Here is a 55,137-nt window from a genome sequence, read left to right on the forward strand (position 1 = left end):
CCCAGTGAGTAAACTGAATTACTCACCTAAGAATGTCAACTGTATCTGCCTTCAGTTCAGTTCAGTTCACTCAGTTGTGTCCGACTCTTTGCGACCCCATGAATCGCAGCACGCCAGGCCTCGCTGTCCATCACCAACTCCCGGAGTTTACTCAAACTCATGTCCATCGAGTCGGTGATGCCATCCAGCCATCTCATCTTCTGTCGTCCCCTTCTCCTCCAGCCCCCAATCCCTCCCAGCATCAGGGTCTTTTCCAATGAGTCAACTCTTCATAGGAGGTGGCCAAAGTATTGGAGTTTCAGCTTCATCGGTCCTTCCAATGAACACCCAGGACTGATCTCGTTTAGGATGGACTGGTTGGATCTCCTTGCAGTCCAAGGGACTCTCAAGTCTTCTCCAACACCACAGTTCAAAAGCATCAATTTTTTGGTGCTCAGCTTTCTCCACAGTCCAACTGTTTGCCTTACTGCCACTTAATTCAAAGCATATTTTTTCCCAAATAGATTCAGAACCAACACTCATCTGGCCAAAATAGTGGCAATTCCTTTCCTATTTAAAAACTATATTGTCCACACCAGAAACCTACCTACAAAGTCCCAAAGCAGGTTAAAGATTTCCATCTCATATATAATCACATTACAAATTTAAATACATAATACAGGTATTTAGGGGAAGAAAAATTATATGAAAACAAATGGATGTGAATAATCTGACTTTATTTGGCATGCTAGTACAGTTTAAACTGTTAATAAATTAGTATGTACAGTTATCAAAAATGTTGGGTGCTTTCCAAGAAAAGGGTTTCTGAATGTGTACACTCAAGTATATGCAGAATCCTCTGATGTGGAGTTACTGAAGAATGGAGTGTCCTTCTCTGTAAGTCATCTTTAGTGTTTAGAAAGGTTTCGATGACCATTCCAGCACCTGCAAATGATGAAGCCTGAAATTATAGTACTGAATTTAGAAATCCCGATTCAGTCTCCTGATTTTAACAGATGAGGAACCCACTTGTCTTGCCAAAGATTACAAAGCTAGCAGGTGACAGAGCCTGGATTACAAATCAGTCCTCAGAGGGGCTCCGAAATGTCTGTGAAGCTAAGCAAGGGACACCACAGAACTCTAGTCATATCTGTAAGACCCTGGTTTTACTTTCTGCTTAACATAGGATTAAATCCTGATGTGTTCTTTGTGGTTAACAGATGTAGTGACTCAGTTGCTTTTGGGAATGAAATCATGCCTGTGATCACATTCTTGAATATCACTGATCATCAGTGCCATTGGCTTGTCTCCTGGGACATTTGGATTTGGGCACCTTTTCTTCCTGCTCGTATGCTCACAGCAGAAGTAACATTAAAGATGTCTGTTCTTATTTGAAATTCATCATCGGTTATCAGTATCTACAAAACCATCAGATCTGAGTGTGAGACAGTCTTTTTCTCTTTGCAATTCAGCCCCAACAGTTAGCACACACCCTACTCTGTTCACTTGAGCCATCACTGGTTTCAAAGCAACTGTGGATGACTTCTGGGGTGTCAGTGTCCCTGACAGTGATTTCTCAACACATCGAGAACACGCTGTACACTTTATATAACCTACCAAGCAGTTCTGGCATGCAATTTTTGGCGATTTACTTCTCAGTCTAATGGCTTCACATAGCCACGCTATTGGCAGGAGAAAAAAGGTCACTGGCCTGTTTTAATCTAAACCCCCAGTGAGTGTACAGCACATTTATTAGTGATAAAATGCTCACATTCTGGCAAGCTATTTTTCTCATTAATTGCAGGAGCCAATTCCACAACAACCCACCAGACATCAGTTAATTTTATGTACACACAAAGGTGTGTAGTGGGGAAAGCTCAGCCACCAACCATGAAGACTTGACGTTAACTCCCATCTAGAGTGAAATTTCATTAGCCTTATCGAAAAACAAATACACACCCAAAAACACAGATACAGAAATATTAGTTGCACTTATCTCACAAAACCACTCAAGCATTTAATTAAATAACTAAGTAGGCATAATTTACTCCTCTCATTCTGTTACCAGATTCACTTCCTTTGGCTATTTTTCATCATGTCCTGATTTTCAAGGAAAACACAGAATATTGATAAGCAAAGTCCATGTTCTTTGACCATTTTGTTTTTTGACTTTTCTTGTTAACTCACTAACTTTGTGAGCTCAGCATATTTTTTCTTTGCACCACGACCAGGACCCAGTATATGAAGCATAATGAAATGGCATATTTAACAGAACACAGATCCCTGATGAAGGTCAGCGCGGTGAGGGAGTAGAAGGTGCAGTCCCAATGGACCAGAGGCAACTAACTTCCTTTAGTTTACAGCAGCAAAGCTGATGTTAAACTGCAAAGAAGGGCTGATTTTTAAAATCTTCATAAGCGACCAAAATAAAAATCTTTAAGTTAAAGAAACCTAATGCTTTGAGGTAGATGATGCTGGGGTCAGATAACGAAGTCATAAAGATATAAAAATAAAACCGAGGGAAAAAAGCACTGATTTCAAATTATCTTCTTTTATGTTTGGATGGAAACACTTCCAGTTCAAAGTTTAAGCAGAAAATCCAGGTATGTCATGTGGTGGACTTGCTTCTTCAACCGGAGATAAACTTGGTGCCCGATGGAAAGAATCGACTCTCATGAACAGCAAACCACAAAATGATTGTCCCCGTGAAGAAGCCAGTGACTCTGCGTTAGACTTTTCCAGCTTGCCTTGTTCCCCAAGTTCAGGTTTTAGAACCTAAAAGTCTTCTTCAGCATTTAACTAGTTCTTTGCTGGTGGAAGGAGCTGGGACTGTCTCTCCACACGTGAACTGATCCTAAGACAGAACAAGAAATTACATTACTCATTGAGTGTGTGTCACAGATGCATCAATAGTAAGATTTCATTTTGTTACACAATCAGTCTTGCTCTGTTAAGTTTTTCCTTTGCTCTATGACTTCATCCTTGGTCAAAGTCAGCACCAGAAACATGATCTTGAAAGTGTGTAAGTTTTTAGCCCCAAATTCGTATTTAATGCACCCTGTTATTATCTTAGGTGGCGCTAGTGGTAAAGAACCCAACTGCCAGTGCAGGAGAGGTAACAGACATGGATTTGATCCCTGGGTCTGCAAGATCCTCTGGAGGAGGGCATGGCAGCCCACTCCAGTATTCTTGCCTGGAGAATCCCATGGACAGAGAAGACTGGCGGGCTAAAGTCCATGGGGTTGCACAGTAAGACACGACTAAAGTGACTTAGCACGCACACACCTTACCTTATAAACAAACATGTCCATCTTCCCTACAGAGCTCCCACTTCTCAGAAATCACATTTATGAAACACAAGTTATATCTTTAAGTTTCTGTATTAATTACTACTTGCACTACTACTTCTCCACTTCAATATTTGGTCACTCAAATACCTACTCTCTTCAAATTACTTCTCCCAACTAAAATGCGTAGCTCTTTTATGCTTCCCAACACAGATAATCTGCAAATTAGCTACTCTGTAAATGAAGTTTACCCTCTGATGATTTATCCTGGCTTATGCCTGCCACCCCAGGAAACCTCTGTGTTCCAGGTCACTCCTCATCTCCTGTAGTCTGATCCCTGTGAGGATCAGCCTTATTTGGTCCCCGGCAATCTCTGACTCCTGCCCAGCACCTGGAACCCTCCCACTGTGTTCTTTGGAACCTATGGTCCACCATCAACATGAGGCTCCATGTTCTCAACATTTGTAAAACGGCCTTCTTGCTATAACACAGGGTTCTCAATGGGTGGTGGAAAGGAGGTGTTACTTTTATCTTTGGGGACACTTGGCAATGTGTAGAGACATTCTGGGGTGACATACTGAGGGGTGCCACTGGCATCGGATGGGCAGAGGCCAGGGATGCTACTCAACGGCCTAACTGCCTGATCACCTGACCTGAGATCGCCATCTCTCCTCATACCAGCACTCCTGCTCACCACTGGCTTGTTCTCTGCTTTTTCAGAACACATTTAAATGCAAGAATAAATCAGTAAACTGCTAAAGTACAATCTAAATTATAGCCTGTTTCTCTCAGGAGTCTAAGGGTCTTGTGCCCACCTTGCCTAAAACCACTTTAGAGTTTATCCTTAAGAATGTTAAGCACTGTTATGTGACAATTATATCTCAACAACAAACTCAGAAAGTAGAATGTTAAGTCTCTTAAGACTCCTTTCAAAGTACTGACCAAAAGCTGGAATCGAGGCGGGCAGTCATAACACTTGTTTTGTTTTCTATTGTCAACATCTTTGGATGAAAACAACAGGACAACTAAAGATTAAGATAAAAATTGTAAAATTCCAACTATGACACAGCTCAAACAAGATAATGCAGAGTTCCATGTATGAGTCAGGTAAGAGATACTATAAAACTGTTCCTTTCAAAATAAGCCCAGGAGCTCTGAATGGTTTTAATTACTTATTAAATAATGGAGGAATAAAGACTTTCAATTAAATAGTCTTTATGATCATTTCCCTCTGTTAAATAAGTAATCCCAGTAATATTAGATACAGAACAGTTTATTGCCTTCTCCAAAAAGTTAATAAATCGAGCTTTAAAAATTTTAATCTACAATACAAAAATTTAATTTACAATTACTTATGAATGGCTTTTAAAAATTCGTTTAAAAAACATAGCATTTTCCTAACACACCATTAGAAAACAATCTTCTGCACTTACATATCACAGGCAGACTGCTCAAGGTTCTTGTAACCCTCTCCCCCCACCCCCTCTCCCCCCCCCCGCCCCCCCGTTTTAAAAACTGACTCCTTACCTTGTCATAAATCACTTTTATAATGAGAGAGCAGCTAGGGCACGTTGCCACGTCTTCCCCGTTTTCCAAATCTTCCTATAAATAAAATTAAACACCGTATGGTCAGCGCAACCTTCCCTTGGCGATCTCTTCCTCCCCAACCCTCTCATTCTGTGGGCAAGCTCCTAGAAGGCTGGCCTCCCCAAAAGGCAATTCAGTTCAGTTGCATCTGACTCTTTGCAACCCCACGGACCGCAGCACGTCAGGCCTCCCTGTCCATCACCAACTCCCGGAGTTTACTCAAACTCCATCGAATCGGTGATGCCATCCAACCATCTCATCCTCTGTTGTCCCCTTCTCCTCCCGCCTTCAATCTTTCCCAGCATCAGAGTCTTTCCCAAGGAGTCAGTTCTTCACATCAGGTGGCCAAGGTATTGGAGTTTCGGCTTCAACATCAGTCCTTCCAATGAATATTCAGGACTGATATCCTTTAGGATGGGCTGGTTGGATCTCCTTGCAGTCCAAGGGACTCTCAAGTCTTTTCCAACATGACAGTTCAAAAACATCAATTGTTCGGTGCTCAGCTTTCTTTATAGTCCAACTCTCACATCCATACATGACCACTGGACAAACCCATAAGGCACGTGAGGACCAAAAGCACCTCCCGAGAGAAACGCCAGCCCCATTCTTCCCTGGAAGCGTCACTTGGGGAAAAAAAAACACTCAGGAGGGTGAGTCATGGTTCAGTCGTCTCACCGCCCCTCCCCAGAAGACAAAAACACAGTCCTTCCTCCAAAAAGCATCCCAGGGAGGAGAAGCTTGAGCGGCGGGGATTGGCGAGAAGACTGGTAATCGCCACCGTCCACCCCCTCCCCTCTCCCCTCAGGCTTGACTGAAGACCAGAACCAAGTGGCCACAAACGGCGCAAAGTACCGACTCTGGGAGAATTCAGAAGGGATGAAAAAAGGGAGCGGATAACTCTGAGCCGCGCGGGTCAGCGGCAGGAACTCGGCAGAGCGAACACGCGCCCGCTCCGAGGAGCCGCCCGTCACCTTGGTGATGCAGAAGTTATCCCCACACGGGCAGGGGTAGAAGTAGGTCTCCGAGTCCTCGTCGTATTGGAAGTCCTCGATCTCCACCTCGTCGTGAAATACCGCCATCGTCACTGGGACCGGCACAGGTCCGCCAGTTTCGCCGTCCGACCCAGGCCGAGGCCCTGGGCCAACTTCGTTTGCGCCCGCCCAGACGGGCGTCTTTACAGATCACCGGCGCGCGGAGGCCCGCTTCCGGCCTACGGAGGCTCGCTTCCGGCGCAGAGACAATGATGAAACTCCGGGCATGAGGCCAAAGGGGTGACCGGGCATCGGTCACCATGGAGATGGCGGCTTTAGGGGGCGGAGACACGGGCGGATAGGGCTCGCGGCTCGAGGTCGGTCGAGCGTCGCTCCGCCCATCGGGCGACAGCAACCAATGAAATGTGGGTTTCGCTCGCGCGGCTGTGCGTCACGTCGAGGACGCCGGAAGGTTTCCGGCGCCAGGGCGGTGCTTGGCGCGGTTCTAGCGGCTGGGTCGGCGCGGCGGCGGCTGTGTGGAGCCTCCTGACAGGCGTAGCGTCCCGCATCTCACGTCCGGGGACCTCAGACCTTAAGCAGACTCCGTAGGAGGCCCCGGCCGGCCTAGGTAGCGTCAGCCGGGCCCTTGCCGCCGCTGGCGGAAAGCGCTTTGCGGGGTGAGAAGCGGCGGCGGGAACTGCTCAGCCCCCTGGACCTCCCGGGTGAGGGGCGGAAAGCTTCTCAGGGGTCTTGATTCACCGAGTGACTTTGAGCTGCGAGCAGCGCGTAGCTTGTGATCGCGCCGCGCTTGACTGTCCAGGTACAGCCCGGCCTCTCCCTCAGCCCAGCTTCTCTTCAGAAGCCCGTGAGGTGTGTGGTCGAAAGGACCGAGCGAGGTCTGTTACGCGGGGTTGACCCTCAGTGTCATTCTTCCACCAGTGCTGGGAATCTAGGTGTCATTCATTCCGTGTTATTAGTCTTTCAACGGAGATACAGAGAGTCAGATGTCTTGACCCAGATCGCACACCTGGGAAATGAAGAGCCTGGCTGTCCCCAAAGTCTAGGAACGAATGACTTAACTGGTGTTGAACCACAACTCCGGGAGTTGGTGATGGACAGGGAGGCCTGACGTGCGTGGGGTCGCAAAGAGTCGGACACGACTGAGCGACTGAACTGAACTGAACCACAGTTTCTTCTTTGTAAGATAAATGGAATCAGGACGCAGCGTTATTATAATATCATGAGGCCTTAATATACCTTAAAGTGAAATGCAGCTAAAAGGTGATAGGTCTTGTGTTGGTAAAGTGGGGTTTCATGGGAGTTTTGCTCTATTACTAAGCATTTATTCAAATCTTGGTAGAGCAGGAAGGCGGTGGGGAAAAGCCCTATTGAGAAGCAGATCTGGGCTCAGAAGATGACTGTTTGGATCTCGATCTGGGAGCTGGATATTTACATTCTTTGGCCTTATTTCCTCTTCTGACTGAAGAAGAGTTGGATTAGAGATGATTTACAAGATTCCTTTCAGCTCTAACATTTTACTTTTGCGTGGAAATTGAGAGTTTTACTTGATTCAGCAATCACATGTACCATATTTAGTTTATGTTAGCATAATACATATGTACATTTCCCTTTGCTTATTTATGCATACACAAACGTTTGCATGAATTACCAATTTTGTGTATGCTGAAGTTCCAGCTGGTTTAGCTCTTTTAAAGCTTGAAAACCTAATGGCAAAGGAGTCTTCGGGAGAAAATTTGGAAGTTACATTTAGAAGGTTTATAGAATATTTCAGAGGCCTCACAAACATTCCATTTTGCTTATTTGGAGATCTAACCAGCAGTTGGAAAATGTTTGTTAAACGTTTGTTAAACTCGTTGGGGGTTAACTGGACTGATTCTGCTTTGAGCAAAGGAGCAGAAAAGCTCTTTTGGTAAAGCCTGTGTAGCTCAGAGGCTGTTCGCTGTGTCTTTGTGAGTGAAGTGAAAGTCGCTCAGTTGTGTGCGACTCTTTGCGAGCCCATGGACTATTCTCCAGGCCAGAATACTGGAGTGGGTAGCCTTTTCCTTCTCCAGGGGATCTTCCCAACCCAGGGATCGAACCGAGGTCTCCCACATTGCGGGCGGATTCTTTACCAGCTGAGCCACAGGGGAAGTCTTTGTAGACGAGGATTTTCCCAAATAACCTCTTGGAGAGAGGAGGACAGAAGGGAGTTGTTACTGTCAGAACTCTGTAGTCCCAGTAATTTTGAGGTTGGGAATCTTTTTTGTTCTTTAGTACTTCTGAGCATAAGTACCTCCAGAATAAAGGTGAGTTGTTTTTGAAGGTCCAGAAATGGGTGCATATTTGGTTCATGAAAGTGTAAATTGGTAGACCCTTTAGAAAGCAGTTTGGATCTATCAAAAACAATTTGCTGAGGAGGTTTGAAATCTGAAGTTAGTAATCCTAAAAGTTACAGAAGTTGTTGGGTAATTTTTCTTCATAATTTCTTTGTAGTTTTCCAAGTTTTCTTTGAATAGGTATTACCTCAAGTGGAAAAAGAAAAGTGAATGAACCACTTTATTAATAGTAGGTGAAACTGTGTGCCAGACCCTGTACCAGATGGTATTTACATGCATCATGTTATTAAAACAACGAGGTATAGGTATCACTCCCATTTTTAACATTGGGAAACCTGAGGCTTAGAGGCTTAGGTTTAGAAACTTGTGCTGAAAGGGACCAAGCCGATGAATGGCAGTAAGCTATGGTGAGAACTCGGGCCTGGCTGAGCCCAGAAAGTGGGTCTTCATGACCTTCAGTGCCATCTGTGACCTGATGGTCCTTGAAGCAGGGCTGTGTTAAACAGACAGCTCTGGCACTCTATGGAGTGCTCAGATTTTCCTCTAGAGTGGTGCTGGTTCCCTTGAGACCTGATTTGGGGGTCTCCTTGGCCTTGCCTACTGCTTTCATCCTGCCATCTGTTGCCACATCCCTTGTTTGGCCAGAGGTGGGTCCCCTTTTGGTTCTATCAGTTTGAGTGCATACTGTGCTGAAGAAAGTAAAAGTGTAGCAAAACCTGTGATGCATTATTTTACGCCACCCAACGTTTTTGAATAAAACATAACAGTGACTACTGAACTATTTTTATTCCTAGAAAAGAGTGGACACATTTCATAATGAGATATCTTTGGACTCTGAGAGTATGACAAAAACAAGTTTACTAGTAGCTGTGCAGTCATTTGAGATCACAGATTTATGGTTTAAAAATAATTTTTTAATAAATCGTAATGCTGCTGATTTGGAAAACAACGCTGACCAAAATTCTTAGCATGAGATTGAATTTAGAACTAGGTCATACTTATGTCATAGCAGCTATGTTTTGAGTGTTGTTGGTGGTCAGGCTGGGCAGGTTTTTTTGGGCACATAACCCACTGCCCCTCTAGATTGGAGTTCTTTTTTAGTGATCCTCCTGCCTGCCAAGTATTTCCCCAGACATGTACCCCTTTCAGCAACCCAGTGAGGTAGTCTTGGCATTTCCTTTAAAAAGGGGAAGAGGTAACTGGCCCAAGGTCAAAAGCTAGAAAGGAGTCAGATCTGAGCCCGGCTCTGCAGGTTCTGAGTCCAGTGCTCCGCAGTAACTTGTCTTTCACTCAGGTCCCCTTTCCAAACGCCGAGAACCCCTGTGCTTCCTCCCTGGCACCTGGGGTTCTGAATCAGCAAGTGCCGTGCTAGCTCTGAGTTTATTTCTGTGCCTTCATGCTCTTTGAGGCATTCTTGGGGTTTTTTTTCTCTTTCTCACTGCTTGTTCACACATCATCCTGTCTCAGCAAGTGATAGGGCTCTGGTTCCAAAATCTAGTCCATATTCATCTGTTTCTGTCTTAGTTTCATTCTGTCTGAGCTTAGCCTGGCACCTTCTCACTGAACGTCCTGCTTCAGCTCTTGGTCTGTGTTTTACAAGGCAGCCGAAGTGATCCTTTAGTGTGAATGAGATCACGACCCTCCTCTGGTTTGTTCAAACCCTCCAGTTGCCTCCCTTTGCCTTTAGCAGAAGGCCTGCCCCGGCCGTGGCCTGCCGTGGCCTGGCACGTGTCCCCGCGCTGCGGCTCGTCTGTCACGGCCCCCGGCTGTCTGCCCGCCAGTCACACTGGGTGTGCTCCGTCTCACACACCAGCCTGGTTTCTGTGGCGGGGCCTCTGCTCCTTCGCTCTGCACTTGGCTGTCTCTTCCTCATCGTTCAGGTCTCAGCTCATACTCCTCTTGAGAGAGGCCTTTCCTGATGTTCCCCAGCCTCCATCACTCTTATTTCCTTTGCACACTTACTGTGATCTGTGTCTTTTACTTATCTGTTTATTAGCTGCTGTAGACATTGTGATAAAAGCTTCATGTGATGGCAAAGGCCTGTGTCTGGCTCTTTATTGTGTCTCCGCAACCTAAAATAGTGCTGGGTGCCCCAGTAATTGTTAAATAATTTGAATGTACTTGTTGAACAGAAACTAGTATAGTTAATTTTAAATCTTAAATTTAATCTGTTGCTTGTAGGCCTGCTTAAATGGCTATATGTTTCATTGACTATTTATGATACTTTTCTTTGTTCCAGAAATAAAATAACTTTTGGGTGAGGTAAGGCCCAAATGAGGATACAAACGTTGATGGAATGTTCTTTTTTGTATGGTTTTGAAAATTACTTAATATATGTTAATTTTCTATAGTTAATAATGCTTACATTGAATGAATAAAACCATTGAACGCATTCCAAGATATGGATAGGTTTTTTCCTTTTTGTTTTGTATTGTTTACTTTTTTATTTTTTGAATGTGGCATTAAAATGTGGCCATTTTAATTTTTTTTTATTGACGTATGAGTGCATGCATGCTCAGTTGTGTCCTACTCTTTGCAACCTCCTGGATTGTAGTCTGCCAGGCTCCTCTGTCCATGGAATTTTCCAGGCAATACTGGAGTGGGTTGCCATTTCCTACTCCAGGGGATCGAACCTGCATCTCTTGTGTCTTCTGCATTGGCAGGCTGCCTGGGAAGCCCTTATTGAAGTATAGTTGACTTACAATATCCTTTAGTTTCAGGTGAACACCACAATGATTCAGTTATATTACACATACATGTATATATATATCAGGTTCTTTTCCCTTAGAGGTTTTTACATAATGCTGAGTATCATTCCCTACAGTAGGTCCTCACTGGTTATCTGTTTCATATATAGTAGTGTGTGTATGTTAATCGCAAGCTCCTAACATATACCCCCCTTCCTCTTTGGTAACCATAAGTTTGTTTTCTGTGTCTGTGAGTCTGTTTCTGTTTTGTCGATAAGTTCATTTATATCATACTTTAGATCCATGTGTAGGTGATCCCATATGAGTGTCTTTCTCTGACTTCACCTCGTATATTCATCTTAGGTCCATCCGTGTTGCTGCAAACAGCATTATTTCATTCTTTTTTAAAGGCTGAGTAATATTCCATTGTGTATTTTATCCACATTTGTATCCATTTCATCTTTCAGTGGATATTTAGGTTACTCCCATGTCTTGGCTTTCTAAATAGTGCTTCAGTGAGCATTGGAGTGTGTGTATCTTTTCAGTTTGATTTTCTCCAGGTACATGTCCAGGAGTGGGATTGAAGGATCATATGGTAGCTCTATTTTTAGTTTTTTAAGGAGCCTCCATACTCTTCTCCATAAAGGCTATACCAATTTGCATCCCCACCTATAGTGTAGAATTGTTCCTTTTTCTGCACCCTCTTTAGCATTTAGTATTTGTGGACTTTTTTGTTGATGGCCATTCTGACTGGTGTGAGGCTATACCTCATTGTAGTTTTGATTTGCATTTCTCTCATAATTAGTGATGTTGAGCATCTTTTCATGTGCCTTTTTTGCTGTCTGTGTGTCTTTGGGGAAATGTCTGTTTAATCTTATGCCCATAGTTGATTGGGTTATTTTTTTTAATATAGAGCTGTTTGTGTATTTTGGAGATTAAGCCCTTGTGGGTCAGTCACATTGTTTGCAAATATTTTCTCCCATTCTGTGGGTTGTCTTTTTATTTGGTTTATGGTTTCCTTTGCTTTGCAAAAGCTCTTAAGTTTAATTAGGTCCCATTTGCTTATTTTTGTTTTTATTTTTATTACTCTAGGAGACAGATTGAAAAAAAATCTGTGATTTCTGTCAAAGAGAGTGCTGTCTATGTTTTCCTCCACAATTTTTATAGTATCCAGTCTCACATTTAGGTCTCTAATTATTTTGAGTTTATTTTTGTGTGTGGTGTTAGGGAGTGTTCTAATTTCATTCTTTTGCATGTAGCTGTCCAGTTTTCACAGCCCCACTTATTGGAGAGACTGTCTTTTCTCCATTGTATATTCTTACCTCTGTCATAGATTAATTGACCATGGGTGCATGGTTTGTTTCTGGGCTTTGTATTCTCTTCCATTGATCTATATGTTAGTCTTTATGCCAGTACCATACTCTTTTTATGACTGTAGCTTTGTAGTATAGTCTGAAGTCATGGAGTCTTCAGCTCTGCATTTCTTTCTCAAGATTGTTTTGGTTCTTCAGGTTTTTTTTGTGTTTCTGTACAAATTAAAACATTTTTTTTGTTCTAGTTCTGTGAAAAATTCCATTGGTAATTTGATAGAGATTGTGTTGAATCTGTAGATTGCCTTGGGTAATATAGTCATTTTGACAGTATTGATCCTTCTAACCCAAGAACATGGTCTATTTTTCCGTTTGTGTCATCTTTGATTTCTTTGATCAGCTTCCTGTAGTTTTAAGAGTATAGGTCTTTTATTTCCTAAGGTAGCTTTATTCCTAAGTATTTTATTCTTTTTGATGTATGGTAATTGCAATTCTTTCTTAATATCTCATTCTTATCTTTCATTGTTAGTGTATCGGAATGCAACAGATTTCTATGCATTAATTTTGTATATTGGGACCTTACCAAATTCATTGATGAGCTCTAGTAGTAAATTACCTAGTATGTGTTAATTTTCTATAGTTAATTAATACTTTCATTGACTATATGAAGCCACTGGATGTGTTTCAAATTATGGATAGGTTTTTTCTTTAAATACCCTATTGCTTTAGGAGGCACTTTGCACACAGTTTGATAAAATACCCTTTATTTGCCAGTAGGTGGCACTCTTGGTTATGATTACTATTGTTAAGAAACAAGATTTTAGAATTTTAAAGAAAACAGCTTTTAAAATTTAAGTTTTCTTTGTTTTCCAGTTCAAGTTGAGCAGTAGATCAAACAGTATAATCACTAAAAGATGTGTCTTAGATGAGGACAACTTACTGTAGCAATAGATGTCCAAAACATTGAGCAGAACAATGTGTCCGTGTCTGCCTACTTATCAGTTAAATTTTGTCAGGGAGGTTGGCCCCAAATGACGTGTACCTGTTATCAGTCCAGCCACTGGTCTGGTTGTTCATGGGGTGGGGACCCTAAGCAGCGGGAGACACAGGCGGTTCAGGAATGATGAGTGGGCGTCCCTGGTGGCTCAGCAGTAAGGGATCCACCTGCACCGAAGGAGACGCGGCTTCAATTCCTGGGGGGGGGGGGGCGGCGCCCTGGAGGAGGACATGGCAACCCGCTCCAGTACTCTTGTCTGGGAAATCCCGTGGACAGGGAAGCTTGACAGGCTATAGCACATGGGGTCACAAAGAGTCGGACACGACTGAGCGATGAAACAACAAGAAAGATGAAAGAGAGAAGCAGCAAGAGAAACAGACGAGAGAAGTGGGAACATGAGGAATGGATGGAAGGGGGGCGTCATGCAGAGTAGGCTGCTGTGAGGTGGTGCTTGCTTATTACAGTGAGCCTTTGCTTTTACCGTTAAGAAACGGGTGCGGTTTTTGTTTGTTTTTTCAACAAGTCTGTTTATTTATCTGTTTTTGGCTGTGCAGGCTCTTCGTTGTGGCTCAGTGGCTTTCTCTGGTTGTGGTGAGCGGGGGTTGTGGAGCACGGACTTCAGTAGTCGTGGCGCATGGGCTTCGTCGCTCCTAGGCGTGTGGAATCTTCCTGGACCAGGGATTGAACCCGTACCCCTGCACTGGCCGGTGGACTCCCATCCGCTGTGCCACCAGGGAAGTCCCGAGATGGCAGTGCTTTTGAGCAGCTTCCCAAACACTGTTCTGACATGTTGTCTCTGCTGTTGCAGGAGCTTGGTCAGAGCTGCAGTAAATGGCACTGTTTGTGTTCCAACCCGTGTGTGTGCCGGAGGGCTCAGTGTGATTCCAGAATATCGCGTGTCAGTCAGCCAGCCAGCCACATACCTAATGACTCCCAAACTCTCGTGGCCCTCTGAAGTTAAGTTTTGCCTTCCTTCTTTCAGTGATTAATATGCCATTTTTGGTTTAGCACATTCAGAGGAGAGAAACTACGTTTTATATGAGGTGGAAAGAGGCCTTTTACTTTGTTCATTTACTAGAGAGAAAAACAGCAAGTAGCATGTTTATCCACAATGGCAAGAAATAGGTCTTTTATCCAAAGGCTAGTTAGAGAGCAGTGTCTTTTTAGTATGATTTCGATGTAACTGAATGAATTACATATGATAATTGTCACCTCTCAATTTATTTACTTTCATTTCCTGTCTGTATCTCCTAAAATATCTTCAAGCTCCCGAAGGTCTTTGTTTTGTTCATGTGACCCCAGGGCCTGCTACGTGATGGACTCTTAATAATAAATATTGGTCAAATGAAGGGCTAAATTACTGAGTGTGGAGTAGGAATGTAGCACACTTCCCTTGGAGTAGGAATATAGACTTCACTTGAATATTTTCTAACATTGTATTTGTTGCAGTTCATTTATGTGGTGCCTCCTAAAGAGCTCAGGAAATAGACTGTTCACATACGTTTTCATTTATTCTGAAGCCAACTAAGGTCGGAAAGGACAGATATATGTGGCAATATCACTTGTTACAAGTGGCCGTCCTTAGCTGTGTGCTTGCTTGCTAAGTCGCTTCAGTCATGTCCCACTCTTTGTGATCCCATTGACTGTAGGGTTCGATGCCTGTGTCCTTGGTTCCCTAGGCAAGAGTACTGGAGTGGGTTGCCATGCCCTTCCCCAGGGGATCTTCCCAGCCCAGTGATCAAACCCATGTCTTTTATGTCTCCTGCATTGGCAAGTGAGTTCTTTACCACTAGCACCACCTGGGAAGCCCTTTTAAGCAAAGAAGGATTTAAGAATTAGCAGAGAAAAAACAGAGTGATAGGAAGCAAAAAAAATATATCATCTGACTCCCAATGAGTAGTTTTCCTGATAGGCAGTAGTTTTTAGAATTTGATATGTTAGAGAATCTTTCTGTTTTTTTTTTTTTTTTTCTTTAAATTTGATTTTGAAATTTGACATGTAAGCGGAAGTACATAAATCTTAAGACTGCTTGGTTGAATTTTTAAGAGAAAATTTTTTGGGGGGAGCAATTTTAGGTTCACAGCAAGATTGAGGGCAAGTACAGAGGTTTCCCTTCTACTGCCTGCCCCCACATATGCACAGCCCCCCATCGTCCACAGCCCCCACCAGAGTGGGGCCTTGGTTATAATCGGTGAACCTGCACTGACTCGGAGAGCCATCCCAGGTCTAACAGCATGCTCACTCTTGGTGTTGTATGTTCTGTGGATGTAGACAAACGTATGATGACATGTATCCATCATTATGGTACCATTTGGAGTATTTTGACTGCTCTGAAACTCCTCTTGTGTTGGAGGAATTTTTTTCAAAATGAAAATACCCATATAATCAACATTCAGATTAAGAAACAACTTTGTTATGGCCACCTCACCATGGGTAACTGCTCATTTGGTTTCCAGTTCCACAGGTTCATTTTTTTCTGTTTCTGTAGTATATGTGACTGGACTCGTAGAATAGGTGCTTTGTACAGGTGCTCTTTTGAGTCTTTTCTGTCATTCTTTTCATTTACTGAGGTATTTGTGTTATTTATTTTACTGCCTGTGGTTGGAGTCTGTTTATTCTCATTGCTGTGAACCTCAGAAAATTTGTCTGCCCTTTTCTCTTTATCTCATGAGAAATATTAAAGACTTATGTGGTGCTCTGGGCGGAATATAATTACTAGGCAGTTATAAAATCTGCTGTCCTCTTCTGTGGTAGTGTAAGATCAGCCCCACGAGCTTGGTCAGAGATTTTGGAAACTAATGAGGACGGGAATATTTGACAGCACCGGTAATTATTGATACATATGCATGTGTTGTGCGGATCAGCTGACTCAACTCTAAATAGCAGCAGCAGTTTTGTCAGGGTAACGTTAAGTTTCTAATTGTTTTGCTGTTAGATCAGCTCATAGCATCAGCAACAAAAATCCAAACTCTTTTTCACTGGCCCTAAGACAGTCTGATGTTGCCCTCCTTTTTCTTGGAATGTTGTGACTTTGAGTTTGCTGTCTCCCAGGAGGCACCATGGTGGTCGTGATCCCCAGGCTGCTGCGAGGCTCTGTGGGCGCCATCTGCACTCAGGCGGCTCCGCTGAGATTGACACCCAGCGCTTTGCGCCACCTCACTCGGAGCAGGTGAGTGCTCACCTTCAGTGTCCTTTGCGGTGGATTTTCAAAGAGCCTGGACCTGCTGAAGACAGTTGGAGGCAGGTCGTAGCATCTTTCTGAACTGTGCCTGCTGTCAGTGGGTTGTGAGCTTTAGTTAGTTTATAGATTCCCATGGGCTGTTCTCTAGGATCCATAATGTTGTATCCTGGACAGCCAGTTATATTGCGTACTGGATGGCGTTCCTTTCCACTCACAGGTACTGGATAGTCATGATAATTAATACTTTAATTAATTTTTAGGAGGATAATACTTAAATAACCTAATCTTACTTTCTGTTAAAGTGTAATGAAATCCAAAAGGAGACCTGATCACTTGGAGAGAACCGCAGATGTCGTTCGCCAGGAGGTTTGTATCTCGGGCCAGGGCAGGTTCTCCTAGCTTGCAGTCTGCTCACGGTTAGGCCCGGCTTACCACGGCGGCTTTAGATGAGCTTGAGTCCCTTTGAGGGACAGTCTGGGCAGGTTTGTTATATTTCTCTCCAGAACTTCTCCAAATGTGACATAGGACAACTGATTTGAACAGACGATAGCCGAATACTCCAGTCATTCCCTTGAAACTCAGAATGGATGGATTTGTTTCTGATGAAGGGAGTGTTGTAGCAATGGAGGGAACTGACCTCACAGGCATAAGGTTTAGGGTGCTGTTTTAGGAAGAGATCTTCCTTTAGAGCCTCAGTTTTATGAGTAGCTTGCCTTTTCTTTCTTTCTTTTGGCACCATGTCTCAAAGTCCTTGTTCTTATCCGTACTTTAGAACACCTTCTTATTTCATCAAAAGGGAGAAAGCACTAACATCTGAGAAAGGAAGGTGAATGAGCTCTCGTTACCTTCCCATGTGCAGAATTTTTCCTCCACATTCAGACCATGCAAGGGCTAATCCACCAACCCGAAGGGGTGTCACGGGCTGGGAAGTAAAGAATCCTCCCCCTTTCCCTCTGGAAGTAACCCCATTTTCTTTTAAAAACATAAATTAGATATTTGATTTTTCTTTTGAATGATTCTTCAAATACTTGGTTTGTGTTTAGCTTAGTTTTATAAGTATTTTTAACAGTTAAAAAACTATTTTATATAAAGAAGGATTATCCACTTCTATAAACATGGTCAGAAATTATATTGTTGCTGTAGTTTAGTTTTTAGTATTAATAATAGAATTTAATGTAAGAGAGCATTATTTAGGCTCCACTTTTCAAGCTTATTCTGCTTTCAGAAAATTGCTTTGCGGCCAAGAGTGGTGTATTTGTGGATTCAGCTTTAAGCTCATGTGATTTTGAGGAGTCTGTGTAAAAGTAGTTCAGCATAATAGATTTATGGATGTGTAGGAAAATATGCCTTTCCCACTGATGATAAATCTGAAAATACTTTTTTTGGTTTGTTCCACACACAAAAGTGCTGATTCTGTAAATGTGATGTTTGTTAGAATTCCTTTTTGAAAAGTGAAATCTTGCCAGTTTTGAAAAAAAGTTTATTTAGCAGGCTTGGACTGTACTTTTTTCTTTTGTATTCTGAGGCAGGTAGAATTAGAGTTGAGTTTGGCAGCCTTTCCTTAAAGGGCAAGATAGTGAATGTTTTAGGCGTCCAGGGCCAAGCTTAGTTACAACTACAAAACTGCCTTTGTCGTGTGAGGATGGCCCTAGGCAGCATGTGGGCAGATTGGTGGGGCTGTTTGCCAGTGAGATGGTATTTACCAGAACACCCGGATTTGGCCTGTAGTTTGATTGTAGTTTGCCAATCCCTCAGTTAGAGTAGCATTTCAAAATTTGTCAGGACAAAACTATGGAGACTTGTGAGAGGTTATTTTGAGCCAAGTTGAAGAAAACTTGACAGAAAGTGAGTGTAAGCTCTGTTAGTGTGAACAGCTGAGGGTTTTCACACCCGGAAGTCAGAGATTTGTGGGGTAATTCCAGTTGTGGCATCGCTTTGGGGGAGGCAGGGGCGGGTGTTTTCCAGCGGCCACTCCTCTCCTGTTTCTCGTTTCCACTCCTCTACCACAGAAGGAGAGCGGGACCTGGGGGCAGGGGCTGGGTGAAGCCTGGGGGCATTGGGAGCTGTGACCTCTGCGGTGTGAGGTGACCGCCGCGGTGTGAGGTGACGGTGTGAGGTGACTGCCGCCGTGTGAGGTGACCGCCGCCGTGTGAAGTGACCGCCGCCGTGTGAGGTGACCTCCGCCGTGTGAGGTGACCTCCATGGTGTGAGGTGACGGTGTGAGGTGACCACTGCCGTGTGAGGTGACCGCCGCGGTGTGAGGTGACCTCCACCGTGTGAGGTGACCTCCGTGGTGTGAGGTGACGGTGTGAGGTGACTGCCGCCGTGTGAGGTGACCGCCGTGGTGTGAGGTGACTGCCGCGGTGTGAGGTGACCTCCGCCGTGTGAGGTGACCTCCGCCGTGTGAGGTGACCGCCGCCGTGTGAGGTGACCTCCGTGGTGTGAGGTGACGGTGTGAGGTGACCTCCGCCGTGTGAGGTGACCGCCGCCTCACCCACGCCCCCAGAGGGCACACGCCCCCGCCCCCCCCTTGCTGTAGAGCAGGCCCTCAGCTTGGACGCGAGGGCACCGCTGGCTCCTCAGGTCTGGCCGGATCACATCTGCGTTCCCTCATCTGCCGGCCCTGCCGTGTGGCGAGAGTGCTTCACAGACTTCCCCACGTGTCACTTCCCGTCAGCTCCAGCCCGGGAGGCAGCCCAAGGGTTGCTTGGCCTCTGCCTCTTCCGCAGAGGGGGCAGAGCCTGGAACCAGAGGGGAGCGCCACGTCTCTGATTCCTGGTCCCTGGGACCCTGCGTCCTGAACGGGGCACTCACCCCGCCGGGAGGGTCCTTTCTGGACTTGCAGGGTTCCCTCTGCAGGATCCCTGAACGGCCATCCTGTGACGTTAACACCTCTTACCTGGGCCCTGTAGAGTCCTGCTGATGCAGGGAACTGAGCTCCGAACTCGGGCTCACGTTTTTTCCTTTTAAGGATCCAGTGTAAGCAATCTGGGTAACCTTAGAGATGTCAAGGAGATCAGAGTAGAGATACTGCAAGGCAATGAGGATTATTCAGGCAAGACTAAGCTTTTGCCCCAGGAGTCAGTCACTCCCTGCTCGGCCTCTATGGAGGACTGGCTCTCTGAGCAAGACATACTCTTTTCATCAATTACTGGGAGATTTTGGTAATGAAAGAATTTTAAACTTACTAATCCTTACATTTTCTTTGAGAAACATACCAGACGCTAGGCTAGGTCCTGGGGCTGCAGTGTTGAAAACGATAGATAAGGTTCCTAATCTCAGATTCTCAGTGGTCAGAAGAAACTGATTCTATGCACCTGATTAATTCTAGTGCACTAATCTTTTTGCTCCCTCCCTCTCTTTTTTTCTTTCTTTTTAAAAAAATTAAGTTTATTTTTATCAAAGTATGATTGATTGGCAGTATCATGTTAGCTTCAGGTGTACAGCACAGCAGTTCAGTTATATACATGCACACTTATGTGTGTCTTTCCAGGTTCTTCACTTACAGGTTATTACAAAATACTGAGTCTAGTTCCCTGTGCTATGCAGTAGGTCCTTGTTGATTATCTGTTTTATATATAGTAGTCTGTGTATCTTAATCCCTAACTCCTAACTTATTCATACCCCTCTCCCTTTTGTGAGTCTCTGTTTTGTAAATAAGTTTATTTGTATCATTTTTTTAGATTCCACATATAACTGATACCATATGATACTTGTCTTTTTCTCTCTCTGGCTTCAGTTCATATGATAATCTGTAGGTCCATCCATGTTGCTTGAAATGGCATGTTTCATTGTTTATGGCTGAGTAATATACCATTATATACATACATACATATATATATATACACACACATACATACATACATACATACATATGTATTACATATATACGTACCACATTTTCTCTGTCCATTCATCTGTCGACGGACATTTAGGTTGCTTCCTTGTCTTCACTGCTCTAACCATTGGGTCGCGTGACGAGGGATCAGACCTGTATCCCTTGTATTAGAAGGCAGATACCATTGGACCACCAGAGAAGCCCCTCGTAATTTTGACTTGCATTTCTCTAATAGCATTGTTGCGCATCTTTTCATGTGTTTATTGGCCATCTGTATATCTTCTTTGGAGAAGTGTCTATTTACATCTTCTGCCCAGTTTTTGATTGGGTTGTTTGATTTTTGATTTAAGCTGTGTAGTCTATCTGTATATTTTGGAGATTAATCCTTTGTTGGTTGCATTGTTTACAAATTTTTTCTCCCATTCTGTAGTTGTCTTTTCATTTTATTTATGGTTTCCTTTGCTTTCCAAAAGCTTTTAAGTTTAATTAGGCCCCATTTGTTTATTTTTGTTTTTATTTCTATTACTCTAGGCGATGGATCCAATAGGATACTGCTATAATTTATGTCAGAGTGTCCTGCATATATTTTCCTGTACGAGTTTTCTAGTATCCAGAGTTGCTTTTAAGTCTCTGACTCACTTTGAGTTTATTTTTGTCTGTAGTGTTAGGGAACATTCTAATTTTATTTTTTTACATGTAGCTGTCCAGTTTTTCAAGCACCACTTATTGAAGAGACCATCTTTCTCCGTTGTGTATTTTTGCCTCCATCATAGATTAATTGACTATAGGTCTATGGGTTTATTTCTAGGCTTTCTATCCTGTCTGTTGATTTGTATGTTTGTTTTTATGCCAGTACCCTACTCTTGATGACTGTAACTTTGTAGTATAGTCTGAAATCAAGAGTCTGATTCCTCCAGCTATACTTTACTTCCTCCAGATTGTTTTGGCTCTTCAGGATCTTTTGTGTTTCCATAGAAATTAAAACATTTTTGGTTCTAGTTTTATGAAAATGCCTTTGATAATTTGATAGGGTTTTCATTGAATCTGTAGATTGCATTGGTTAGTATAGTCATTTTGACAATATTGATTTTTCCAATCCAAGAACATGGTATATCTTTCCATCTGTTTGTGTCATCTTTGATTTCTTTCATCAGCATCTCATAGTTTTCAGAGTACAAGTCTTTTATCTCCCAAGGTAGGTTTATTCCTGGGTATTTTATTCTTTTTGATGTGATAGTGAATGTGGTTGTTTCCTTTCTCTTTCTGATCTTTCATTGTTAGTGTGTAGGAATGCAGCAGATTTCTTGTGTTAAGTTTCTATCCTACAACTTGACTTAATCACTGATGAACTCTAGAAGTTTTCTGGTAGCATCTTTAGGATTTTCTCTGTATAGTATAATGTCGTCTGCAAATAGCAACAGCAACAGTTTTACTTCTTTTCCAGTATGGATTCTACCCCCGCCTTTTTTTCTCTGAGTGCAGTGACTGGGACTTCCAGAAGTATGTTGAATAAAAGTGGCAAGAGTGGACATCTTTGTGTTCTTCCTGATTTTAGAGGAAATGCTTTCAGCTTTTCACTGTTGAGTATGATATTAGCTGTGGGTTTGTCATATATGACCTTTATTATGTTGAGGTGGGTTCCCTCTAAGCCCACTTTCTAGAGAGTTTTTAATCATAAATGGATGTTTAATTTTATCAAAAGCTTTTTCTGCATTTATTGAAATGGTCCTGTGGTTTTTGTTCTCCAATTTGTTATGTCACACTGATTGATTAGTGGATATTAATACATTATTGATTGGGGAATTTTTGCAGAAATTAATGCTTGTAGCCAGTGATTTGTTATGTAAGTGAATATTGAAACATGGTGGTCAGTAACATTTGGGTAACAAAAGACGTATAAGTACGTCCCTTGCCAATGATGTGTTAAAAAAATTCTTGCATCCTTGGGATAAATCCCACTTGGTCAGGGTGTGTGATTCTTTTAATGTATTGTTTGATTCAGTTTGCTAGTATTTTGTTGAGGATTTTTGCATGTATGTTCATCAGTGATGTTGGCCTGTACTTTTCTTCTTTTTGTGGTATTTGTGTCTGGTTTTGAAATCAGGGTGATGGTGGCCTTATAGAATGAGTTTGGAAGTATTCCTTCCTTTGCAATTATTTTGGAATAGTTTCAGAAGGATTGGTGTTAACTCTTTTCTAAGTGTTTGATAGAATTCGCCTGTGAAGCCATCTGTTCCTGGAGTTTACTTTGTTGGGAGTTTTAAAATCACAGTTTCAATTTCAATACTTCTAATTGGTTTGTTCATATTTTCTCTCTCTTCCTAGTTCATTCTTGGAAGATTGTACCTTTCTAAGGATTGGTCCATTTCTTCCAGGTTGTCCATTTTATTGGCATATAGTTTTTTTGTAGTACTCTCTTATGGTCCTTTGTATTTCTGTGATGTCAGTAGTAACTTCTTTTACATTTCTAATTTTACTGATTTAGGCCCTCTTCCCTTTTTTCTTGATGAGTCTTGCTAAAGGTTTATCAATTTTATTTATCTTTTCAGGAAATCAGCTTTTAGTTTCATTGATCTTTTTATTTTCTTTATCTCTATTTCATTTCTGCGCCAATCTTTATGACTTCTTTCTTTCTGCTAACTTTGGGTTTTGTTTGTTCTTTTTCTAGTTGCTTTAGATGTAAGGTTAGATTGTTATTTGTGAGTTGTCTCATTCCTTAGGTAAGCTTGTATTGCTATAAACTTATCTCTTAGAACTGCTCTTGCTGCGTCCCATAGGTTTTGGATGGCCGTGTTTTCATTTTCATTTGTTCTTAGGTATTTTTTAATCTCCTCTTTGATATCTTCAGTGATTCATTGGTTGTTTAGTAGCTTACTGTTTAGCCTCCACATGTTTATTGCAGTTTTTTCCCCCTGTAATTGATTTCTAATCTCATAGTGTTGTGGTTGGAAAAATTACTTGATATGATTTCAGTTCTCTTAAATTTACTGAGGCTTGCTTTGTGGCCTCACATGTGAGCTGTCCTGGAGAGTGTTCCATGTACATTTGAACCTTGCTACTTTCAGATGGAATGCTCTATAAATATCACTTAAGTCCATCTGATCTAATGTGTCATTTAAGGTCTGTGTTCTTTTATTCTGTCTGGATGATCTGTCCATTGATGTAACTATTACAGTGTTACTGTCAATTCTCACTTTTTGTCTGTTAACATTGGCCTCATATACTGAGGTGCTTCCTGTGCTGGGCACACATGTTTACAATTGTTACATCTTCTTCTTTGATTGATTCTTTGATCATCTTCAAAGTGGACACACTTTGATCAGAGATCAGCATGTCTTTCTTTATTTCTTGTAACAGTCTTTATTTTATAGTCCATTTTGTCTGATATAAGTATTGCTACTCCTCCTTTCCTTTGATCTCTATTTGCATAGACTGTCTCTTTTCATCCCCTCTCTTTCAGTCTGTGTGTGACACTAGATTTGAAGTAAGCCTCTTGTAGACATCATATATATGAGTCTTATTTTTGTATCATTCAGCCAGTCTGAGTTTTTGTTTGAAGCATTTAATTCATTTACATATAAGATAATTATCACTTATATATGTTCTTACAGTCTCCTACATATGAATGAGTTGTATTCTGGGAGTGCATTTGTAAGTCCAGTTTGTTTGTAAGTTGAATAGAGTTAACCTAGGCATCCAGCTTTTACAGATAACTTTTACAGAGATGTGAACTTATGTGATTGGACATGTGAATGCATGTTGCATGTTTGAAAGTTAACAAATTGAAGGTTCGTATGTAGGGGACTTACTGCCATTTTGTCAGTTGTTTTGGATCTGTTTTTGTAGGTATTTTTTTCTTCCTTTGCTGCTCTTTTGTTGCTCTGTGATATGATGACTATCTTTAATGTTGTGTTTGGATTCCTTTTTCTTTTTTGTGTATATACCTATTATAGATCTTTCACTTGTGGTTATCGGGTTTTGATATAGCCATCTGTATGTGTATATATATGATGGTTTTAAGTTGCTGGTCTCTTAATTTCAAATGCATTTCAAGTGCTGTGTGCTTGTACTCACCTCATGATTACTGGTTTTGAGGTGACTCATATTTGTGTGTGGATTTTTTACTCTCTTTACTGTATGTTTGTCTTCACCAGTGAGCCTTCCCATTTCATCATTCTCTTGTTTTTAGTTGTGGCCTTTCCTTTTCCACTTAGAGAAGTTCCTGTAGTATTCGTTGTAAAGTCAGTCTGGTGGTGCTGAATTCTTTTAGCTTTTGCTTGTCTGTGGAGCTTTTGATTTCTCTGTCAGCTCTAAAGGAGAGCCTTGCTGGGGGTGTTCTTGGTTGCAGGTTTTTCCCTGTCATCACTTTGAATATTGCGTATCATGCAGCCCTCTTCTGGCCTGCAGAGGTTTGGTTTTGATTTTGTTGTGCTTTGGTACCAAGTTGGAGGCTACTTGGGGCTTCCCTGGTGGCTCAGATGGTAAAGAATCTGCCCGCAGTGTGGGAGACCCAGGTTCAATCCCTGGGTCTGGAACGTCTCCTGGAGAAGGAAATGGCAACTCACTCCAGTATTCTTGCTTGGGAATTCCATGGACAGAGGAACCTGGCGGCTGCAATCCATGGGGTCACAAAGAGTCAGACATGACTTAGTCCTGGAAGAGATGATGGTGGCTTAGAGCAGGGTGGTAGGGATTGGGGTGGGGCTGATGAGATTCACAGGTGGGATGGGAGGTCTACGTAGATAGAAGAGGACAGGAGAGCCAGAGACTTGTAGCTTTGGGGTTTGGATAATCGGGGAAGATGATGGTGGTGGCTCATACTTGTTAAAACAGAGAACAAGTTTGGAGGAGGGAATGAAGGGCTCTGTTGGGGATAACCTGGGGGGGAGGTGGCAGGTGGATGGAGTTACAGGTGAGATGAGATCAGCCATGAGCTTTGTCAGCTCGTGTCAGCCGTTGAAACTACATGGAGATTCATTATGCTGTTTTTACTGGTTTTGTATGTGCTTGAAGTTTTCCATAGTGGAAAAGGAAGAAGCATTGAGAGAGAAAAGCGTTCTATGCCAGCTTATGTTGTTTGAGTTGGAAACTGAGGTCGGCAGTTGAATGTATGAGTTTGGAGTTTGCTGCTGGAGATAACCGTGTAAGCCTCGTGGAGAGCAGGGGGCGGGCTTGCACCCACATCTCGTGGTCAAGCGGAAGAGGACTGGCCAGTGGAGGAAACAGGGCGGGAGGGTGATGAGCAGGTGTGGGTGAAGCCAGGGGGAGGGGCGCTTCCGGGAGGGCGCGGCAGCCACGTGGATCCCGAGAGGCCAGCGCCAGGCATCGTGCAGTGGGTGGCGGCAGCCGGAGTGACCACCTTCCGTGCATCGCTGAGTGTGAACGCCTGCCAGACTGTGGAGGGGAGTCGAGTGGGAAATAAGAAAGTGGAGCCAGGAGCGTGGACCACTCTTCAGTTTTTTGTGTGGATGGGAGCAGAGGCATGGGGTAACAGCTCGATGAAGGGAGAGGCTTGTTTTGTGTGTTGTATTTTGAGAGGAAGCAGAGCCTGTAGTCAGGTAGTCAGGTGCCTGGATTCAGATCTCAGCTTTGCCACTTAGCGGCTCTGGGACCTCAGTTTTCTCACATGCAAAGCGGGGATGTTGTTGATGCTCGCTCCTTAGGGCTGTTGTGACAGAAGAGTCCATTACTGTGCATGCAGTGCCCAGTGAGCTCTGTCTGTGGGCATTCACCGCGTCTCCTCCTGTGGCGGAGACCCTGGTGCGCGTGTTGTCATGGAGACTAGTGAGAAGGGGGTGATGCCCGAGAGAGGGAAGGCTTGAGGGGCAGAGGGCAGACTCAGTCCGGGTGGGCGGCTGAGTCTTCGGGAGGAGCGGGGAGGGTGTGTGGTCACGCCAGCCTGCGGTGCTGACAGCTCAGCCACTGAAGAGGTCGTGCAGGTGGCAGAATGTGCGCTCTTCCCTCGTCAGTGATTCACTCCCGTAAAAACCTCCTCTTGTCATCAGATCCCCCTCGTCAGGTTGCTCTGCGGCCACAGCTGAAATCCTGCCTCTGGGCCTTGGTGTCCTTACGTGTGAGATGACACACTGCCCTTGGTAATGACCGAGTTTTCCTTCCGTCCTGCAATGCTGTGTGCCCCGATTGTGTTTTTGTTTCAGGTTGTCTCCACTCCTAACTTGGTCTAAATTTTTAAGCCAGCAAAAGAATAAATGGGTGTGGACGGGGGAAGGCAGCCGGGTTTCCCAGAGAAAGGCCCATTTCCTGCAGAGACTCCTGTAGCAGCAGGAACCTCAAAATACCATCCACAAAACCTCAGTTAGTGTGATGGCATTTCCTTTTAGGTGCTGACTCCGTCAAAGCATGAGAAATGTGCTACTGAGAGCTGGCAAATGTATTGTTTTATTGAACAGTAGAAGAGTTATTTTATGGAAAACTTCATTTCCTGCCATGTGTTTTACCTTAGGACATGGCCAGTTGAGGTTTCAGTTGCGAAATCTTCTGATTCATTGAGCATGAGAACAAGTACAAATGTTAAAACATGTAGTTTCTCCATCGTGTTTTGCCTTTTCACTAAAAGTAGAGAAAGAATAGCATATAACCAGAGCCATGATGACAGATCTTAATTACATGAAATCATTTTCAGAATAAAAATGATGTGGACTTCAAAAAGATTTTGCTAATGTTTTTCACTCTACATTGCCAGAAATCTCTATATAGTGAACAGTATTTGTATTAAGAAAATAAAATATTAAGAGGGAGACATGCCTTTAAAAATCCAGGATTGTGCAAAGTAGTTTGCATTTTTGCCTAGATTATTTAGACTAATAGCCACAGGAATGTTGCCTTTTGTAGTAATACAAGTAGGCCAAAAGCATCTGGGAACATTTTCATAAAGGCTCTCCAAATGAAAAGTGGACCTTTTCAATAGGAGGTGTAACTTCTTCCTCTTCTTCATTGAATTCTTTATTTGGACTTTGGCAGACGGTTGTTGATGGTATTTTACATGGTCTAGCGTTTGCTGACTGAGCAAGTTTGCGTTTCAGCTCACTTCTCTGCACTTTCCCCCATCGCCTCCACCCCCATGACTATGAATGTCACTTCCCTGCCACCAGGTGACTCTTTGGGATGTGTTTAAAGCTTGCACTTACCTAGATTTTAGTGAATCTGACAGAAGCCCATTTAACTGTTACGGTGACATAATCGAGTTTTTGGCTGTGTTTTCACGGATTATTATACTGAAAGAAAAAAATGAAAACAAATGTTTCTTTTTTGTAAACCTTAAAAAAAAATTGAGAATATTAATGTAACGGAGAGTCCCCTGATGATCGTTGTTACTTGTCTTTGTAATAAGATGTTTAGAGTATGTGACTAGAGTATGTGAGTAGAGTCCTATCCCACGAAAAAAGTCCCTGTCTTCCATGCCATCTTCTATGTTTTGAATATGAACTAGGCCAGGCTTTCTTTAATGGTCTCCCATCTCCTTTCTTTCTTTCTGTTTTGACCATAAAAAGCTCCTGAATTTCTACTAACCTTTGTTTTAGAAACCAGTTTTAGGTCACTGATTGCAGCCATGAAATTAAAAGACGCTTACTCCTTGGAAGGAAAGTTATGACCAACCTAGACAGCATATTTAAAAGTAGAGACATTAGTTTGCCAACAAAGGTCCGTCTAGTCAAGGCTATGGTTTTTCCAGTGGTCATGTATGGATGTGAGAGTTGGACGGTGAAGAAAGCTGAGCGCCAAAGAACTGATGCTTTTGAACTGTGGTGTTGGAGAAGACTCTTGAGAGTCCCTTGGACTGCAAGGAGATCCAACCAGTCCATCCTAAAGGAGATCAGTCCTGGGTGTTCATTGGAAGGACTGATGTTGAAGCTGAAACTCCAATACTTTGGCCACCTCCTGTGAAGAGTTGACTCATTAGAAAAGGCCCTGATGCTGGGAAGGATTGAGGGCAGGAGGAGAAGGGGATGACAGAGGATGAGATGGCTGGATGGCATCACCGATTCAATGGACATGGGTTTGGGTAGACTCTGGGAGTTGGTGATGGACAGGGAGGCCTGGCGTGCTGCGATTCATGGGGTCGCAAAGAGTCGGACATGACAGCGACTGAACTGAACTAAGAGTTTTGATCCATTCTGCAAATATTGACTGAATCTTAACTGTGTGTTTAGCCCTGTGCTTAAGGTAGGGAGTTGATCTAGATGTCCATTCTATCTCTTCCTGCCTACAGGAGGCTTGCGGTCTGCGTGTGGAAAAGATGTGTTCATGAATATTTCTATTTACATAAAATGCTAAGTTAGGTTGAGAGGCTGGAGAGTGGAGGGGGGACCCATGCAGCTCCCGGGCTGTGGGTGGGAGGGTGTCAGACAGGACTGAGGGCCCCCCATGCCCTCAGCAGGGCTTTGAAAGGTAGGCAGGTGTCAGGTGCCCTTGAGGGCTGGCAGGCTGTCTGGTTGGGCTGGTGGGCGTTGCCCAGGCCTCTTCGCATTCCATTTGCAGTTGAGTGTTAGGGAGCCCTTAGGAGTTTGAAGCGGGAGAGTGACCCACCAAGGTCCAACAGCCTATTGGCTGTTTTGAGGGTGATAAGAGGAAGGCCGAGGCGGAAATTCAGGCGAGAAGAATGGGGCTCGTGGCTCAGGGTGGTGGTGGGTGAGCGAGGGGGGGAGGTGGCATGAGGGGAGCTCATAGAGCTGGCTCCAGCGTCAGGGATGAGCCGGACTGTGTGTGCCTGTGCCTGGTGTGGGGTTGACGTGCTGAGTCCTGAGTGGGCCCAGAACGGAAGCCCTGGCGGCGGGAGGCGGCTGCTTCTGCCGCCCCCTGGGGGGGAGGTGCAGCCTTCTCCTCCTCGGCCCCGCCGGGGCCGGTCCCCAAGCTCCAGGAGGGATGTGGAAGGAAGGGGTGTGGCGGGTGTAGTCGTGCGTGTCAGTGACTTTGCTGTCAGGACAGAGCTCTCAGGCGGTCAAGGGCCAGGCAGGCCTGGTGTGACTCTGGACTCAGCCATGCCCGAGTGATCGTGAGCACGTTACTGAACCTTTCTGTTTCCTTTTCTGCACAGTGGAGGGTAACAGTCCTGTCTCTTGGGGTGGAATATGGTTATTCGTATTAGCTGAGTGAATTAAGGTCTGTTAACATCTACCCCAGAACCTGGAGTGCACCTGTGCTAGATGCCCCTCAGATGTTGGCTGTTGTCACAGAGAGTGTAGCTGTGAGCTGGCAGTTGGCAGAAAAGGAATGCTGAGTTGGGGTGAAGGGACAGTAGCTTTGGGAGTGCTTGAGGGCCTTGGCCCCAAGGTGGAGAGCAAGTCAGGGTGAGGCTCCTGGTGAGGAGTGGGAAGAGGAGCAAAGAAGGGGCAGGGGGACCAGGTCAGGGAGGCGGGGGGGATCGAGGGAGTTCAGTGTCCCATGTCCCAGGCAAGGAGGAGGCCTCAGGATGTGGAGAGGAAGTTGGCAGCATCCGATTCAGAGACATCAGGGAGGCTGAGAACTGAGGCTGCGTGTTGAGTTTGGTTGTTGGAGAAGATGCCCACCAGCCCTGGGGCAAGTCATGGGAGGGGGGAAGTCATGGGAGGGGGGAATGTCACGGGAGGGGGAGGTCACGGGAGGGGGAGGTCATAGGAGGGCAGCAGCCAGGTGATCGTACTGAGAGCATCTCGGGGGCAGGGAAGGTTCTCTTGGGTGAGAGTATCGGTAGATTCCGGGGTTAAAAGCTGGATTTCTAAAATAAAGACAGTATGGCTTTAAGTTGGTTCTAGCAAAATAACGTGTAGGCTGTGGGTCCAAGACCACCATGCTGTCTGTGAGAACCGCCCCCTGGGTTTGGGTGCTCCGTCTTTGAGGCCCTGTGTGGCGGCAGCAATGACGTGACCTGTGCAGTGATGCACAGATCAAGTGTAAGATTGCCTTGTGATAACAGATACATACTGGTAGGCTTGTTACCATTAGTGTAGTAAGATACAGTAAACGCTTACTGAGCACTTAATGAGGGGCAGCAGTGTCACTCACACAGGCTCTGCATGAGTTGCATGTTGAAGCCTCCCGCCAGCTCTGTGAGGGGCGAACGCTGTTCCTCTCACCAGGCTGAGGGGCTGGGCTCACTCGTGTGCCCGGGCTCACACCGCGGGTCCGTGGTAGAGCCAGGCTGCGGTAGCCTGCACTGTGGCTGTGTGACCCATGCTGCAAACAGCCATCTTCTGCTGCTTCCTCATGTTGGCTGAATTGTTACGGACCGGCCGTTGGCAGCATCGGGCATCATGTCTGATGAGTCGGGGGTCTGGGGGGCAGGCTGGGTGTGGGGAAGGCTGGTGGGAGCTGAGTGAGGCAGCGTTCCAGGCAGGGTGGTGGGGGCTGGGATCACAGAGGCACAGGTGGGGGGCTCCCCAGGGCAGAGCTACCCCGCTTGCTCTCGGGGAGACGAGAGAGGGCCGGTGAGTGCTGAGAAAGGCCCTCAGCGGCAGGGATCTTACAGGATTGTGAGAAGGCCAGCATGTTTTCAGAGGTGTTTTGCAGTGAGGGCGATCACCAGCATCTGGAGAGCTTTGCTGTGGGATTTTAGGAATTGTCTCCCACTGCTTGTTTGATTAGACTTGGTCCTCCTGGAGAAAAGGGGCTGGATGAGCTCACGTTCATTGGAGGGACTGATGCTGAAGCTGAAGCTGCAATACTTTGGCCACCTGATGTGAAGAGTGGACTCATTAGAAAAGACCCTGATGCTGGGTAAGATGGAGGGCAGGAGAAGGGGACGAGAGAGGATGAGATGGCTGGATGGCATCACCAACTCGATGGACATGAGTTTGAGTAAGCTCCGGGAGTTGGTGATGGACAGGGAGGCCTGGCGGGCTGCGGTTCACGGAGTGGCAAAGAGTCGGACACAACTGAGCGACTGAACTGAAACAGGCTCACATTAGCAGGGGCGGCCCCCTGACCTTGACAGAGCCCCAGGGCACCCCCTGGTGGAGCTGAGAAGGTAATACAGGCAGAAAGGCTGTGTTTGGACACCTGCTGCTGATGGGATTTGCTGCCAGAAGTGGAGCGGCAATCTTAGGAGGCGGGGAGAGTCTTACTGTCTTCTCTCTGCTGTGGTGAAAAACTCCCAGCTCTGGGAGGAGGAGAAGAGACCCAAAGACGGAAGAAACGAGGAATGTCGGAAGTAGAACCAAGTGGAGCTTGAGGAATGTGGGGTATGGATGACACTGAACTGAAGAGGGCCTGACTCAGGCCTGTTTAGAATTTTCTGAAAACCAGACACGTCATTTAAAACAGTGCTTCTCCAGCGACCTGTAGCAAAAGTCTGTTTTTGTTGCTGTTTGAAGGTTGTGAACTGTTTATATCTTGTAAAATACAATAAAAATGAACTGGAAAAGATGAAGAAAGCAAAGACACAGAGTACACATCCAATTTGTTGTCTGTTGTCAGAGTCAACAGAAACACAGTTTACTCTTCGAAATTGCTAAACAAAAAGTTTCTAAGTGTTTGCTTTTCATTTCTGAAGTCAGCTTGACTTGGACTTTGGCAGGCTCAGAACAAACACAGGCTTGCGGCTGACCGTGGCACTCATTAACGTGCTTGCCCCAGAGCAGTCGGGTGGCAGGCAGGGCCTCACGGGCTGGGGGGTGGGGGATGCTCTTTCCAGAGCCCCCAGCCCGGTGCTGGCACACGCTGCACACTCAGCAAATACACGCCTGTTAAACAGTCCCCTTAAGAGACAGTTTTTATATGCAGAATAAAATTCAGTGAGTAGGATAGCAAGTCTCCCAAAGTAGTTGAAATTCGTTCATCTGGGGATAGGCAGAATTCTGAAGCAAAGTATGCTTTACCTTGTTTTGCAATTTTTGAAAACCACATCTTTGTAGATTAAAAAAAAATGTAGTTACTAGAAAGCCACTTTGTTTCTGAGTTGAGCGCCCCTAACCTCAGTCAGCCTCGTCTTTTTGTTTCCAGGTCGTTTCCGCAGCCAAGGTGTGTGGAGTGGCCAGCGAGTCCCCTTCGGTGAAGAGGCTCCGCCTGCTCGTTGCCGATAAAGACTTTTCTTTTAAGGCTGGCCAGTGGTAAGTGGCTCTTCTGTGTCCTCAGCGTGAGTGATCAAGGTGCCATCAGACGCCAGAGCTGCTTTTTCCTTCTAGAAAGGACTTCTGTGACTACTTTTTCTCCTGGGGAAGAAGAATTCTAGGGCGTCTCCCTTCAGCCTGATTCTCTTCCTGGCATGGAGAACCTGATTCCTTTCCTAGCCTCAGGGCCCCCCTTGGTTCTGAGCCTTGGAGCCTCTCAGCGTAGTTGAAAGTTGCTTCCTTGAGTTTTCCAGAGGGAGACAGAGCGGCTAGTTGTAGTCTGGACCCTGTAACTCTGACAGAGATTCTCTTCTGCAGGACTGACTGCCGACAGAATGCACTGCAGTCGTCCCCTCTGCTTCACTTACGTGTCGTTGTGGGTGGATACATTTTTAAAAAATCAGCCTTTATGTCAAATGCCTAGTAAATGCATGAGTCTGAAACTGGTTATGGCAACCAGTCTCCTCACAGAAGTGTCCGCCGTCTCGCCTGAATTCTGCAGCCCTCGCACCTTGTCTGGGTTGAGTTGAAATATCTTGCTTAATTTGTTATCAGAACATCCCCCCAATCAGACCCAGCCCGCATCACGGTCATGACCGAGGGCTGGTCATTGTGCTGATGGGAGCAGCCCAGCTGTCCCAGTGTTCCCGCGAAGGGCCTCACTGAGCGGCTCTGGAAGTTGGATCGTAAACGCAACCCGCATTTCCTTAGGAAAGGTGTGTTTGGGTGTCTGTTTCCTTTATTTAAATCCAGCATTCATTTCTAAATGAGTTTCTGGCATGTCAATCTTGGTCGTCTTTCTTAGGAGCTACTTGACTAATTTTGGCAGTCCATCTGGAAATGTGGTTTTGTTAGGAGGAGGATGTGTGATAATAGCAAGAGTTAGCAGGCTTGTGTTAATAGTTTGCTTTGAATATAGAACCAGAAAACAAGATGCTGATTGCAATAATTTGTGCTTGTGAAGCAATTTACTGCAATCTTTGCACATGTTCGGTGATACATATTAAGTGCATTTGGGCTGTTTTGAGGGTGGGGGCAGTTGGCAACGTTTTTACCCTTCAAAACTAGTTTAGCAGTTATTGCCTTGAAAAGTGCAAACTTCAATTACGAGGCTCTGTCTTTCGGCGCTTCCCTTCCGGGGAGGTGTCTGTGTTCTGTGCGCAGCGTTCTCTGTGTGCCTTCCGCTTGGAATGGTGCCGACGCTGACCCCGGTGTCCCGATTAGAGCAAGCCTGTGCCTGGGTTGTCCTGCTGCTCCCGCGGTGCGTGTGTGAGTATGGCAGCACGTGCAAACTGTAGTTATCTCCTAAGAAAATGGCATTGCCTCGCGCTGTGCACAGATTAGGGTCTCCCCGTGCGCCTCGGTGGGAGACTCCTATGCGGGTGGCGCATAGGTGGTGTCACTGAATGGGTCTGGTTAGCCCGTCCGTGTGGGCGCTGGTTCAGTGCGCGCTGGGCAGAGGGCCGGCGTGGGGCAGGGGTCAGCCCCAGCTGGTCCATGTTCCCTGCCAGGCGAGTCTGTCACTCGTGCCTGGCGCCCAGACCACTTCTGTAAAAGGCTGCTGCCTTAACACCGCCTCTCCGCACGGCTCTGGACACTGAGCCCTCTGTCTGTGTGAGGTGGTGGGCACCGCTCTGTTGGCCCTGTCGCCGGGATGGCCCTCTCGGCCCTCACCCCACGTGGCACTCGGTGGGGTGGGAGGGAGAGTGGATGTGGCTGCTGTGCGCTTGCGGGGTCAGGGTGATCGGAGTGAGAGCAGCTGGAGGCGAAGGGCAGGGCGCCCGCTGGGCCGTGATCCACGACCCACGTCCCTGGACTCGTGAGCGGTGGCCCCACTGACGCCTGCCAGACTCTTGAGGGGAGGTGCGAAGCCACCTCTGAGTGTATGCTCTGCGGCCTTGGGCCCCGACCCCCGGGTGGACACTCCAGCCTGGACCAGAATGGTCTCCCGGGGCTGTTCGCTGCTGCGGTGCGTTCTTCCTGACCCTCTGGAGGAGACTGCTTCCTGTACTGGGAGACTGCTGTCAGCGCTCACGCCATCCCATCCAGAGAGAAAGGCTGAAAGGGAGAATTCCTTCCGACCCGTTTCCCGCACGAGCAGGGCTGACCCTTCGGGGCTTCTCCCACCAGGAGCTCATGGCTTAGCACGCAGTTCCCTGGGGAGTCCTGCGCTGGCCCTCGCTCGGCGCTCCCCGGACAGAGGAGGGGAAGGATGGAGCTGGGCGTGGCCCCAGCGGTCTCCCCTCGCCCAAGAGTGCGCAGGGCTGCCAGGTGCCGGTGCTGTGGGCGCGTCCGTCCGTCCCAGGGGCTGTGTCACGCGGCCCAGTCTGCCGCTCTGCCTTCCCACCTGCCGCTCTCCCTGCCCACCTGCTGGCTCTGCGAGGTGGGGGCTTCCTTTTTGCTCTGGGCTTCGGTTTCCAGGTCCTCGAGGAGGGGAGAGTAACACGTCGGTGCTGGAGGATGTCAGGCATTTGGCACGGTGCCTGATGTTTCCTTTGTGCATGTTTTTGGTGTCTGTTGTGGCCAGTGCTTTGCTAGGCCGCCAGAGAGCACCTGTGCTGGTGAGGTCCTCTGAGGAGATCCGTGAAGTCCCGGGGACAGGCTGAGCGCCTCGCCGGCCTCCCCGGCACCGAGGCCACCGTGGGGAGAGCAGCCGGCCTGTGAGGAGTGGGCGGGCGCACGCTGCCGCTGCTCGCCGCATGCCCGGGCTGTGTGCACAGCACACCGGGGAGCAGGCAGCGCGTTTCTGAGTGGGGAAGCTGTGTCTCTGACTTCATACGAGATAGCAGGGTTTCATGCTTGAAAGTACTCAGGGTAGTGAGGTGAGAGGAGCCAGGTTAGAGAGCTGGGACTCTGCCCCGCCTGCCAGCAGGGCCGCTGCGCTGCAGACGTGAGCACTACGGCATCGGCCGACTCACAGGACCCCGTGGGGGAGGTGCCGCGTTCCTGGGAGTCTTTCTGCAGACGGTGTCCCCCTCCGCTGCCTGTCTGATGAGCACTGTCTTTCAAGACTCTTCTGTGAAGTCTTTCCTGATTCCTCCATCCCTGGTGGAATTAACTTATTTTTCCTCTCCTCCCCATGTCCTTTCCACCCCCAAGCAGATTTTAAAAAAAAAGAAAATGCAGTAGCTTTATTAGTATTTTCCTGATACAGTTGGGATCACACATGTTGGAGCTAAGTAGAAACCTGCACTAAGTGTGGCACTTGGCAGGCCCATCTCAGGTGAGGAATGTTCTCCCCAAGCTGATGTTTTCACAGCCCTGCTGCTGCTTTCCTGACTATACTAGTGCGCAGTCGTGGCTGACTCTCCGCGACCCTTTGAACTGTCCTCTGTCTGTGGCATCCTCTGGGCAGGAACACTGGAGTGGGTTGCCATTTCCTCCTCCAGAGGGTCTTCCCGACCCAGGAATCGGTTCAGACCCAAGGAGTCTCTTGTGTCGCCTTTATTTCAGGCAGATTCTTTCCCTGCTGAGCCCTCAGGTTAATCTTCCTCCCGTTAGGGAGGTTTGTGAGGGCGGGAACCAAGACAGACTTAAATCTTTACCGCCAGCACCAGCCTCCGTGCCTGTACATGGTCGGCAGATGCTGTCCGTCATGTGTGCAGAGCCGGGCAGCTGAGAGTTTGGGATCTCAGGGTGAAGCATCCTTAGCGCCAGCACCAGCCTCCGTGCCTGTACATGGTCAGCAGATGCTGTCCGTCGTGTGTGCGGAGCCGGGCAGCTAAGAGCTGGGATCTCAGGGTGAAGCATGGTCACTGGGCTGTGGCTCGTGTGCCTGCTGTGTGCTGGGCCCTGGGGCGGGACAGGGCTGCCAGGTGTCACCTTAGACGTGGATATGCGTGCTTTGCTGCAGAACGAGGCCCTTTCTCTCTGCTCTTCATGTACTCACTGTGAAGGACATCATTTTTAACAGGGGGTGTGTGTGTGTGTCCAAAACTTTTTCTTTCTTGGAAAGATGTTTTACTAAATATGTATTGTGCATCTTTTCTTAAGCCTATTCAGATGAGGTTCTTCTGTAGCATTTCGTGAAGGAGTCCTTTTTCCTAAAGGTGGAGGGTTTCCAGAGTTACTGGAGAAGACGGATTCCCTGTCAGTTACCTGAGAAAAAGGTCTGTATCATCATCAACCAGCAGAGGGTGCTATAGTTCAGGAAATAAAGCAGCAAAAAATAGCTCAGAGATTAATTTTTTTAAACACAGACCCTTTGGAAATGCCATTCACCTCTTCTCTGAAAGCATATAGCAGCAGTGTTAGTAAGTGTTAACTATAGTCTTTTAAAATTTGTATGTTGTCTGAAATGGAAAGGAAATTAAAGTGTTCATGGGAAAGAAGGAAGTAAATACAGGCGGAAATAACCTGGGGACCTTTTCTGGAGCACTTCCTGCCCAGAACTTGTTTTCTAAGGCTATAAAAAATGACCAGATACCTAAGGCCAGAGTTGAGAAGAGAACAGTTTCTAAGGCCATAGATCAGATTAGGAGAGGACATCAAGTGCTTTTTCCTCCCAGGGGCGGGGCATGAGACTGTTGCCTTTTTTATTATACTGTCTGTTCTTCGCTGGCTGAGGAGCAGCCCTGATGGGTACATGAGTTTCCTGGATGTGGGGGTGGGAGGTCCCTGTGGTTCTCAGTTTCTAGTAGATTTCTCTTTCCTTGCTATGTGACTTGATTTATTGCATTTCCTAGCACCCTCACCCAATAAAAAGTTTGTGGCCTGCAATTATTGATGGCTTGAAACTCACATGAGTTCTCCACTCTAGGAGAATGCTTAGAAGTGAAGAAGGCAACTTGAGATTGTCAGAATTTAGGAGGCTGCATCACCTATTTAATTGAGTTGGTCAAATGCCAGCAAAAGAGTTTTTGTTGCCTTCTTTTTCACATTTAAGAAACTGTTTTATCAAGATAAATGTATCATAAAATTCACCCATTTAAAGGGTACAGTTCAGTGATTTCTAGTATATTCACATAATTGAATTCACAATGTATTCTAGAATTGTATAGTGATCAGCCAGTCAACTTTCAGAAAATTCTCATCATCCCAGAAAGAAGCACTGCCCTGAATATCTTTCGCCCCCCTCCTCACCCTTAGGCAGCCACTGTTCTGGTTTCTGTCTTCTATGGCTTTCCTGTTCTGGACACTGTGTGTCAGTGGAACTATGGAGTGTGTGTCTGTTTTGTGACCAGCTTCTTTCACTTCCTTGACTTCCCTGCTGGCTCAGGCGGTGGAGTCTGCCTGCAGCGCGGAGACCCGGTTCAGTCCCTGGCTGGGGAAGATCTCCTGGAGAAGCAAATGGCGCCCCACTCCAGTACTCTTGCCTGGAAAATCCCATGGACAGAGGAGCCTGGCAGGCTACAGTCCATGGGGTCGCAGAGTCGGACACGACTGAGCTACTTCACTTCTTTCACTTAACGCGTCTGTGTGTGACATGTATCAGTTTTTCATTCTGTGAATGTACCGCCTTTGTTTCCATATTCATCAGTTGGTGAACATTTAGGTTGTTTTGGAACTTTAGGCTGTTAGCAATAATGCTGCTGTGAACATTCATGTACCTATTTTTAAGTGGATACATGTTTTCTTTTTTCTTTAGCATATACCTCAGAGTAGAACTGCTGGTCACATCTTAACATTTTCTGGCACTGCCAAATTGTTCTTTAAAGTAGCAAGGCCATTTTACATTCCCATAAGCAGTGTATAAAGGTTCCAATTTCTCCCGATCCTAACACTTGCCATTCTCTTTTTGATCAGCCATCCGTCCAGGTGAGTGTGACGGGATGGTTCATTGTGATTTTGATTCACATTTCCCTAATAACAGATGAGGTTGAGCGTTTTCTCATGTACTTATTATCCATTTATGTATCTTCTTTGGAGAAGTGCTTGTCCAAATCCTTTGCCCACTTTTAAAATGTGATTTTATTTATTTTTTTGGCTGTGCTGGGGCTTTGTTGCTGCGTGGACTTCTCTCTAGTTTTGGGGAGCAGGAGCTCCTAGTTGTGGTGCGTGCGTTTCTCGTTGCGGAGGCTTCTCTTGTTGTGGAGCGCGGGCTCCAGGGTGTGTGGGCTCAGGAGCTCTGGCTCCCAGGCCCAAAGTTGTGGCACACAGGCTTAGTTGCTCCTTGGCCTGTGGGATCTTCCCAGACCAACGTCTCCTGCACCGGCAGGCAGATCCATTACCACGGAGCCGCCAGGGAGGCCTCCTTTGCCCATTCTTTGAATTTTCTTTTTATTACTATATTCTGTATACAAATTACTTGTTAGATACATGATTCAAAAATATTTTCTCCCATTCCAAGGGTCATCTTTTCACTGTCTGATGGTGTGGATTACACATAAGTGTGTGGCACAGAGTTTTTTGTTTTATGTAATCTAGTTTCTCCAGCTTTTCTTTGACCTCTGTGTTTTAGTGTCGTTTCTAAGTAACTGGCCATGAAGAGGTACTCTTGTGTAAGTCTGAGTTTATAATCTTAGTGTTTATATTAGGTCTGTGGTCTAACTGGAGTTAACGTTTGTGTATGGTATGAGGTAGGGATCCAGCTTTATTCTTTTCTGGTTTCTATTCAGTTGTCCTTTTTTTTTTAATTGAAGTATAGTTGATTTTCAGTGTTGTATTAGTTTCTGGTGTACAGCAAAGTGACTTGGTTATATATGTGTGTATGTGTTATTACTCCTTTTCAGATTCTTTTTCCTTTATAGATTATTATAAAACCATCACCACTTACTGAAAAGACTCTTCTTTTGCATTAAATTGTGTTGGTAGCCTTGTTGAAAATCAGTTGACCAAAAATAAACCAAGTTTATTTTTTGATTCTCAGTCTTTTGCCATTGATACCTATGCCTGTCCTAACACGAGTATCACAGTGTCTTCATTATTGTGATTTAAAATAATTTTGAAATCAGAAGGTGTGAATCCTCCAAATTTATTCTTTTTAAAGATTATTTTGATGATTCTAGGTTCCTTGAATTTCCTATCAGTTTGTGATCAACTTATCAAAGAAACCAGCTAGGGTTTGGTAGGTATTGTATTAAATCTGTGGATCAGTTTGGAAACTGTTGCCGTCTTACCAGTATTAAGTCTTCTAGCCCATGAATATAAGAGGCCTTTCTGTCTTTTCAGATCTCTGTCTGTTTATTCAGATCTCTGTCTGTTTATTCAGATCTCTTTCTGTTTATCGGGATCTCTGTCTGTTTATTCAGATCTCTGTCTGTTTATTCAGACCTCTGTCTGTTTATCAGATCTCTTTCTGTTTATTCAGATCTCTTTCTGTTTACTTAGATCTTCTTTCTGTTTATTCAGATCTCTTTCTGTTTATTCAGATCTCTTTCTGTTTATTTAGATCTCTTTCTGTTTATTTAGATCGCTTTGATTTTTTTAATAATGTAGTTTTTAGTGTACAAGTCTTACACTTGTTTTGTGAAGTTTATTCCCAATTATTTTATTACTTTATTATAAGTAGGACTATTTTTCTTAGTTTCACATTTAGATTGTTCATTGCTAGTGGGTAGAAATACAGTTGGTTTTTATTATTAATTTTATATTATGCAACTTTATTTGAAGTTATTTTTTAGTTCTTATATATTTATAGTAAATTCATTAGGGTTTTCTATATATAATATTATGTCATCTGCAACTTCTTTCTCTTCAGTCTGGATGCCTCTTATTTCATTTTTTTGCTTAATTGCCTTGGCTTGAATGTCTAGTACAGTGTTTAATAGAATTGGTCAGAGCAGACATTTTTGTCTTGTTTCTCTTCTTAGGTGGGGAATTTTAAGCCTTTCAGGGTTAAATATGATTAAATATTTTGTAATTTTCTTTATTAGGCTGAGGAAATTACCATTTATTCCTGGTTTGTTGCATATGTTTATTTGGTAAGGGTGTTGAATTTTGTCAAATGCCATTTTTGCACCTGTTGAGATGATCACATGGATTTTGTCTTTTAATGTGTTAAGTGGTTTAATTCATTGATGATTTTCATATGTTGAACCAATGTTCCTGTGGATTTTGCATCTGCATTCATAAGGAATGTTGAGGTGTAGTTTATTTTCTTGTGATAGCTTTGTCTGGCTTTGGTGTTAGAATAATACTGACATGATAGAGTGAATTGGAAAGTGTTTTTTTCTGTTTTGGGGGGAAGTATTTGTGAAAGATAAGCATTAATTCTTCTTCAAATGTTTAACAGAGTTCACCTCTGCTGCATCTGGACTTATCCTTGTGGGAAATTTTTAAATTACACTAATTCAGTCCATTTATTATGGATCTGTTCAGATTTTCTGTTTCTTCTAGAGTCCAGTTTGGCAGTTTGTGTTTTTCTAGGAACGCATCCATTTCATCTGAGTTAGCCAGATTTTTGTCTTACAGTTATTCATAGGATTCCTTTATAATCCTTTTTATTTTTTTGGTAAAGTTGGTGATAATATCCCATCTTTCATTCTTGGTTTTAGTAATTTTACTTTTTCTCCTTTTTTCTTAGTCATTCTAGCTAAAAGCTTGTCAGTTTTGTTTATCTTGTTACCCACTGTAAAGCGTTAATGATAGTCAATTTATTTGCCTTTCCTTTTAGGGTTGATTTCTTTATCCCAGGAGTCTCTGTGGTTGGTGGGTTCTCAATATGCTCCAGCCCTAGACTGCTGGAACAAGAGAGAATGATAGAACTGGCAGTGAAACATACAAACCACCCTCCTGCTCTCTGGATTCACAGTCAGGTGAGCAAACCTCTGTTTAAACTTGAAGATCTGGGATCTGTGTCTCACAAAATTCAGCTCACTTAATCCACCTAAGGAACCTAGGCTTGGGTGCAAAGGGTCCACACTCACAAAGAGCTCCCTTCCAGCCAGAACTCAGGTTCCAGAAGGGGTATAGGTGCAGCATGTTTGTTTGTTTATTTATTACTTTTTGGTCTTGCCACATGGCGTGTGGGCTCCTAGCTCCCTGACGAGGGAAAGAACATGCACCTCATGCAGTGGAAGGGTGGAGGCTTAACCCCGGGACCACCAGGGAAGTCCCCAAGAAGCGGAATCGTTCTGATGCACTAAAGGATGATGCAAGGATACCCTGGGGTCTGGAAATTCCTTCTGGGTCAGCAAACAGTATTCAGTTGAATCCTACTTTAGACTTAAAGCATTTTATTTTATATGTAAGGTTTGGAAAATTGGCTCTCTGGGTGTCTTGTCAGTGGTGATTCTATAAATCAGATTGTTTTGTCCTCACTGTCCTAAGTGAAGGGAATTAAGCTACCGTTCTTTCATTACTGGGGGGGAAACGATCTCTGATCACATGCTCTCCCTGCCCAGACCTGAGCACTGCTAACCCGTGGTGCGACTGCCTCTCCACTTCAGTCTCTGGGAAGCTCCGCACTCGTGACTGCGGAGTCCGCATTTGCCGCTAATAACTCACGGTACACCGTGGGGCTCAGCACGGCCCTATGCGGCTCCACACTACCTGCTAGAATCCTAATCGTAAAGAGTGAGCTCAGAAAAGATCTGTCTTCTTGCTTTTTGATCCTGTCTTTTTTTTTTTAACTGCCCTCCCCTTCATTTCTGGAGTGTGCCTTCTTTACTTACCAACAGTCTACATCCCATCCCAGGCACTTTCTTCTCCTCTCTACCAGAAAGGAGAATGGGTGTGTGCCTACTCAGTCCTTAAATCTTGTCTGACTCTTTGCGACCCCGTGGACTCTAGCCCACCCACCAGGCTCCCCTGTCCATGGGATTTTCCAGGCAAGAATACTAGAGTAGGTTGCCATTTCCTCCTTTAGGGGATCTTCCTGACCCAGGGACTGCGCCTGGATATCCTGCGTTAGCAGGTGGATTCTTCGCCACTGAGCCAGCCGAGCTCACAAAACAGAGCGCTGTGCTGCAAATACTGCAGGTACAGACAGACTGAGTTTGAAATTTATATGGAAGAGAAAAGAAACTAGGATGGTGAAAGCAGTTTTGAAAAAGAAGCCCAAAGTATGAGGAATCATATTGCTCAAATTTAAGATTAAAATAAGGCTACAATAATCAGTACAGTGTAGTATTGGTGAAGGAATAGGCATACAGATCAAAGGGACAAATTAAGGTGTTCAGAAATAGAGTGACACATACAACCTTTTGAACTTTGACAAAGGTGCTAAAGAAACTCAACGGAGAAGCAGTGACCTTTTCAACAAACGGTGCTGAGTAGTTGTCTGTCCATATGCAAAAATAAAACAGAGAGCCCTGACCTAAATCTCACACGTTATATTCAAAATTAAAATATGTTGTAGGTCTAAGGTCTAAAATGTAAAACTGTAAAGGTTTTAGAAGACATAGGAAATATTCTGGACAGCAGCATAGGCAGATAGTTCTTAGACATGACACAGAAAGTGAGATCCATAAAAGGGAAGATTTATATATCGGATTTAACCAAAACTAAATATTTTTTTTCTGCAAAATACACTATTAACAGAAGTTTTAATAATAAGCCACAGCCTATGAGAAAGTGTTTGCAATTTAGATAGCCAACAAAGGACTTGAATCCATGATACATGAAGAACTCAAAAGGCAGCAAAAAGGAAGCAAACCTAATTTTTAAATGGGCAAAGGATTGAACAGACACTTTGCTAAAAAGGATATAAAGATGACAAGCTAGGAGTGAAACGACAGTCCACATCATTCATCATTAGGGAAATGCAGGTTAAAACCATATCTAGTGGGATACATCTGCAGACCTATTAGAACATCTCAGATTTAAAGTGTCAGCCATAGCAAGTGATGCCAGTGACGTGGAGCAACTGGCACTCTTATGTTGCTTATGGTGTCAGCAGGAACGCAAGGGCTACAGCCGTTCTGGAAATTATTTCTGCAATTTCATATGAAACTGAAGACACACTTCACCACAGTACCTAGCAGTATGACTCCTGGGTGTTCATTCTAGAGAAACAAAAGAATTGTTCATACAGAAATCTGAATGTGAATGTTTATAGTGGTTCTAATCATAGTCCTCAAAAATTGGAAACAATCCAAACATCCCTCAGCAGGTGAATGGGTGAAGGAGCTGTGATACATTCATGTAATGTACAGGCAGACCTTGTTTTACTGTTTCACCCTACTACACTTTATAGATAATTGTATTCTTCTATAATTGAATGTTTGTGGCAACCCTGTGCTGTTAGATGGTTATTAGCATCTTTTTTAGCAATAAAGGTTTCTTTATATGAAGAAAATTTTTTTGTTAATGTAATTTACAATATTGTATTAGTTTCAGATGTACAGCAGTGACTCAGCTATTCATATATGCATATAAGTTCTTTTTCAGATACTTTTCCATCATAGGTTGTTATGAGATACTGAACATAGTTTCCTGTGCTATAGAGTAGGTCCTCGTTGTTCACTCTCTTCATTATAGGTGCGTGTATGTCAATCCCAGACTCCTAATGTATCTCTCCCTCTGCTTTCCCCTTTGGTAACCGTGCGTTTTTTTTTACTGCCATCCTCTTCATTTCTGTTTTGTAAATACTTTTGTTTTTTTTTTGGTATCATCTTTTAGACTTCATATGTGATATACAGTATTTGTCTTTCTCTGTCTGACTTAGTTCACTTAATATGACAATCTTCAAGTCCATCCATGTAGCTTCAAATGGCATTATTTCATTCTTTTTTATGGCGGAGTAGTAGTCCATTGCGTTTGTGTGCTGCATTTTCTTTATCCATCCATCTGTTGATGGACAGTTAAGTTGTTGCCATGTCTTGGTGATTGTGAATACTGCTGCTATAAACATAGCGGTGCATGTATCTTTTAAAATTAGAGTTTTCTCTAGATATGCCCAGGAGTGGGATTGTAGGATCACATGGTAACTCTATTCTTAGTTTTTTAAGGAACTTCCATGCTGTTCTCCATAGTGACTGTTATTAGTTTATATTCTGACCAACACCCTCTTTAGTATTTCTTATTTGTAGACTTTCTGGTGATGGTCATTCTGACTGGAGTGAGGTGAGGTGGTTCCTCATTGTAGTTCTTTGATTTGCATTTCTCCAGTAGTCAGTGATATGGAGCATCTTTTCATGTGCCTGTTAGCCATTTGTACATCTCTTTGGAGAAATGTCTGTTTAGGCCTTCTGCCTGTGTTCTAATTGTTTTTTTCTTTTTTTATATTAAGCTGTATGATCTGTTTGTATATTTTGGAAATTAAACCCTTGTTGGTAGCAGCATTTGCGAATACTTTCCCGTAGTCTTTTTGTTTATGTTTTTCTTTGCTATGCAAAGGAAAGCTTTTAAATGTAATTAGGTACCATTTTTTTATTTTTGTTTTTTATTTCCATTACTCTAGGAGATAGATCCAAGAAAATATTGCTGTGATTTCTGTCAAAGAGTAGCCTATATTTTCCTCTAGTTTTACAGTATCTGGTCTTAACATTTAGGTATTTAATTCATTTTGAGATTTTATTTTTCTGTATGGTGTTAGAGAATGTTCTTATTTCATTCTTTTACATACAGCTGTCCAGTTTTCCCAGCACCACTTTAGTAAAGAGACTGTCTTTCCTGCACTGTGTATTTTTGCCTCCTTTGTCATCAATTAAGTGGCCATAAGTGTGTGGATTTATTTCTGGGCTTTCTGACCTTTTCCTTTGATCTATCTGTCTTGATATATAAATATCAAATAAATATAAATCAAAACTGTTTTGATTGCTATATCTTTGTATTAATAGTATAAAGTATTTTTAAATTAAGGTGTGTACATTTTTTTAAAGACACATTGCTATTGCACACTTAGAAGACTGAAGTATAGTGTAAGCGTAGCTTTATGCTCGCTGGGAAACCTAACGAAAGGCTGTGATCTGCCACGTGGCCCAGTGATAAGGAACCTGCCTGCTAATGCAGGAGATGCAGGTCTGACCCCTGAGTCAGGAAGAGCCCCTGGAGAAGGGAATGGCAGCCCACTCCAGTATTCTGGCCTGGGAAAATTCCATGGACAGGGGAGCCCATGGGGTCCCAGAGTCAGAGATGACTGAGCACGCACAAGCAAGCACGCTTGATTTCGGTACTTTATGGCAGTGGTATGGAACCGAGTCTGCAGCATTTCCCAGGTCGGCCTGTATTTGTTATTCAGCAGTAAAAACAGATCAGCTGTCGATGCACACAGCAGCGTAGGTGAATCTCAGGGGCGTTATGTGCGTGAAAGAAGCCAGTCTCATTTATGCTACAGTCTGGAAGACAGAAATACAGCTATAGAAACAGATCAGTGCTTGATGGGCTAGAGCGGGGAAGGGTGGGAGCAGAAAGGGATAGCAAAGTGGGGTTTGGGGTGCTAACGGGACAGTCCAGTATCTTGCTTTTGGTGGTAGTTGCGCTTCTCTATGTGTGTGTTAAAATTCATTGAATTGTGTAACCAAAAAAAAAAAAAAACCTGTTACTGGAAGATAATTTTAAAAACTAAAAGATTTCTAAACCTACAGCAGCATTAAAAATATATTCTTAGGTTTTACACGGCACATTGTGTCAGTTTAGACACATTTCCAGCTGCTTGCCTTAGCGTTTCCATTGTAAATGTATCCTGTCACATTTTTTACCCTGCGACCTTCTGTGTCCTTCCTTTGGTGTGGCCTGGGCTACCTCGTTTCTTTTTAGATTCCCTTTGGATTTTCCCCATACTATCTCCAGGTTGTATCCTGAGCTGTTAACACACGCCCCGGGGGTGGGAGCTCGGTATTAAAGGAGCTCAGCCACCCCCGCATGGCCCGCAGTGCCACGCGTTCCCTCCGGCCGTCGGCTGCCCACGTGACCTGGACCGTGACCTGGACCTGGTCCTGGTCCGTAGCTCCTTGCTTGGTTTCATGGCTCATTGACACTTCAGTGAAGGAACTTACTCTAAGAGGCTGCAGAAAATCTCCAAGTGGCATTGCTTGAATGCACATCCTAATTGTGGTGCCTGCTCCACTCTGCCCAGTGGGAGTTGCAGGCAGCCTTTATGAAGTCAGGTTTTTCTTGGAACTCTTCTCAGGTGGCTGTTTTCCTCCTGAGGATTTGTCTTTATTAAGCTATTAGAGTGGACAATAGAGGCGCGTGAGTGTCTGGGTGGCAGCAGGCTGCTCTGCTGGGACGTGGAATAATGTGCCATAAACGTCTTCCTCTATTTTATCTACTTTGGCTCAAGCTCCTGGCAGGGTAAAGGGTTCTAGACAGCTATTGTGTGCTGGGCTCCAGTCGCTGTGAAGAAGTTGTTTATTTCACAAGTAGAAAATCTATACCCAGATTAGATACATTGCCATGTAATTGGAGGTAATGTCCCTTTACGCGCTTCCATTTTATACTCTACAGTACCTTTAAGTCTCGTGTTCCTGCTACCCTGGCGGTTTTTATTGATCAACAAAAGACAAAGATGGCTTTTGATTCCTTCCAGATGCTAGCAAATTAGCAGATAGATCTGAAGATCATCTTGTCACTAAGGACAGGCTTCTTGAGTATTATCTTTCCCTGGGGCACATTTTCTTGCCAACTTTAGGGTTGAAAATACTCTGGTTTCTAAAAACAATAACCTAAAGGCTTTGCTTGTTGTCACCACTAACCACGCTGAAGGTGACCGTTGGATAGAATGTCTTCTCTCCTGTTTCTTAGCCTCTTCTACTCTTCGATTCTTACAGATAAAGAGAAATATATAGGCAAGCAAGAAGGAGGGGGGTGTGTTAGAGAGGGATTAACGCCGCTGTCGTCATTAGGTTGAGCCTCTTCTGGTTTCTGTTTTCGAGACTTGTAAGGAAAAGGAGCATTTTAAAAGCACATGGTAGCCAGTGTTGCAGTTCCTAGATTTTAGTTATTCCTGATGGAATGTGCCCTTGCTGCTAGTTTCTTCTGTCAAGAATGAAAACCCACTTAACATCCTTCATGTAAAAATCTCCTATATATTTAAAATAGTTAAGAATATTTAAGTTCAGTTACCACCCCCACCCCCCAACCCCCCACTCAGAGGGAGGATTTCCATTCATTTAGCAGTTCTTGACCAAATGATTTTCATTTTTTCTTATATTTTTTTTTATAAATTTTAACTCTTTGAGTGATAGAGCCCCAAATTAAATTCATATCAAAAAGTGCTTACTGAGTACTTGTCGGGCAGGGTGCTGGGTGAGTGCTCAGGGTTGGTCTTCAGAATCCTTAGGAGGGAGCCCACTCAGTTGATTTGATCAGGAATGCTCCTCACATAGGTTTCTTGATTCTTTTGGTGACAGGAGAGGAGGAGGCAGGCGCCTCTGCGTCTCTTCTTCTGTTACAGCCCTGTGACCAGAACACCCTCCACGTGGCACTTGCTGCCGGGGCCTCCCCACGGTGTCTTGCGATGCCCACCGCACCCCGGGGGCAGTGGGCAGGCGGGGGCGGGGGCCCGTTGTCCAGGTGCGGAAGCAGAGGCTCTGAGGGGCACACGGGCTTGCTGACTCCTAGTGACCCCTCGGTCAGCGTGTTTTTCTCCAAACTAGGGGTTCTCAACACTGCCAGATCCAGTGCCCCCTTCCATTTCCAAAATGAAATTCAGAGTTCATGTAATCAAGTACATTAAAAAAAAAAAATCATCAGTTCAGTTCAGTCGCTCAGTCGTGTCCAACTCTTTGCAACCCCATGAACTGCAGCACGCCAGGCCTCCCTGTCCAACAGGGAGCCCACCACGGAGCAACTCCCAGAGCCCACCCAAACTCATGTCCATTGAGTTGGTGATGCCATCCAACCATCTCATCCTCTCTCGTCCCCTTCTCCTCCTGCCTGCAATCTTTCCCAGCATCAGGGTCTTTTCAGATGAATCAGCTCTTCGCATCAGGTGGCCAAAGTATTGGAGTTTCAGCTTCAACATCAGTCCTTCCAATGAACACCCAGGACTGATCTCCTTTAGGATGGACTGGTTGGATCTCCTTGCAGTCCAAGGGACTCTCAAGAGTCTTCTCCAACACCACAGTTCAAAAGCATCAGTTCTTCAGTGCTCAGCTTTCTTTATGGTCCAACTCTCACACGCATACATGACCACTGGAAAAACCATAGCCTTGACTAGACGGACCTTTGTTGGCAAAGTAATCGCTCTGTTTTTTAATATGCTGTCTATAATACAAAGTATAATACAAAGGAGAAGCAAAGGAAAATGATCCATAATCAGACTGTGCTTCAGCATAGAAATAAATGGTGAGTGACATGAAAATCACTCAGTCATGTCTGACTCTTTGTGACCCCATGGACTATACAGTCCATGGGATTCTCCAGGTCAGAATACTGGAGTGGGCAGCCTTTCTCTTCTCTAGGGGATCTTCCAACTCAGGAATTGAACCCAGGTCTCCTGCATTGCAGGGGGATTCTTTACCAGCGGAGCCACAAGGGAAGCCCAGGAAATGGTGGGGCTTGTCTAAACTAGAAGGTAGCATGAGGCAGTCAGTCAGGTTTCTGCTCCTCAGCATAGGATCACCATGTGTGAATACATGTCTGCAAATGCAGATGGCGCACAGCCGTCGCCCGGCGACAGGACCATCCATGCATACTGCACACTCAGGTGCAGTTTTCTAGAACAGTGAACATGCTTGGTAAAGTTCTGGACACAACACCATACAATCTACATGGCGGTAACATTCTGGAAAATTCAGGTGATGTTCAGTCAGTTCAGTTCAGTCACTCAGTCGTGTCCAACTCTTTGCAACCCCATGAATCGCAGCATGCCAGGCCTCCCTGTCCATCACCAATTCCTGGAGTCTGCCCAAACCCGTGCCCATCGAGTCAGTGATGCCATCCAGCCATGTCATCCTCTGTTGTCCCCTTCTCCTCCTGCCCCCAATCCCTCCCAGCATCAGGGTCTTTTCCAATGAGCCAACTCTTCGCATGAGGTGGCCAAAGTACTGGAGTTTCAGCTTCAGCATCAGTCCTTCCAGTGAACACCCAGGACTGATCTCCTTTAGGATGGACTGGTTGGATCTCCTTGCAGTCCAAGGGACTCTCAGGAGTCTTCTCCAACACCATAATTCAAAAGCAGGTGAAGTTAGATCCATGCAAATACTGCTTTCAGTTTTTTTAATAAAATGAGTTAGGGTCTAGGCTCAGATCCTTGCGAACTGGTTTCACCTCCATGAACGTCCTGTGGATCGTTCAGAAAGACATCATGCAGGGCAGCCCCTGTGTGTTGCAGATTGTGGTGTGCTGTCAGACCAACTCTCTGACATTTGCTGTATCTGCAGATTTCCGTGGTGTGAGTGCCCCCCAGAGGGCTGGCATCAAACTACCAGCAGAAACTGGCCCACGGAACTCCTGCCGGTTTAGCCGTCTGCTTAGTAGGAGCAGCTTTGGGACACCCCTGACCTCACATCCAGCATCTCAGGCCCTGCCCTCTAAATGCCGAAAAATCCCGCTTACAGCCTCTAGAATGCCGCCGTCGGGGCAGAGTGCCCCCCTGGAGAGCCAGCGCATGCAGCCCCGACAGTCACCCTGCTTTAGGTGTCCTCACCCAGGAGCAGCCCCTTTGCCTGCAGGGGTGGGAGTGGTCCTCGCCTCATGCTTCCAGGCTGTCCCCTGGGCCCAGGGCCTCTCTGCACAAGCCAGCTAGTTCATCACGCGGGAAGTCAGCACGTGGCAGAGTCCCTGAGGCAGGCCTCCTTGTCTGCATCCGGCGTGGCTGTGCTGCCTGCGTCATGAAGGTGGACGTGCAAACGGCCTGGGGAACACGCGAGTGGAACTGGTTCACGGCCCCACGGCAGCTGTGAGTGAAGATGGCCTAGAAACCGATAGACGCGCCGGGGGCAGATGCTCAGCCTTACTACAGGCGAGCGTTTGGTGTCAGGCCTTTGCCGCAGAAAACTGAAGGCTCTTCTCTGTCCCCTGCAGTGCACCCTGGACTCCGAGGTGGCTGTCAGAGTCGGGGGGGAGTTCTTCTTTGACCCGCAGCCCGCAGACGCCTCCAGAAACCTCGTGTTGATCGCAGGAGGCGTCGGGATTAACCCCCTGCTTTCCATCCTGCGGCACGCGGCCGACCTCCACAGAGAACGGGCGAGCAAGGGGCGGGGGTATGAGATGGGGACAGTCAGACTGCTCTACAGTGCGAAAGACACCAGCGAGCTCCTGTTCAAGGTAGGGAGCGTCGTGTGTCTCGATTAGCTGGGCGTGAGCAGGCTCGTGGCCCGGGCCTGCCTTCTCTCCACCGCTCTTCTCTGCAGCAGCTCAAGCCAGAGGCTTGAAAGGCTGAGCCCTGTTCCAGTGAGGATTAACCGACGCATCCTATCCTGCCCGAAACTATTAAAAAAGCTAGTGCTAAGGAGCCTCCCAGTGCAGTCACAGAAGAGGGCGGGTCTGGTGGGCTTGAGTCTGGAGGTGGGTGAGCAGAAAATTCAGCCTGCCTCGGGCTCCCCAGAGGGTCAGGAGGCCTGCGAGTGGGCCTGGGTGCCCCGGGAGTAGGTGAGACCCAGCTCAGTACGTGAAACCCCCATCGGCTGCATCTGCAGGAACCGAGTCCATCTGACAGGAGAAGGCTTTCGCTCTGAGTGCTTTGCAGCTGCAAGGACGAACAAAAGAACAGAAACAGTTAAAAGACGCAACTGTGGTCAGTGAAACTGCTGCTTAATTGCCCACGCCTGAGAGAAAAGAAAAAAGGAAAAACTCCTGGAGAGTTAGTAATATGCTTGTTAGCATATTCAGATTTCAATTAAAGGCAAATAGCCCCCCGCACTCAGATTGCTCTGGCCTGCCCGGCTGCAAACAATGCCTCTCTAAGTGGAGAGCCGAGCAGCGGACGTGTGCAGAATTGTCAGTGGAGCTTCGGCGTCCAGAGGGTGCACATCTGTTTTGATTTTTTAAGATTGTTGTGTGACCAAATACGTTTGACATTCCAGAAAAATATCCTGGATCTAGTAAATGAATTTCCTGAGAAGATTGCATGCAGTTTCCATGTTACAAAACAGACTACACAAATCAGTGCAGACCTCAGACCATACATCACCGGTGAGTCTCCTGAAAGGTATTTTGACTGTCTCCATGCCATTACTGTGTGGACGTACCAGTTGGTTGAGTGTAAATGCTTTATTGTTGGGAGTTTCTGGCTGGGAATGTCACTACCTGGGGGACTGAGAGATGATTCATCATGGAAACATAAGGAGAGATTAGTTGTGTTCACTTATTATATACAGATCTCCTGCTGCCTATATTAAAAATTTATTTTCTGCATTTTTTTAGGGGACCTTTGCATCATTGCTGTAATAATGCATACAGAGAATTTATCCTCCAGCTTTGAATGAATCAGTTCCATTTGCCATTAATAGTCATTTAAATTTCTCGTGGTTCCCCCTCCTGGAAGGATTTCTCACAAAGCAGTTTAGTTACTTTGCTGAAGGCAGTTTTGAATCTGTCCCAAAGACCAGCATGCTGCCTGGCCCTGTCTGGAGAGTTTGTGGTGACCAGTTGTCCGCGTTGCTGCTGTGGCTTCAGGAAGCCTGGAGACACGCTGTCCGCTGGGGTCCAAATTGGATGACTCAGGGCGCGACCTCTGGGCCCAGTTTTTGAAAATAAACTCTGTTGCCAAACTGTGGTCGGTCCTTCCTCTTTTCAGTACAAACATATCTGGCTTAACTTGGTGTTTATTCTGTGCTTTCGGCAGAAGGAAGAATATCGGAGAAGGAGATAAGGGATCACATTTCAAAAGAGACCTTGTTCTACATTTGTGGTCCACCTCCCATGACAGACTTCTTCTCCAAGGATCTGGAGAGCAGCTGCGTCCCCAGAGAGCACATCTGCTTTGAGAAGTGGTGGTAGGGGCGGGCGGGGCCGGGAGAAGGAGGCAGACAGAGGCCCCTGAGGCCCGACACCCAGGATGCTCTGTGGTTTGGGCCCATGATTTACCTCTGCGCACTCTTATTTTTTAAGGCTGTGGACTCTGCCCAGTTGGAGAAACAAGAAAAGTCAACTGACAGACTTAAATGATAAACTTGTTGCAAAAACTTCATTAATTAAACTGATTTTTACTACATTGACTTTCTCTCATAAATAACTGATTATCTCATGGTGTACCTTGAATTGGTCAATATATATTTTCTTTCCCCTTAAGGGAAAAAAGACATATCCTTCAAGCATGTGAAAACACAGGTTTTGTGTGTGAAATGTAAGTTCTTTAAATTATTTGACAGCCACCTATGTATCTTTTGTTGAATAAACTTAAATGTAATTTCATTTGAAATTGTTTCCCTTTAATGTCTTAGTTTACTTTCTTGTGGCCTGCAGCCTCCTTGGTGCAGACTGTTAAAGTTGGGTTTGGAAATAGAAAGCTGTTAGGAAAACTGCTTTAGGGCATTGAATGTCCAGCGTATTTGCTTTCTATTAATGAATATCCGAAGTATGTATCCTGACTGAGTTTCTTCTCAGATGAAACCTTTTTTGAGGCGCGTGTCTTGGCTGTCTGTCTCAGCGCCCACGTGGGAGGCGGCTTCTCTTTCAGGACCAAGGTGACGATGGGTGCTGTGTCCTCTGTAATTCTGCCCTCAGTGGCTGGGCTTGACGGGCTGTGGAAGTGTGCTCAGGATTGATCAGGGATGCAGAGCTGATTCCAAGTCCTGCTGCGCGGCCTCGTATTTCATTCTTTGTCCAGGGTTGTTCCTGGCTCCGCGGCTTCTCACATACCTGTTGAGTGGCAGAAAGAAAGCAGCTACCATTTAAGCTCTTGCTAAGCCTGGGGTCAGGAAGTGGTCCCCAGAGTGGGAGGAGAGAGTGGCGAGCCTTATTCAAGGCTGCTCTGGGGGAACCGCTAGAAAGAAGACTGTATTCCTTATCTTTGTGTAGATTTTTTAAAATCTGAGAGAATTCCCCAGGCTTAGGGCAGACGTTCTTTTCTGTGACAAGGACCGCAGCCGGCTTCTTGGAGAACCTCATGAGGCGTGTGCAGTCTGGGAAGAGAGGCAGACCAATGCTGGAGGTGCAGGGACCATGGGGAGTTCAGTCCTCAGCTGAGGAGAGAGGGCAGGGACCTTTCTCCTCTCCAGGCAGGTCTCGGGGACTCCAGGGCATAAACACATCATTGATCTGTGGGGCCTCGTGATGGCTGGCATCACCGCGCTAGCTTCGACTAGGATGTTTTGAATCTTGTTATGTTTTAAGCAGAGATCGTTGGTCACCTATTTCAATCCCAGATTTGATATCACTAGGAGCAAAGAAGAACTAAAAAGCGTCTTAATGAAAGTGAAGAGGAGAGTGAAAAGGTTGGCTTAAAGCTCAACATTCAGAAAACTAAGATCATGGCATCCAGTCCCATCGCTTCGTGGGAAATAGATGGGGAAACAGTGGCTGACTTTATTTTGGGGGGCTCCAAAATCACTGCAGATGTTGACTGCAGCCATGAAATAAAAAGACGCTTACTTCTTGGAAGGAAAGTTATGACCAACCTAGACAGCATATTAAAAAGCAGAGACATTACTTTGCCAACAAAGGTCCGTCTAGTCAAGTCGATGGTTTTTCCAGTGGTCACGTATGGATGTGAGAGTTGAACTATAAAGAAAGCTGAGCGCCGAAGAACTGATGCTTTTGAACTGTGGTGTTGGAGAAAACTCTTGAGAGTCCGTTGGACTGCAAGGAGATCCAGCCAGTCCATCCTAAAGGAAATCAGTCCTGAATATTCATTGGAAGGACTGATGTTGAAGCTGAAACTCCAAATACTTTGGCCACCTGATGTGAAGAGCTGACTCACTGGAAAATACCCTGATGCTGGGAAGGATTGAGGGCAGGAAGAGAAGGGGACAAGAGAGGATGAGATGGTTGGATGGCATCACTGACTCAATGGACATGAGTTTGAGTAAACTCCAGGAGTTGGTGATGGACAGGGAGGCCTGGCGTGCTGCGATTCATGGGGTCTGAAAAGGGTCCGACACAACTGAGCAACTGAACTGAACTGAGGAGCAAAGGGGGACCTGTGACCCGATGGGAACATCAGGGTCCGTTCAGGGAGGTGGTCGGCACTGTTCAGAGGTGGAGGGCACACGGGGAGCTCTGGCTCCTTGGAGCCCTGAGTCAGGAGGCCCCGAGTGTCCAGGCCGCGGGCTGGGCCCGAGGGCCGCGCAGTCAGGAGGCCGAGGAGCGGGTGAGGGAGGGGCAGGGATGGGGCCGGCGTGCTCCGTCCCAGCCCTGGTGGCCCTGGGAGGAGAAGCCCAGTGCAGGGGGCCGCCCCGGGCCTTTCTGTGCCCGCCCAGGGGTGCTGGGGCGTCTGCAGCGCGGCCTGGGGCAGGCTGTCAGAGAACAAAGGCCACCCACCCTGGGGCGCCCAGCTCTGCCCGGCACCTGCCCGCGACAGCTTACGGCGAGCTGCGGGGCCGGATCTGTGGTCTCCGAAGACTAACCTCCAGGACCAGAGGCCGTCTCATTCACCAGAGCCTTGGGTAGATGTTCATTGAAAGTGAAAGTGACAGATAAAGCTGCTGACACGGACATCAGAAGGGGGTAGAAAGAGTATCCACCCCCACTGTTTTAAGCAGGGCATTGGATACTTCTCAGCTGACTGCTGAGAATAGAGAAAAAGAATACCTTGAGGTGGTAAGAGCTCCCCCAGACCCTCCCCCAAGGCAGACATCCTGAGATAACCCTCGGAGACTAGCCAAGGAGAACAGGTCCTGGGCTGTGTCATCAGGGGAAGAATCAGGGGAATAAGTTTTGAGAAACAGGCAAGATTTGCTACAATTACAGCCGTTAACATAGAGCCTGAGAAAAGCATTTCCATGAGTAAGACCTTGTGCAGTATGATCCTTAGCTCCTAAAGAAAGGCCAGCTCTCGGGCAAGACCCACCGCTGCACACCGCTTAAGGAAAACGTGAGCGAGAATGTTCACCTCCTCCTGGAAGGGCCCCGGACTCCCCCCTGAGTTAACTCTCACCAGCTGCTCGCTCCCTGGCACCGGCTGTAAACCCCTGCGGGGCCAGGTCGTGACTTTTGCCTGCATGGCAGGTCCTTCCAGCTCTGTCCTTTCAGGCGATGAACACGGAATGG

The 55,137-nt window shown here is 45.4% G+C and overlaps 2 protein-coding genes across 10 annotated transcripts; one reads left to right on the forward strand and one right to left on the reverse strand.

The window, feature by feature from the left end:
- Positions 1-699: 699 nt before the first annotated feature.
- DPH3 (diphthamide biosynthesis 3) lies at positions 700-6,083 on the reverse strand. Its single transcript, XM_070467012.1, has 3 exons — positions 5,825-6,083; positions 4,794-4,868; positions 700-2,833 (listed from the first exon to the last, which is right to left on the reverse strand). The coding sequence occupies exons 1-3, from the start codon at positions 5,930-5,932 to the stop codon at positions 2,768-2,770; spliced, it is 249 nt and encodes an 82-aa protein (XP_070323113.1). The 5' UTR covers positions 5,933-6,083; the 3' UTR covers positions 700-2,767.
- Positions 6,084-6,279: 196 nt separating this feature from the next.
- OXNAD1 (oxidoreductase NAD binding domain containing 1) lies at positions 6,280-52,348 on the forward strand. Of its 9 annotated transcripts, none has more exons than XM_070467002.1 (9): positions 6,283-6,644; positions 13,963-14,928; positions 16,206-16,323; positions 16,638-16,701; positions 32,111-32,217; positions 40,772-40,913; positions 50,011-50,253; positions 51,012-51,120; positions 51,773-52,348. In XM_070467002.1, the coding sequence occupies exons 2-9, from the start codon at positions 14,901-14,903 to the stop codon at positions 51,925-51,927; spliced, it is 966 nt and encodes a 321-aa protein (XP_070323103.1). In that variant the 5' UTR covers positions 6,283-6,644; positions 13,963-14,900; the 3' UTR covers positions 51,928-52,348. The 9 variants fall into 9 exon arrangements, with proteins under 9 accessions (XP_070323107.1, XP_070323103.1, XP_070323104.1 ...); XM_070467003.1 differs by having other exon boundaries at positions 6,283-6,501; XM_070467005.1 differs by having other exon boundaries at positions 6,283-6,452.
- Positions 52,349-55,137: the final 2,789 nt, after the last annotated feature.

The sequence above is a fragment of the Odocoileus virginianus genome, chromosome 4, assembly GCF_023699985.2.
Source record: "Odocoileus virginianus isolate 20LAN1187 ecotype Illinois chromosome 4, Ovbor_1.2, whole genome shotgun sequence".
Taxonomy (NCBI): domain Eukaryota; kingdom Metazoa; phylum Chordata; class Mammalia; order Artiodactyla; family Cervidae; genus Odocoileus; species Odocoileus virginianus.

Excerpts from the sequence above, each read along its gene's own strand:
- DPH3 (XM_070467012.1), bottom strand. The coding sequence starts at position 5,932 with ATGGCGGTATTTCACGACGAGGTGGAGATCGAGGACTTCCAATACGAC. Across the intron at positions 4,869-5,824 it reads ATAACTTCTGCATCACCAAG|GAAGATTTGGAAAACGGGGA; the intron begins GTGACGGGCGGC and ends TTTTATTTATAG. Across the intron at positions 2,834-4,793 it reads TAAAAGTGATTTATGACAAG|GATCAGTTCACGTGTGGAGA; the intron begins GTAAGGAGTCAG and ends GTTCTGTCTTAG.
- OXNAD1 (XM_070467002.1), top strand. The coding sequence starts at position 14,901 with ATGTCTTTTATGTCTCCTGCATTGGCAA. Across the intron at positions 16,702-32,110 it reads CAGATGTCGTTCGCCAGGAG|GTCGTTTCCGCAGCCAAGGT; the intron begins GTTTGTATCTCG and ends TTTTGTTTCCAG. Across the intron at positions 50,254-51,011 it reads CCAGCGAGCTCCTGTTCAAG|AAAAATATCCTGGATCTAGT; the intron begins GTAGGGAGCGTC and ends TTGACATTCCAG.